General features: G+C 39.8%; 1 protein-coding gene and 1 pseudogene across 1 annotated transcript; both read left to right on the top strand.

Moving 5' to 3' along the window:
* The first annotated feature begins 1985 nt into the window (after nucleotides 1-1985).
* LOC148032001 (uncharacterized) lies at nucleotides 1986-49718 on the top strand. Its single transcript, XM_087682612.1, has 6 exons — nucleotides 1986-2427; nucleotides 3688-3763; nucleotides 3916-3974; nucleotides 4058-4128; nucleotides 49190-49271; nucleotides 49396-49718. Exons 1-6 carry the CDS (start codon nucleotides 2026-2028, stop codon nucleotides 49414-49416), a joined length of 711 nt encoding a protein of 236 aa, XP_087538738.1. The 5' UTR covers nucleotides 1986-2025; the 3' UTR covers nucleotides 49417-49718.
* Nucleotides 40332-49181, top strand: LOC148032002 (uncharacterized; annotated as a pseudogene).
* Nucleotides 49719-72089: the final 22371 nt, after the last annotated feature.

Below are 72089 nucleotides of genomic sequence, written 5' to 3' on the forward strand. Positions count from 1 at the left end.
ATAGAGAAGCTTAGAGAAGTTGACAGAAGGTACAAAATTCAAATATAAGGAAATAAAAACATAAAGCCCAAATAAAACCCATATACTGATCCATCAAAATACATCCAAAAGATCTTCAAGAATATTCTAACACATCCATTCATAACCATAAAGCTCAATCAAAAGGAAAACATAGATCAACAAAGGAAAATAGAACACATTTGAACCAAAGTAGTCATTCAATAAAACACATCAAGTCACCACCACAAACCAACCAAAAACCTCAACGAGTTACCAAAAGATCTTCAGTCCAAACTAGCACTCCCTAAATCACTCTCAAAAGAGATAACACCCATAAATTCATGCAAAAACAAGCAATTTAGCTCCCACAAAATAACTAAAATCCCAATCAAATCAACACATAACATATCCCCATACTTAATAAGGGAGTGTATGCATGACCTTGGAAAGAGTTGAATAAACAAAACTCATATAGCTGATCATCTTGTCTCCTAATAAATTCTCCCAAACTTAATAAGGGAGTGTATGTGTGACCTTGGAAATAGTAGAATAAACAAGACATGGTCATATATCTAATCATCTTGTCTCCTAACAAATTCTCCCAAAACATAAGAATGGCATGCCAATGAAAAGTACTTCAGTTAGTGAATCAAGTAAAGCCCATTGCTATCGAACTGAGGATATCACTATCAAGTCCTTTTGTATTAATGATAGATTGAGGGGGAATATTAATGTATTTAGTGGGTTGGGAAAGTAGAATAAGAGATTAATAATGAAGAGGTGGGTAGGACAAATCATAAAAGGTAGAAAGTTGAAGAAATAGAGATGTTGGAAAAGAAGGAAAGATAATAAAAATATTTGATGTGATTTTTCAACAAATGTGGAAGGAATAGGAGAGGCAACTAGAGAAGGACCTATGGGCATAGAAGAAAATTTAGGATCAACAATAAAAGGACAAGTGGTAAAAATGGGAGTTTAAGTAGGAGTATAGGATAAAAGAGGAATAGAAACTAGACGAGAGGTCATCACATTAATGTACAAAGAAAGGTGTAGAAAATATTCTCTCCAATAGAAGGTCCATTGAATGTATGTGTAATGGGCTTCTCATAAGGTTAACTCCACAAAATGCACATATAAAATTACTTTTGTAGAACCACATCCCCCACATAAATGTTCATGTCTTCCTCACCTAGAACTTGCAGGTCAACTTGGATATACATAAACAAGAGAAAATGCACTCATGGCTAATAAGATGATCAAGTGCATGATCAAAAAAAGATTTTAGCAAATCAATAGACCAAGGATTGTGCCACCTAGCAGTAGGGGGTTCCAAATCAACAGTACTAATAAGGGACATGTACAAAGCATAGCACTACTAGTGTAGTGAATCCAAGAGAATGATAGAGGCAACACAAGTTCAGCATAATGATGAAAACCCCCATGTGAACAATCCATACACTACTATAAACATTTCATCTTAGCAAAAAAAGCACCATATGTTTTAGCTTGCTATTGTAGATGGTCAAGGTCATCCAACTAGAAAGACATCCTAGAAGGAACCACATGAGCAAAGGGAAGAATGGAGAGCTCAACCATTGTTGTGACTCAGTAGTGGCTTGATTTTGCTACAACTCACCCTCGCGATTAGTGGGTTTGGTGGCTAAACCAACCATCTCTATAAGGGCATGGTCATGTCCCCTAGTAATTGATGAAGCCTAAAGATGCTCCAAATTTGGCACTCTAACACGTCTACATGAGCCATACAATACATCAATATAGTCTTATAATGCTTTTTAAAAAATGTTGTATGATGAAAGAACATCCGACGTCCATGTGATTGCCATGTAAGTGAAGTTAGATATGGTTAATGCCCTCAAATTTTGCGGGAAATTCATGCATTAGAGGATAGGCGCGTCGAGCACGTCATTAGCGATTATAGCGACTTGCGCGTGTCCTGGCCCTAATCGAATCCTTTGCTGAGGTTCGTGTTTATGTCCCTCCACTTCGCGAGTGCTTGTAAGGCTTATGTATCTATCTAGTGGCCTACGTCAATCCTGGTTTGTAATGCTCCTGGGCCCTCGCAAGAGGCTGCTGGTCATGAAGGGCGTGGAAGTGGCAGGAAGGTCGCTGTTACATTCTTTTGCCTACACAGCAGCAAGCATTCCCTTGAGCAGCACCAGGCTATGGTGCTCTCCCCTTGCGCGCATCAGAGCTTGCTCCCTCTCCTCCTCTCTCCGCTCCTCTTCTGCCGTTCCTCCTCCACCTGTGCCGGATATCCCCCCTGACTTCCTCTCCCTCTCGGACAGGGAGCTGTTAGACCAGTGCACTATGAACACCTTCCGCGCGTCCGGACCAGGAGGCCAGCATCGCAACAAGACAGAAAGTGCCGTGCGTCTCACTCACCGTCCCACGGGTCTAGTTTCGCAGGTAATCTTTTCTTACATTTGTTGCGATCGTAAAGCATAAGATTAAGGACCAATTCAAGGTAATGCCATATGCGATCATAAGCAAACGATTAACAAGTCTATATCATGGACTTCAATTAGCGACTTTAACTGCCTCCTTTCATTCAGAAGAGATCAGAGTTGATATGCCGGAATAAACAGAGTTTGCCACTTTTAATCGCAGTTAGCGGGAATTGGAAACCAAATTAGAAGAGAGGTTCACCAGTAACTACTCGTGAGGTGGCTACCAAAGTTGCTCCAGAGGCTAAAGATAATTGTGGCAAGCCTAATTACCTTTACAATGCTATATATAATTTGCCAAGATCCCTGGTGGTGCAGAGTGAAGCAGAGCCTGTGAATGTGACCTTGTAGCACCTCTCCTAGGAGTCCCAATTTTGCTGAAGCTGCAAACCATCTAGTGAAGTGAGGTTTTGTGGCTTAGCTATGGGGAATTGTGGCTTGATTAACCGAGTGCATCACAGATATATTGTCACTTGCTTTGTGGTTATGGCAGGTTGGCCACAAGGATTGTTCAGTCCTTCATACTGCCCTGCTTGAAATATCTAGGTAGGAAGATTTTTTTTGAGCCACTGATGTTGGAAGTCTTTTTTTGGGGGGGGCCGGGGGGTTCCTAGGGAGTCTTTTGCATGACTTGAGGAGATGTTATCCTTGGGGCAGTTCCATGTGAATCATTTAGTTAGGTGATTCTTTCAGCTGCTTCAAATTAGGTTCATGGAGATAGTTCCACACTAGGTGATCATACAGATTTGACGTTTCATTGGCTGGGTTATGAGCTTGGTTTTGGTTATCATAGAGTGCCGTTGTGGAATGTGCCAAGTGGAGTGATTAGCATCAATCCTCATTGTGCGATATACCTATGGTGGCACTTACACATTGGTTGATTGATTGGGTTGATTGTTTGTGGGTGATGTTCAAGAGACAAATGCAAGTGAGCGTAGTTGTTCTTCTAGTAGGGAGAGTGTAATCCTCATGCCTCTATTTATATAAGCTTGGGCACTAAAGTAGAGTGTAGATGGGCACTAGCATTTACATGGCATACTTTTGAAAACACTGGTTGGTGGATAGCTTATTGGTTTGTGTAGGCCCCTAGAGGTGTGCCTCAAAAAATTGAGGAAGTGATGCCAAAGTAGGGGAGAGGTATGCGAATCTAAAGGTGTGCAGTTTTTGACTTATCAAGATAATCCCATGGTTTCTCATGATGTTCTTATTTCTTTTCATGCAGGCTGCAGATGACCGATCTCAGCACAGGAACCGTGCCTATGCCCTCGATCGTCTTCGCAACCTTATTGCTATCAGGGGTACAGCAATGGTTTGTGGGTTCCCTCAATGTATCAGTATTTCTCTTTCTTGACACCTTGGCCTTTTTTCTTGCATGCACAATTAGTTAGGCGACCCATAAGTCTCGATCTTTACTCCCCTCCACCAGAGCTTCTTTGTATCCTTCCTGCAGGGAAGGGTAAAAAAGGTGGTAGCCACAAGCTAGGACCTAATCATCCAGATTTTCCAAAGGTAGATGCTCAATTCTAAAGAAGAAGAGTCTTTTGGTAGGTGGGTTGATGAGCATTTTGAACAATTTATGGTTCTACTTGCAGGGTCTACAATGCTTGCTAGATTTGCTGGTTGCAACAGAAGGATCTATCTCAGCAACAGCAATGGTGCTTAGGTAACTATCTAGTGCCTCTCTATTTTGTTTAACCTGCATCAAAGGAAAATAATGATCAAATTAGCCAGACTGAACTGGCTAACCTGCAGCGATAAATGCTGCCATGTGTCCCCTGTGAAGAAAACTGCTAGGGTTTGCACTGAGGACACACAGTGTATGACCACGACAGAAACAGAAAGAGACAAATGTAGATACAGAGAGCAAAACTCAAACCCTAAACGCAAAACTCAAAACTCAAAACTCAAACATAGAAACTCAAACACAAATAGAAGAATGGAGAGAGAGAACTCAACTCTGAAGTGAATGAATGCTGTAAATGAATGTAAGAGTGTATAGTGTGCTCAAGGGCAGAGCAATGTCTGAGTGTGATGTCCACCGAAGATGGATCCCAAGTGTGTGACCACTAGTCTGAGTGTCTGAGGAGGTAGATGCTGTAAATGCAAGTGACAGCAGATGCTGATCAGCAAACACAAACAGTAGGAGTGTGCGTGATGGCTGGCGGCTGTCCCAAACAGCAAACGCAGATTTGAAATTGCCTCAAGATGATGAACAGTTGACACCTAGGCTGCACAAGCGCAAATGCAGGCTGAAATAGTGTCTGATGTGGCTGGTGATGACTGGATGATCAGATCGCAGCAGATGATGATGTTGCCAACAGCAGCTGATGTCAGCACGGATGAAGGCGCCAACAGCAGGAGTAAACACGGGTGGAGTGGCAGTAGTCATGAGGGCTGGACAGCCACGTGGGAGGGGGACTGATGGCTGAAATTTGCACGTGGAGTGAGAAACTTGCACAGACGGAATGAGGCTGAATGGGGGCAGCCTGTCTATTTATAGATGTGGAAGGGTGCCCCAAAAATTAGGGTTTCTGGGAGGCCACTAAAACTCTCTCGAACTGCTCTCCTTTTTAGGGTTTTTCATTAATTTAGTGTGTTTTAGGGTTGTTTAAGAATGCTAATCAGCTGAAAAGCGTGTTTTAGCTCAACATCCCCCCTTCTTGTTGGCCTGGCCTGCCTGCCTATCTATTGGCCTTGTTGCCTGACTATGTCTGCCTGTCTGCATGCCGACCCTACCCGACGTGCCCTAGTCCCAACTGCCCTTTGCTTGGGTTACCTGTCCAGGAGATGATCCTCTATCACCCCCTCTTAGATCTTGCATGGGTCAAGAAAACTTAAGTGTCTAGAGTGTTAATGTAGAGTATCTTCAAGGAAAGCTTTGGCGGAAAGGATTCGCTAGGATATCCTTTGTCTTACAAATACTCCATTGTGATTGTGCTATCTGATATCTTCTCCTGAATGTAATGATATTGGATCTTGTATGCTTGGTTTATGTGTGAAAGATCAGGTTCTGAGTAATGATCATGCAACTTTGGTTGTTGCATAGGATAGGAGTGGCATGGCTTTGAGCACAACCAAGCTTTCCTAACGGTGTGCGAAGCCACACAACCTCACATGTGGAGTGGATACCGCTCTATATTCTATTTCCGTAGAAGAAAGGGCGACTATTGATTCCTTATTGCTGCTCCATGAAACACCTGTACTATTTAGCCGATCATTGATGATCAATATCTCTAGCTCAATTGGAGTTGGTCCATCCACGTGACACTAGGGTAGTGTTACCTAAACTTGTTGGAAAGAACAAGCCACAGTCAAGTGTGCTCTTGAGAAATCTCCAAATCCTCATAGTTGTAATTATCTTTAGCATGTCTTATTGTCATGAGGACATGTATTTTTGAAACTTCACTTAACATGTGGATTAATTTTTAATCACATGGTTAACTGAATGTTGCACATGTGAGGTGTAACTGGGGTTAGAGTAAATTTACGAGCTTGGGACCCGAGGAAATCACGAGATGTTAAAGGCAAAGTTGCTATAAGTTATGCCACATAGGTACTTGGTGGTATCTGGTGTGAGTTGTTGGCCTAGGTCATTCATTTGGCTATAAGTGTTAGTTGGTGACACCAGAGAAGTGGTGTTTAATTAACTCCAATCTGATGGTCAAAGATGACACAGAGACACTTGGGAATGGAAGTTGCCTAGCCAATTTAATTATTAGCCAGTTAGATTATTTTTCAGGGCACCAAAATAATTATTAGATGAATTTTCAGTATTTAAAGACTGAAAATTAATATTTAATTATGGATAATGCTAGAAAAACCATTTGAGAAGATTATCACTTGTCAAAAATGCCTATGGAAGACTGAAAAACGTCGTTAGAGGCTAGAGAGAGATATTTTAGTGTATTCAGTTTGCAAGAGAGGGGAAGGAGATGTTGCTAGTGAAATCAACCACATAGGTACTTGGTGGTATCTGGTGTGAGTTGTTGGCCTAGGTCATTCATTTGACTATAAGTGTTAGTTGGTGACACCAGAGAAGTGGTGTTTAATGGTACTTAATTCCAATCTGATGGTCAAAGATGGCATAGAGACACTCGGGAATGGAAGTTGCCTAGCCAATTTAATTATTGGCCAGTTAGATTATTTTTCAGGGGATTAAAATAATTATTAGATTAATTTTCAGTATTTAAAGACTGAAAATTAATATTTAATTGTGGATAATGCTGAAAAAACCATTTGAGAAGATTGCCACTTGTCAAAAATGCCCATGCAAGACTGAAAAACGTCTTTAGAGATTGGAGATAGATATTTTAGTGTATTCAGTCTGCAAGAGAGGAGGAGGAGTTGTTGCTGGTGAAACTAGCTTTCCTTCTTAGATAGGGTGGTAAATCCCTAATTACAACTTAATTACAGCAGCAAACAATAAATGCAAATTTGAAAATACAAATTTACCTATTGAGTTTGGACAATGTATACCTGATTGGCTCCAAAATTGGCGCTCCTTTCGGTATTTCTTTAGCTTTATTGAAGGAAAAGTTGACTTACAATGGGATTCTCGCAATCTCTTTTGGTATTTCAACTCCCCCTTGCTGTCCAAAGTGACCAGCAAGTCTTCAATCTATTTTACCCCTTGATTCGGACACTCAATTGGCCTTCACCCCCTTCATATACGATGGAAATGTCCCAAATTCAATGGCTGACTAGCCCTCCACATGAATTTAGCTGAAATCCACCTTTAGTCTTGTTCAATCCAAGTCTTGGAGCTTCCAATTTCTAGCACACTTTCCAAGGTTGCTGTAAACCCTAATTTCTGCTGTAAATTAGGATTTACAGAAGAGAAATTTGCAATTTCTCAGCCTCCAAGGGTCCAAATGCTGAGATCTTCAGAGCAAGGCTGTGAAATGGCTGGGAGATGAGAGGGAAAGTGCTGCTGCCTTGCCTCAATAGCCTATAGATGTTGTCTCCTGTTGTTGATTGGTCTTCTTTTGCCCCTGGTTGCCTCAGAAGATCCTCCAATGGCTGAAATCAGACCAGCAGCCTCCCCTCCCTCTCTCTTGCAAGCTGAATTTATAGAAATGCCTCTCTCCAGTATCTAAAGACGTTTTTCAGTCTTGCACGGGCATTTTTCACAAGTGGCAGCCTTCCCCAATGGTTATTCCAGCATTTTTTGTAATTAAATATTAATTTTCAGTCTTAAAATACTGAAAATTAATGTAATAATTATTTTGGTGCTCTGAAAAGTAATTTGACTAGCCAATAATTAAATTGGCTAGGCAACTTCCATTCCTAAGTGTCTCTGTGCCATCTTTGACCATTAGATTGGCGTTAGGTACCAATAAACGCCACTTCTCTAGTGTCACCAACAACTGACACTTATGGCCAAATGGATGACCTAGGCCAACAACTGGCAGCAGATACCACCAAGTATCTGTGCGGCATAAATTATAGCAACTTTTGCCTTTGATATCCGGTGATTTCTTCGGGTCCTGGGCTAGTAAATTTACTTTAACCCCAGTTGCACCTCACATGTGCATCATTTACTTAATCATGTGATTAAAAATAAACTCACATGTTAAGTGAGGTTTCAAAAATACATGTTCTCATGACAGCCCTCCCCCTTGAAATCCTTGCAATCGTCCTTGATTGCATTGCCAAATGCATCAAAAGCAAAGTACTACATTGGAATTTCCATAGGGCATCATAGTCAACACAACATTGCGCACTGCTGTTCAACCATTCCATATGCCCAACATATGCTGAAAATTACCAGCCAACATAACATAACATAAGAGTCTAAGACTCACAAAGAATCTCAAAAACATTGCCATATTATCATGTGATATGTCCATTTCTCATGAGCCCAACTCATCTGGCAAAACCAAACCATAGCATAGCATAACCAAGCATAAATCATGGCTAAAACATCAATGGCCTCATAACATATGCTGTTGTTCATGGAACTAGATGTAAACCATTGAAAACTGAGCATAATCTGATCATAAACCGATCACTTTGCTGATTTGAGAACTGATCACAAACTGTTGCAAATGTGACCCCAAACTGATTACAAACTCGTTGCAAAAACTGACCAGAATATGTGCAAAAATTGATGCACAGCTGATCCAAAAAGTGACCATAAACGGTTCTCAAGCTGATCAAAAACTGAGCTGAAACTGATCAGAATTTTTGTCTCAAAATTGAGGCAAAGTTCATGCTAAATTGTTCATAAGCCGATGCAAAAGTATAGTTCCAGTGCCCGGGTGAAACTCATACTCATCTGCATACAACTCACAGTGACTAGTACACTAAGTAGTGATCTCATGGCAAACATACTGTTAGCGTAGTATCTTGGATGCATGCTGAATACATCCGAGATCCACTACATATGAGAGCTGTCCATAACTGGAGGAGGGGAAGTGCTACCTTCCCCTTGAGCATCAGGCAATACTCCGGACCCTTGCTCTGTTGAACCCGATGGAGCCCGAACTAAAGTCGGCTCTAATTGAAAGGCATCTGGGTAAAGCTGCAACAACTGAGGATGGTTTGCCAAGTCATTCTCTTCCATCCATTTGGCATCCATTGGTGAATAATTCTGTAATTCCACCAAGTATCTCCTGGAAACTTTATCTTTGACATTTCTTTCCTTATGTGCCAAAATCCTCTCAGGTACCAAAATCTCATCTAGCTCCTCAACCTTAGGCTGAATTTCAGCAGACATATCCTCTGGCACATCACCATGAAAAGGCCTCAATAAACTGACGTGAAAGGCATTATGTATCCACGAATGTGGAGGTAATTTCAGTCGCCGATATGCCACATTGTTGATCTTCTCCAACACCTGGAAGGGCCCATAGTATCTCATACTCAACTTCAGATACAATCTTTCTCTTTCTTTCATATTTTTCAGCCTTGCCTTTTCAAAACACAGCAATACATAATCACCCTTTGCAAACTGCAAAGCACGTCTATGTCGATCGGCTGCCCTCTTTTGCTTTTCTTGTGATCTCTAAAGTGTATATTTTATCTTTGCATAGGCTACATTCAAGTTTTCCACATAACGATCAGCCTCAAAGATCTTATCCTTAGTTTGCAGAATAGGTGGTATCTTCTTGCTACCCTCAACCACCTCAAATGGAGCTTTGCCTGTAAAACTATACACTGTGTTGTTGTAAGCAAACTCAACCAAGGGCAAATACTGCTTTCACTGTGTCTTGTGGTCTGAGGCATAGCACCTTAAAAGATCTAACACTGTGGAATTTGCTTCCTCAGACTGACCATCTATCTCTGGATGGAAGGATGATGAGAATTTCAGCGTGGTACCCATATTCTCAAACAAGCCCTTCCAAAATAAATTGGTCATCCGTGTTAGCGATGAGAACACCTAGTTGGGCAGCTAGTCGGACTGTTTCTGACAGTCGGCTGCATTTAATGCAGCCGACCTGCATATTTTGGCGCCCAGTTTTTTGGCTATTTATAGCCGACTTTTCAGCAGTCTTTAGCCACTTCTGTACGTAGGTTCCAGGCTGGAGATACGTGCAGGTTTCGTCTCTGTTCGCAGATTTCAGGCGGAGATCGTTCAGCAGTCTTTAGCCACTTCTGTACGTAGGTTCCAGGCTGGAGATACGTGCAGGTTTCGTCTCTGTTCGCAGATTTCAGGCAGGAGATCGTGCAGACTGCAGCGGACTTCGAGGTGAACAGCAGGTTGCATCGTCGAGGTGGAGACACGCAGTCCAGTGCACTGCGCCCGTGTATATATCTGCATATCTTTGTATACAACACACTTATACAACAGATCTTCATCTTCCACTATCTCTCTCTCCTCTCTCTGCGTTCTCTCTCTTTTAGTCTTACGCTTCCGCACCGCTGCACTCTGACATGGTATCAGAGCAATGTAGAAGGGTTGGCTGAGTGAAGAACCAACCTGAAGAGGAGTTTCCATTGCGACACAAGGCTACGTTTCCAGCGTTTGAAGGCGAGCAAGAGGGCTGCGCCTCGGAACAAGGTTGAAGCGAGTGTGGGCACGCGGGAAAGGAGTCCAGTTGGTGGATTTGCTGCTGTTTGCAGCTGTTTAAAGAGGAGGAAGGCTGAGTTTTCAGTCTTCAAGTGCAGGTTTTGCTTTTTCATCGCCTCCGGCGGGTGGAGAAGGTTCGGGACGTAGAAAAAAGAGCCCTAGCAGGCTGCGTTTTCACAGTCAGAGGGGGCTGCTTTTGCGTTTGTGAAGGTATTCCAGGTGAAGATGTCTACAGAGTTTGACTTGGAGTTCCAGATGATCATGGACCGGAAGGTGCCTGTCTTACCGGCTCTTCCCGCAGATCAAAAGCTCGATGGTGACAATTACCCGCATCTGGCGCGTGATGATGTTGGCCATCCTTGAGTCCTATGATTTGGCGGAGCTTGTACAGGAGGAGATCAACCGGCCCTCGGTGAGAGATGAGTCCAAACTCTCTTTTGATGTTCGTGCAGAGTTGGCCAAGGCACAATCTCACTGGGACAAACTGAATGCCCGGATTCGTTCTTTCCTTTTTCTATCTTGTACTACAGCCGTGATAGCCCATATCGAGCACTTGACGGTGGCTCTGGAGATATGGCTAGAGCTTGATTAGATGTATAACCGGATGACCCTTATGAAGCGGGTTTCTTTGGAGGTGCAGATGCGGACCTTGTCCGTGAACAAGTCTTTCTCATTGCGGGAGCACATCAACAAGCTTAGACAGCTTCAGATGCAGGTTCAGAATGCAGGGAAGCCGATTTCCTCCGAAGACATGGTGGTCACACTTTTGTCCCAGTTGCCGCCACGATTCGGTGCTTTCTACTCCGCCCTTATTGCTTCAGGGCGTGAGTCTACTCTTCGGTGGGAAGAGCTGGTTCCTATGGTCTTGGACCAAGAGGAACAATTGAAGGGACAGCATGCTTCCAAGTCGGAAGCCTTGACAGGTCAAGCCTCTCAGAAGAAGAGGAAGGGCCAAAAGAAGAAGAAGGAGGACAACAAGTCAAAGAAGGACAAGGACAAAGAATCCACATGCCATATTTGTGGAAAGACTAGCTATTGGAAGAAGGATTGCCATGACAAAGACAAGAAGGACACCAACAAGAAAGACACGAAGGATTCTGGAGCGGTGGCTGCACCCTCATCAGCTGCGTTTCTTCATCTAGCTGTCATTGAGGACTCTACACCGAATGCTTCTGAAGCTGCGATGACAGCTCCCCAGGTTCGAGAGTGGATCGTTGACAGTGGTGCCTCCCGGCACATAACTCCTTCATTAGTTGGTGTTGCCCAGTTACGACCTTCGCGTGGGCAAATTCTCATTGGAGATAGCTCTTCGGTGTCTATTGCAGGACGGGGTGAGATGCAACTTATTCTAGATGGACGTGGTGGTACTCATACCTCAGAGGTCTTGCATGTGCCCGGTTTAGGGTATCATCTACTTTCGGTTCATAAGATTTGTTCCCTTGGACTTTTAGTGGAGTTTGACAGTGATTCGGTGTGAGTCCTTGATTGTGGATCAAGGAAGGTTCTCTCATCAGGATATGAGGAGAACGGCATCTACAAATTGACGTCTTCTACCGCCCTCCCTACTCTTCTTCTTACCTCTCAGACATAGTCAGAGCTATGGCATGCTCGATTTGGTCACCTAAACTATGATTATCTTCGGAGGGCGTCACGTGGACAGCTTGTTCGAGGGTTGCCGGACATAGTGGTGAGCCAGCAGCCATGCGTCTCCTGCATTCGTGGGAAACAGCATAGGGATGTGATTCCCAACAAAGCTTCGCGGCGGTCTACTTCACCTATGGAGCTTGTCTCTACGGATCTTTGTGGCCCTATGAGGAACGAGTCCTTGAGAGGCAACTCGTACTTCATGTTGATCGTAGATGACTATAGCAGGATGACATGGGCCTACTTCTTGGCGTTGAAGTCAGAGGCTTTCTCCCACTTCAAGGATTGGCTTCTCTTTGAGGAGAATCGATCAGGCCGGCGATTGAAGACCTTGCGATCCGACAAGGGTGGTGAATTTGTTTCTAATGAGTTTGCTCGTTTCTGTGCAGATAAAGGTATTCACCAGGAGTTTGCTAATACCAACACTCCTCAAGAAAATGGCATTCTTGAACGGAAGAACCGAAGTGTGATCGAGATGGCGCGCACCATGATGGAGCACCGACAGACACCTCAGTTTCTGTGGGCCGAGGCTGTGGCTACTGCAGTCCACATCCTTAACCGATCCCCCACTTCGGTCGTTGATGGGATGACACCTTTTGAGGCTTACTTTGGGACTAAGCCCGATGTTTCTTATTTTAGGGTTGTTTGGGTGTAATGCCCATGTTCACATTTCCAAGACTCATCGTGATAAATTTGAAGCAGCTTCCCGGAGACATGTGTTTGTTGGCTACAGCTCTCAGTCCCAAGGCTATCGTTTGTATGATCCCGTCAAGCGGGATGTGTACACCAGTTGAGATATACTTTTGTCCCCACTGCTCGTATGGCGACTATTCGAGCTGTTCTTGCCTTGGCTGGCCATCGGAGATGGCCTGTCTACCAGTTGGATGTGAAGTCGGCCTTCCTCAATGGTGATTTGAAGGAGGAGATCTATGTAGAGCAGTCTCCTGGCTTTGGATCTTAAGATGGGAAAGTCTACAGGTTGAAGAAGGCCTTGTATGGTCTCAAGCAGGCTCCGCATGCATGGAACGAGAAGATTGATTCGTTCCTTCAGTCACAGTTGGGATATCGGCGTTCCAAGGCCGATCCGCAGCTTTATATACACACTTCCGAGGCTGGTTGTGTGCTTTTTGTGTTGTATGTTGATGATTTGATTGTCACAGGTGATCATGCACAGAAGGTCAAAGAGACGAAGGCAGCTTTACATCAGATGTTTGAGATGAGGGACTTGGGTCTACTCCATGTCTTCTTGGGCCATGAGATTTATCAGTCTCAGAGGGGGATTTTCATCTCTCAGCAGAGATATGTACAGGAGATCTTGGTTTCTTTTGCGATGGAGGATTGTCGGACCATTTCTACTCCTATGGATCAGAACTGGAAGGCCACTTCATATTCAGCTTCTCCCATGGCGGATGCTTCCCGCTATCGTCAGTTGATTGGATCATCGATTTGGCTCCTCAACACTCGTGTTGATCTTTGTTTTGCTGTTGGGCTCTTGGCGGGGTTCATGAGTGACCCTCAGACGGGTGCATTGGCAGGCTGCCCAGAGGATACTTTGGTATTTGAGGGGGACACCTGATTTAGGGATTCATTATCCAGCAGGTACAGGTGGTTCAGATCTTGTACTTGCAGGTTGGAGCGGCTCGGATTGGGCTGGTGATGTGGACCACAGGTGGTCTACAACAGGTTACTGTTTTACCTTGGGTGCAGTTGTTATCTCATGGAGTAGCAAGAAGCAGCCCACGGTAGCCCTTTCGTCTTCTGAGGCGGAGTATCGAGCCGCGTCTTCCACCACATGTGAGGCTGTGTGGCTTCGGAGATTGTTGGAGGAGCTTGGCTGCCCCTAGATTCGTCCTACTTTGCTGCAATGCGACAATGAGAGTTGCATTGCCTTGGCACGGAATCCTGTTTTCCATGCCCAGACGAAGCACATAGAAATCCAGTACCACTTCATTAGAGAGAAGCTTCTGGATGAGACCATCGCTGTGGAGTACTGCAAGACGGAGGACAATCTTGCAGATTTGTTTATGAAGGCACTTCCCCAGGCTCTACTTCGGAGACATGCCAGATCCCTCAGGCTTTTGCCCCGCCCAGGCTTTGAGAGGGGTGTTTAGCGATCAGAGCACCTAGTTGGGCAGCCAGTCGGGACTGCAGTCGGACTGCCACGTGGCAGTCCGACCTGTTTCTGACAGTCGGCTGCATTTAATGCAGCCGACTTGCATAATTTGGCACCCAGTTTTTTGGCTATTTATAGCCGACTTTTCAGCAGTCTTCAGCCACTTCTGTTCGCAGGTTCGAGGCTGGAGATACGTGCAGATTCCGTCTGTGTTCGCAGATTTCAGGTAGGAGATCGTGCAGACTGCAGCGGACTTCGAGGTGAACATCAGGTTGCATCGTCGAGGTGGAGACATGCAGTCCAGCGCACTGCGCCCGTGTATATATCTGCATATCTTTGTATACAGGACACTTATACAGCAGATCTTCATCTTCCACTATCTCTTTCTCTCTCCTCTCTCTGCGTTCTCTCTCTTTTAGTCTTACGCTTCTGCACTGCTGCACTCTGACAATCCGGGGGTCTTGATCACTAGTGATCGAATTTGGCATACCATGATACTTAAAGATGTGCTGCAAAAGCAATCGTGCCATATGATCAGCCTTTGGGTAAATTGAGGATCCTTTGCCAATTCAACAAAGAGATTTGTTGTTGTTCTCATTCGATTCTTGAATTGGTCATCAAATTCCTCCACTTTGCTAGTCATCAGCCTTCTTATGCCCTGAAGGCCGTGCATCTTGCCCAACAACAACATTTTCAGCTTGCTGTCCATGGTTTGAGCCTTGTCCAAGGTCAGGCATTGCATTTCCTTCATTCCCATGTGAATATTCATATTGAGAGGCATCATCACTGCTTGAGTCCATTTCACTGTATGAAGACATATTGCTGTAATTTCTCAGCTGAGAGTAAAAATCAATATTAGCACAAAGCTTTGGTTTGCAATCAGGTGCCTTGGGCCCACCAAATCAAGGGATTGAGTGGGATCCCGGCAATGGAACCATGAAACCAGCCTTCCTCCTCGGATAGGGTGGTAAATCCCTGATTACAACTTAATTACAGTAACAAACAATAAATGCAAATCTGAAAATACAAATTTACCTACTGATCTTGGGCAATGCACACCCGATTGGCCCCAAAATTGGTGCCCCTTTCGGTATTTCTTTAGCTTTATTGAAGAAAAAGTTGACTTACAATGGGATTCTCCCAAGCCCTTTTGGTATTTTAACTCCCCCTTGTTGTCCTAAGTGACCAGCAAGTCTTCAAACTATTTTGCTCCTTGATTCGGGCACTCAATTGGCCTTCACCTCCTTCATAGATGATGGAAATGCCCCAAATTCAATGGCTGGCTAGTCCTCCACTTGAATTCAGCTGAAATTCACCTTCAAACTTGTTGAATCCAAATCTTGGAGCTTCCAAAATTTGGCATGCTTTCCAAGGCTGCTGCTAAACCCTAATCTTTGCCCTAAATTAGGGTTTACAGCAAAGAAATTTGCAATTTCTCAGCCTCCAAGTGTTCAAATGCTAAGATCTTCGGAGCAAAGCTATGAAATGGCTGGGAGATGAGAGGGAAAGTGCCGCTGCCCTGCCTCAACAGCCTGTAGATGCTGTCTCCTGCTATTGATTGGTCTTCTTTTGCCCCTGGTTGCCTCAGAAGGTGCTCCAATGGTTGCAAATCAAACCAACGGCCTTTCCTCCCTCTCTTTTGCAGGCTGAATTCATAGAAATGCCTCTCTCCAGCCTCTAAAGACGTTTTTCAGTCTTATATAGGCATTTTTCACAAGTGGCAGCCTTTCCAAATGGTTTTTTCAGTATTTTTTTAATAATTAAATATTAATTTCATCCTTAAAATACTTGAAAATTAATCTAATAATTATTTCGGTGCCCTAAAAAATAATTTGACTGGACAATAATTAAATTGGCTAGGCAACTTCCATTCCTGAGTGTCTTTGTGCCATCTTTGACCATCAGATTGGCGTTAGGTATCATTAAACGCCACTTCTCTAGTGTCACCAACAACTGACACTTATGGCCAAATGGATGACCTAGGCCAACAAGTGGCACTAGATAGCACGAAGTACCTGTGGGGCATAACTTATAGCAACTTTTGCCTTTGACATCTGGTGATTTCTTCGGGTCCCGGGCTCGTAAAGTTACTTTAACCCCAGTTGCACCTCACATGTGCATCATTTACTTAATCATGTGGTTAAAAATTAACCCACATGTTAAGTGAGGTTTCAAAAATACATGTCCTCATGACAGCTGGTTTGATTTGCAGCCATTGGAGGAACTTCTGAGGCAGCCAGGGACAAAAGAAAACCAATCAATAGCAGCTGACAACACCTATAGACTGGTGAGACAGGGCAGCAGTAGTAAATGATTGATTTTCTTCAGTTCTTTGCATCTACAAGCTATTGAGACAGTGCAACAGTAGTAAATGACAGATTTTCTTCAGTTCTTCGCGAAGAAAGTCTGGATTTTCTCTCTCTTCAGCATTCTCTCTCATCTCCCAGCCTTTCTATAGCCTTGCTTCGAAGATTACAACATTGAGATCACCAGAGGCTGAGAAATTTCAGATTTCTCTGCTGTAAACCCTAATCAGAAATTAGGGTTTAGTAGCAACCTCGAGAAGCATGCCAGAAATTGGAAGCTCCAAGACTTGGGTTCAACAAGGCTGAAGCTGTTTTTAGTCAAATTCAAGTGGAGGAACCAGCAAATCAATGAATTTGGGGCATTTTCCATCTCCATCAAAGTGGATGAAGGCCAATTGACTGCCCCAATCAAGGGGCAAATCAGATTGAAGACTTGTTGGCGATTTTGGACAGAAAGAGGAGTTGGAATATCGAAAGGGATTGGGAGAATCTCATTGTATATGAACTTCTTCTTCAATTAAGTTAAATAAATATCGAAAGGGGCGCTAGTTTTGGGGCCAACAGGGTGTACATTGTCCAAGATTATATGGTAAAGTGTGCATTTCAGTTTTGTGAATTTGTTAATTGCTATAAATAGTGCTTAATCAGATTTGCGTTTTTAGTACTTTTCTTTATCAGCCAATGCTTCAATTAGTGGTCACTGTTTGAGTCTTTGAGTTTCAATCATGGTCGTACTTTTTGTGTAAACCCTAGCATATCTTCACATGGTATGAGAGTTGGTGGTCTTGTAAAGAGTATCCTGCGGATATTGTGAAGGCTTGGTTTTGTGTGAGATATATAAATGATATGTAATTGATTTATAATGTCTCATATCCCTTTTCGGGATCCCACGATATCTTATTAGGCTTCTCCATCATTTGAGGCCTTCAGGAGGCACTAGGGACTTCGTGAGGAAGACGAGCCCACCTTCATCTTCACCTTCTTTTTCTTCTCATGTTTCAGATTTCAATCACTTGTTAGAGGATTTTGAAGAGTACTTGAGCATCACGTATAGGCAAGCTTACATCCCTCCTACCAGCTTTGCTACTCCATCCGGATGGGTTGGTAAGATTGATTCTCTCTCTGATCATGGAGGACATACGATATTTGGGACAACTGGTGACCCATCTTCTTCATCTCAGCTAGAGGCCTAGTGTCAGGTTTGTATAATCCCTTTGAGTCATATGAATCAAAACCCTCTCCTGTTTCTCCTTTTGGTATGCAGAATCGAGATGATTTTCAATATGTAAAATTCAATATAGGAGGCTCTCGAAGCAAACATCCTTCATCAAGTATATCTACATCTTTTGTTTCATTTGAGCATGTAAATCACTTTTCTCAAATTCCTCCCATCCCACCCTTTTATAATCCACACCTTGATTTTCTCTCTTCTCTATTCCAAAACCTGGGAGTGCACTCCACTTCCGTATTCAGCATCCTATGAGTTGGATGCTCCATCTTTGCTCTTAGCGCTTTCTCTTTCTCCATACCATATTCTACCTACCCTCACTTTACTACCTCTTTTTGCCCCATGGTACATTGTTAGGGGGAATGGCATCCTTTAACCCTGTGCCTTCGACATACCCACATGTGAGTACTTCTTTTAACCCTAGGACAGTTGTGATGGGCAATCCCCTTACTATTCCCGATCACTCACATCTCTATTCATTGACCTTTTAGATGCAAGGGTTTCTATCCTTTGCTTATCGTGTGTCGTCACACTCTATGGGTCACTTCTACGTAGGGATTTTCATCTTTTGCTCCACGTGTCCCTCTCTCTCCTCCATGGACACTCGTGTGGGCACCATGCCCATGCCAAGTCAATCCATGTCCACATTTGAATCCACTATGCATCCTTTTCGTATGCATGGTGCATACTCTGGGATCAATTCCCAAGTGTAATCCACTTTTCCAGCCCACTCACCCTATCCCCCCTACTCACATTATCCTTCTTATATCGCTACCACTCTTGTTGCTATGGTCAATAATGCCTTCACAGATAAGATTGATTTCAAAGGATCAAATTTCACCACTTGGTCAAACTTCATGCAATAAGTTCTTGAATCTCAAGGACTTTGGGACCTAGTAGTCGTTCTTGAGTCTATGCCGGTTAGCTCACCTTGAGCAAATCCATCAATGGGGAGCCCACAATGCCACAACCAATGTTGAGCTTATGTAGAGGTTGCTTATTGAGTTCCACTCTCAGTTATAGCATTTCCTCCTTGCATCTGAGTGTTGGAGTCATCTCATTGACCCCTATGCAACACGAGATTGCATTCGGTGTATAAATCTTGACTTTGAGCTTCAAGAGTTTTCCAATAAGAAAGAGGATGATCTGAAAGTCGAGTTGGCTGAATATGTTAGTAGGATTGTTAGCTCATGTGTGAGTCTGTGTATGCCAGATGGGCTGGGTATTTTAGTTGGCTTTTAAGGCATTATTTTAGTGATTTTTGTGTGGCATTTTATGCCAGTTGGCCAACATTAAATGCTGGCTGACCAGCTACCATATTTGGCATATTTTAGGCCTATTTATTGAGGGCTCCTCCTCCTTCCCACGCAGCCATCATCATTCTTTAGGTGATCTTCCATTTGAGAGAGGAGCCAGTGCTAGTGGCTACACAACCAGTGACTCATTGTTGTATGCATCATTCTCGTGTTTGGTATATGGATTCCATTTCCCGAGCACATCTCTGAGTTCTCTTTCTTTGCAGTGTTCCTTTGTTTCTCTTTTGTCTTGCGTTCAGCAATTTATTTCAGCACTTGTCTATGCTTTGGTCAGATTGCAAGATCAAGGTTCCTACTGTGATTTTTTTGCTGATTACAAGTTTGTCTTCTCACTACTGATCAAGCCTGCGTTTTTCAGCCCAGCAACCTATGTTTTCAGCTTGTGCTTGAATTCTAGCCTGCAATTGTCAGTTTGCTACATTAAACGCTCAACTAGCTTGCATTTTTCATTTTCCATCCTTAACTATGACTGGGCGATTGTTTGCACAGGCCGTTTTTGCTCTTTTTGGCAGTTTTTGATTGGTTTTTCGTCATTTTGCAGCGATTGGACTTAGTTTTTAATCAGCTTTTTGGTTACACCACATGTGAATTCTCATTTTGTGAAGTCTTTGCTGTTTGTTTGGTTGTATTTTCCCTACCTATATCCTCTTTCCTCTATCTTCTCTTCTTCTCTTCTCCAAATGGCTCCTTCGTACACTTCTACAGATGATAAATTACATGGCCTTGACTATCTTACATGGAGTGTTGCTATAAAAGCTTGGTTTATGCAAAGGCGGATTTGGTACATTGTATGTTAAGCTATTTCTCAGCCTCAGTGCCCTTTTTCTCTTCTCGAAGATTTTGATGAGGATAACTATGAGAAAGTTGTGCTTACATGGGATTCGGACGATGCATGTATATATTTTGCATTGCTTCGGTGTATTTCTAAAGAAGTTCTACCGGTGGTTACCTCTTGCAAGACATCATCAGAAATATGGTCGAAGCTTTAGATGTACAAGGCACCTTCCCCCATGTGTGCTATGACCCGCTTCAACACATGTAGTTTGCTCTTCCAAAGGTATATCTAGTGGAAACGGTACTCTACAAGCTCCCTCGGAATTTAATAAAGTAGCCAATGCTTTGTGGGCATAGACATTCTCTACACTTGTGTCCTCGATGCTGCGTAAACATGAGGCATCTTTGCGTTTACAGGGGAGGCTCTCATCTCATTATGGAGGTTCCAATGAGGCACAACTCTTTTACATTGAAAAACAAGTTTAATAATTATCTTATTTGAAGCTCTATCGATAATACAAAGATGTATCGTGTCATCTTTCTTTATAGCTTCAGAGGAGTTAGCAACCTTACGGAAGAAGAAGGATAAGCAAAGGAAGCGAGATGTGGACTTCTTTGATGAGTCATCCTCTTCCTCAGACTCTAAATCTGATCCTTCGGTCAAGGGGAAGTCCAAGGCTTGGCCGGGATCCACTTCTTTAGATTGAGAGAAGGGCTTGATTGCCCCTTCTTCTACTGCTTTTTAGTCTAGGTGATGCGGTCATCCCTCACGACTCTCTAGTGCTAGAGAGTGTTGAGATATTTGCAATCACACCTACTGTAGCCTCTTTGTATGAGGCAGTTTAGGTTGAAGACGTGCACACTACAAGAATCCCATATGCATAGAGAGGGAAACAGCTACCCATCCAACAACTATAAAGCATTGTACTTGACTACCACTTTTTCATATATGATGAATGCAATATCATGATGCTTTCTCATTTCAGTTAGTGTCTTGGTCATTGTTAGTCTTATACACAAGATTGTGTTTATGAGTCCAAGTCTCAATCTTGGAACCTAATTCACTTGTGTAATAGGTCGTCTTTGTCTATGTCATCATGAGCTTAATCTTCATCTTCGATCCACCATAGCCACTGCTATACTCTAGATCCGACGTCTTTTAACATGGTATTAGAGCTTAGCTGCTCATGGCACTGCCTCTCTGGTCTCTTCTCACCTTTGATCATCTCTGTCCACAGCTCAAGTCTTCATTTTCAACTTCATCTTCATCTTGACCTTGAGTCTGCCATAGCCAAACAACACATACCTTTGTTGAAGCTTCTTGATCTCCTCATCTAGGCCATAACTCTTGAAGCTTTCTTCTAGGAATATCTTCCCTAAGTCAAGATGCTCCTCTTTGGCCCATCATAGCTGGACATTACCCATCGTAGAGCTCGGCATTGCGTGAATTCCAGCTCGCAGTTTTGTTTTGTGCCGCCTGCAGTTCATATATCCCAGCTCTGTGTGCGTAGCGTGATCTGGTCCGTGACCATAGGGCTTTGGAAGCCCATGAGACAAGCTTCATTCCCATTTAAAAAGCTTTAAAAATGATCAAGTATCCAGCTCATATAGAACAAAAAACCAGGGCTGCCCAGAAACCCGAACTGCAGACTCCATAGCCAGTGGAACTCAAGCTTCAGTTTTCTTCATTTTCTCACTCCTTTTGGTACACTGAAGTTACCACCACTCTGATTTGAAGATTCCAACAAGGATTTCTCATCAAGGAGGGAAATTTGTGAAGACTTTGGAAGATTTGGAGACGACATCAACACCAAGTTCTTCATTGCTACAGTCTCAAGCTCATTATTCACTACATTCTCTTAGCTCAATCTTTGCCACTCAAAGATCTACTGCAACACTCAAGCCTCTAACCATTTGGATTTGAAGGTTTAGCAAGCTCAACTTCACGAGAAGATTTGGATTTGGAAGGATAGAAGCACTCAAGTTCAACGAGAGTGCAAGTAACAATCATCATAGTATCTCTTGATACTACATACAAAGTGTGCCTTCACACTACTGTCTTGTGTTCTTTGACACACTCAAGATTAGCTCATTGCTGGTTACTCTTAGACTTTTTAAGCTGATCCTCACTAATCAGAGTACCAAGCATGAAGAATTTAAATGGATATCTTGTTCGAAGTGTAACATTACTCTTGTTGCTCATTTTAAGCATATAGAAGATGTGTTTGTCTTACCTACAGGGAATGATGGAGTTGTGAGCATTCAAGTGCTATCACTATTTGAAGAAATGCCTCCTACCTTGAAGAAAGTGCAAGAGTTTGAAGTCATTTCCGTTGCCTCAAAGATGATACTTCTGCTTGAGGGAGACATGGACATGAAGACTAATGCAACTAATGCAAGTGAAGTCAATAAAGGAGAAGACCAGGAGAACCTTGAAGAAGAGAATCAAAAGATCAAAGCAAAGGACACTGAAGCTGCAAGCAAAGTGAAGAACAAGTATAAGATCAAAAAGAGCAAGCTGGACTACACCAGCAAGAAGACCTATAATAAATTGAAGATCTATGTAAAAAGAAATACTATAAACTACAAGGGCCTACCGATCCTTAATCCAATTTTTACTAGACTTTTTTAGCTATGTAGTGCCTAGCCCTAATGCTTCTGACATAAGCTTGTAAACTCCTCATATAGCCTTGTACTATAGTCTTTGTACACTTTGTGAGGCCCCTGTTACAGCCTCTGAATGTTCACCATGTTTGTGGTATCCACACTTAGCCTTTTTTGCGACAGCCTCTGGTGTTTTGCCATGTTTTTGGCGTGCGCACACTTTGCAGGTGTTGCTTTCACTAAAGTCTCTACACACTTTGTACTTTTTGTTGTGATTGAGGAGGGGTGTTGAGATATTTGCAATCACATCTATTGTAGCTTCTTTGTATGAAGCGGTTTAGGCTAAAGACATGCAGGCTGCAGGAATCCCATATGCACAGAGAGGGAAACTGCCACCCATCCAGCAACTATAAAGCATTGTACTTGACTACCACTTTTTCATATATGATGAATGCAATATCATGATGCTTTCCCATTTCAGTTAGTGTCAGTCTTATATACAAGATTGTGTTTATGAGTCCAAGTCTCAATCTTGGAGCCTAATTCACTTGTGTAACAGGTCAAGTCTTTGTCTATGTCATCATGAGCTTAATCTTCATCTTCGATCCACCATAGCCACTGCCATACTCTTGATCCCGTGTCTTTTGACAGAGAGGGAGTGCGAGAGAGTGGTGAGATGGGGCAGCTGAGCCTCATCCACACTAGTATACAGGTGTACGGGTTCTAGAGAGAGACATTCTTGACATGTCAACCAAAGTCTGACAGATTCAAATCTTGGAGTTGGGATCCACATCTAGGTTCATGATGGACTGTTTCTTTGACAGAGAGTGGGATTGATTCCTAGTCTGAGCTCATATGAGGAGACACATTGGTGGTCTTGGCTAAAGTCGGGGAATCCATGGTCGCATATGTTCAGAGGCATTTTTGACAAGATGGTCTTGTATGCTACTGTGCGACATTGTTGACGGACATAGAGATTTGTTATGACTCTTCTCTATTTTTAGGAGTTGGTACAATCGACATCGACATTAGGTTTGCTTCAAGGCACCTTGGTGGTGGCTTAATCACCCATTGCTTGGGTATCCACGGTTCTACTCTGGTGGTTGTATGTTGTATGGACTGTGATACCTCATTATCATTTCTATCATTTTATTGTATCGGATCACCCATGATCTAAGGGAGGGTATTAGCAGGATTGTCAACTCATGTGTGAGTTTGTGTATGCGAGATGAGTTGGGTATTTTAGGCATTATTTTAGTGATTTTTGTGCGGCATTTGTGCCATTTTATGCCAAACGACCAACTGCCATATTTGACATATTTTAGGCCTATTTTTTCAGGGGCTCCTTCTCCTGATGCAATCATCATCATTCTTCAAGTGGTCTTTCATGGGAAAGAGGAGCCAGTGCCAGTGCCCACACAACTAGTGACTCATAGTTGTATGCATCATTATTGCAGTTACTTGCTGAGTTTGCCACTACTGACTCACCGGAGTCAGATGATGATTAGATTATGTTCTTCCTGAACAAGTTGCTTGAAAAATACTTCCACTTCATTCAACACATTATCTTGTTACTCGGATTACCGACCTTCTATGAGTTTGAGTATCATTTCTTGTGTTACGTGAGGCTATACAATCAAGTCCACAATGAGACTTCCACATATTCCTATTTAGAGTAGGGTCTGGTTGCCTTTTCTTTGCAAGGAAAATCAAGAGGTGGCAAGAACTCACTAGATGCGAAGGCAAGGAAAACAAGGGTGACACCCCTTCCTTTGATGGACCCAAAGAACCAAAACCCATATGGTAACAACTCCCTTAGAAAATTAGATTTTGCACACATTGCTAGAGATCGGGCCATGTGGACAACAAACCATTGCGATTGCCTTCACTCTTGTTGGATAGTCGAGCAGGGCTACGTCTCCTATTGTTGCCTTATTTGCTCCTTTTGCCTTAGTGGCCGTTGGACATATGCCATGCAGATAGTGTCAGCAACCTATATCTTCTAGTACTCTTGAAGGATTGGCTAATTGGTCTATTAACTCCTCATCGATTGGACTCTTTGCATCCATTCTTAGGTCATCCTTTGCACCTCCATCTCGGACCACTTCACCTCATTAGGCATTTCATTGGTAATGACCTGTTGATAGATGTACACAACAATGTGGCCACATCCTTAGTCTTTCCTTCTTCAGTCTTCTACTACATTCACTCATACATACACTCATTGCATTGTTATTTTCATTTAGCTCTCATTTTCTGTTTTGTTTTGCTTCGTAGCATCTCAGTAGTGACCTCGTTTTTGTAGATTGTGATCTCTCTTGCACGGTTTTGTATTTCAGCATAGGGCTAATATGCAGGTTTGCACCGGTCCTTTCTGAGCTCGAGACATGGGATGCCCATCATTCCTTTCATGCTTCATCTTCTTAGGAGATTTGCTTTTCTACCAATATGGAGGCTTCTCTCTCTTCTTTCCCATAGAGGCGAATCATGTAGCATATCTCTTGTTTTGTATTTCAGCATAGGGCTAATATGCAGGTTTGCACCGGTCCTTTCTGAGCTCGAGACGTGAGATGCCCATCATTCCTTTCATGCTTCATCTTCTTAGGAGATTTGCTTTTCTACCAATATGGAGGCTTCGCTCTCTTCTTTCCCATAGAGGCAAATCATGCAGCATATCTCTTTGATGCTATCGTGGCGGTAGCTTTTGCCTTGCTTTTTCAGTCGGGATGCTTCATTCTCATCTTCATCATGATGATTCTCGGCACCACATGAAGACCGACATTAGGCTCCTCTTCCTCCTTTAGTATCAACATTCACAGTTGAGAGGGGATTCCTACCCTTTCATGGTATTGTATAGGTTTCAACACTTGGCATCGACGTCTGCTCCTCCCCCCTCCTCAACAACAATTATATCTTTTTCTTTGTATTGCATGATTTCATCATCTTTGTAAAGGACACTTGGGCAAGTAAACGATTTCTCTATGAGAGACACTGTCCAAGTGGTACTTGTTGCATGCACATTCTCATCATCTAGCATGCTACTCTATGCATCTCATTGTGCAGAGCACACTTGGGTGGATCTTGAGGAGTCTCCATTGGCGGTTCTTTTTCCTCATCCACCTCACTTTCCTTTACTACCCTTTCCCTCATCATTGACAACCTCAAGTGATTGGGTTAGCTTGCTTGTTCTATGATGTATTGAATGCAAGTATCCCTTTTCACTCTCCCCATGGAGCTTAATCACTTAATAGGTCGAAAATTACCTATTCTTCTAACAAAAAAAGGGGGGAAAAAAAGGTTCAATGTGGTTCTATCCGTCTTTATAAGACTTGGTAGGCCACTTGGTAGTCGACGAGCACCCTTTGTTTGATGCCTTGTCCTCTCTAGGGTGACTACTTGGATTCCCTTGGTAAGATAACGATCACCTTTGTAGTCTTGGTAGGCCATTGGGTAGCTAATGTACACCCTTTGTCCGATGCATTGCCTGCTTTGTGGTGGGGTACCTTGGGGTAAAAATGGGCTTGAGTTTTTCTTTTAGTCTCTTTTTGGTTTTAGTTTGGGACATGAGAAGCGGTGTTGAGCTAAGAATTCATTACATACTAATTAGCTCTTTAAAACAGCCCCAAAATAGTAAATTACCAAAAGTTTCATTAAACAGGGAGTGATTCTAGAGAGTTTCTATGCCCCATATGCAAATCCCTAATTTGGAATGATCCTTTCATGTTTGTAAATAGACAGACTGCCCATCGTTCAGCCCCATCCTTGTCTTGTAGGTTTTGGCATTAGTCCTCTTCCACTAGTTGTCCAGTTCCTAGTGATTGTTACTACGTGGTCTACGCTATCGTTGAGCCTCCCATTGTTGTCGGTGATCAGCTCCATGATCTTTAGTACGTCGTTTTTGTGTTTTCAACACTTTTCTTTTTTAGCTTGTGCTCTAATTAGTGGTTATTGCACTCGGGATGTGTCTTTGGTGGACAACACATATCGACACCTTCCTCGGCCCGCTCCCATGAGAGCCATGAATTGTTGGAGAGCTTTGTCCTCGAGCCTTCTGTAGATTCTCTCATTCATTTACAGATTGATTTATTTACTTCAAAGTTCTATTTCTTCTTTGTTTATGTTTGTGTTTTTGCGCTTTGTGTTTTGAGTTTTGCGTTTTGTGTTTAGGGTTTGAGTTTTGCGCGTCAATGTCTTTGTGTTTTAGTCACAGTTGTACTTTTTATGTTTTCTCATTGTAAACCCTAGCATATCTTCATACCGAGTGCTTTCTATGCTCATCAATTGTTTTTTTGTTTTTCTTGAGATATTTGAATAGCTCATTTGACTTGGGCAAAAGCTATTTCCATATTACGCACAAACTCATCGGCTTGAAATTTCTCCTTTGTTTGAGAATAGGTAGTAAGAGTGGTTTTTCATGTATGATCTCAAAGGGTGTTTTACGTATAGAAGTATGGACTGTGTTGTTATAGACATATTCTATCTAAGGCAAATACTTTTCTCATTGTTGGCTGGCTTCATGGTAATAACATGTATATCCAATATTGTGAGATTGGCTATATTTTTGACCTTTTGTTAAAAGATGATAAGAAGAAGAAAAAGTAAGCTTTGTATGCAAATTTTCAAAGAGAGCTTGCGAAAGGAGACTAGTGATTGATACATCTCTATCATCCACGATGGATTGTGGTAATCTATGATGGTTGAATATTTGTTGAAGAAATATCCTAGCCATATGGGGAGACTTACTAGTGTTCTTGATTGAAATGAAATAAGCCTACTGTTGAACCTATTAATAATAGTCCATATGCCATAATTGCCATTTGTTGATTTTGTCAAGGCAAAAATAAAATCCATAGCTATACTTTCTTAAGATTGGCTTAAGGCTGGAATGGTTGCAGCAGTCCTTCAAGCTTTTGAAGATCAAACTTTATCTTTGGTACACAAGACATTCTTTAATAAATTGTTTAATGTCTCTTGAATACTTGGCCAAAATAAGTATCAGGATGAGCTATATAAGAAGCACCATGACATTTGTTCTTATATGGCCAAAATACCACGATGAGCCATGTAAGAAGCACCATGACATTCTTTCATAAACTTAGGCTTGAAATCTTTAGTAAGAAACAACTTTTTCTCCATCAATAGAAATCTATTTTTGATAATATAAGAGTTTACCTTTTCACCTAGTTGTAAACTTTTTTAAAAGATTGTAAAATCTTCATCAGAAGCATATATATTCTTCATACTAGTGAAATTTATATGATGAATCATGAATACGGTATGAATCTGAGGCCTTTTTGACAAGGCACTAGCTACCTTGTTTTGCTTCCTTGAAATATGCAATATGTAAAAGTTGAATTGAGCTAAATAGTTGACCTATCATACTTTTAAAAAATCTTTGGTTGGTTGAGAAAATATCTTAAATTGTCATGGTTAGTTTTGATGAGAAATTCTCCATCTAATAGATAGTGTCTCCGATCTTTTAAAGCTTGAATGGTAGCCATCAACTTTTTTTCATAGGTAGTAGCATTCTTTTCCACATTTTACAACATTCTGCTTGGATAAGCAACTGCATACGCTTTGTGGTTTAAGATTGTATCAATGGAATCTCCTAAAGCATCACATTTTATAAAGAAAGATTTTGACAAATTTAGTATAATCAAAACATGTTCTTTGTTGACATAGAATTTCAAAGTTTCAAAAGCTTTCTTTTCCAAATTGGTCCATCGGAAGGCTATTGCTTTCTTGGTCGAATCATGCAATGGTTTAATGACCACAACAAACCATTTAATGAATCTCTTATAATAAGAGGATAATCACAAGAAACTTCGAACTTTCTGAACATTGGTCAATTTTGTTTGAATCCCATCTTTGGATACAATATGACCCAAGTAGTGAGTCTCTTCTACAAAATATTCACTCTTAAGTTTATGTTTTGGAGTCCTTGAGACACTATTTTGAAGTATTGCTAATGCTCTTTTTCATCTTTTGAATGAATCAAAATATTATAGAAGAAAATACTTGTAAACTTTCAGTGTGCTATAAATATTCTTTCCATTATTCCATTAAAGATTGTAGGAGTGTTAGTGAGGCCAAATGGTAACATAAGAAACTCATACAAACCAAAGGCTGTCCTAAATGTTGTTTTATGAATATCTTTAGGAGCAATTCTTATTTTATGGTAGTAACTCTTCAAGTCAATCTGGTTGAATATTTTGGATCCATTCAACCTATTCAAGATATCATTACTGCTTGGTATAGGAAATCTGTTCCAAATAGTAATTTAGTTGAGAGACTTGTAGTCTATACATATGCTCCAAGGCCCATCTTTTTTTTGTACTAAGAGGACTAGAGAGCGAAAAGGTGAGGAATCAAGTCTTGTTAGACCTATTGAGAAACCCTTCACCCGCAGTTTACGTTTTTGCGTTTTTGTGTTTTGCGTTTAGGGTTTGCAGCCCCAAAAAGGGGCGCCATCCTTGACTGACTATGCCTATTTATAGGCCACTCTCTCATTCATTCCTTACGGCTGATTCATTTAGTCCATCACCTCCTCTCCAGCCTCTCCACTACCCTCACATACCTTCAGGAGGACATTGTGGTTCGTGGTTTGTGGCTGTCTTCATTATCTTCCTTGTGCTACGGCACCCTTGTTCCCTTGTATCACATTCACTCCATGATTCAATCAAAGTATCAGGCTTTGTCATCTTGATATCTCGCTAAACCATTGGATGTAAACCATTGATAAACTTTCTGGTCTCCATATTGGAAGAAACTTCATTAAGAGATGTACATTTAAGAGAAATAGTTGCAAACTTGTTGATATATGTTTCTACATTTTCTCCTTGGCATCGCTTTATGTAATCCCATTCTTATTGCACATCGGCTATAACTTTGAGCCACCAATTTAAAGCGGTATCCTTTATTTTAAGCATCCTATTCTTTGATTTTTGTGCATACTCTTCATAAGCAAAAGTAGCATCAAATTGTCTAGTAAAAGATATAGCTTTTTGGGAATCTCTCTTACCATACAAAATGTCAAACCTGATGCTCTTCTTTTTTAGCATTGTTTTCTCTTGCTAGAAGCATCTTTGGAGATTCAGCTATCGTGAAAATAACTAGTTCTTTGACTTTCTTCTTACTCTTTTCCATGGAGAGATTTTTGGGACAAGAGGATGCAGCTTGTATATGATGAGACTTTGAAGTTATAGGTTGGATGGATCCTTGAATGATAGTTGATATGTTACCCTTCATAGACTTTGTTGCATCAATAACATTGATATTCATGTTGAGGTAGGCCTTTGTAGCTGTAATACTATTTGTCTCAAAAGTCTTCTTGGTAATGAAATCTTCAAATACCTTTACTTCAGCCTATGCATACTTCAGCCCTTCTCTCCATCAAAGCTTGAATTTTTGGATCGGCGTGCAATGCCTCGTACCTTTCTATCTTCTCATAATCAGAGAAGCATACAACTAGAAAGTGTTGGGAACGTTTCGGTTGTTGCCCATGATTCTTCTCTTTGCCTCTTGACATGGTGAACCTTGATGATAATGTTGAGCCCAAAGATCTTGCCACCCTAAAAAAGTTTTTACAAGGAAGAAGTCATTGCTCTGATACCAATGTAAGTGCGGGGAAGAACGTGAGAATGACAATACTTTGAACTTAACCAACTTGATCAATTATCACCATGAAAATGAGAGAGAGAGAGAGAGAGAGAGAGAGAGAGAGAGAGAGAGAGAGAGGAATGGCGTGACATGATTTTATTGAAACAAACTAGGGGCACCAACTGCCTGTATGGATGCTTGAACCATATATAATTGCAATGAGCTAATTTGCTACAATTTTGAAAATCAGGATTTTGAAACCCTAATTTCTGCATAAATTGGGCAGTAAGCTGATTTTCTTATTTTATGCTTTGATGTGTTCAAGTTGAGTAGAAAGAGCTTTTTAAATGAGTGCTAGATAAGTATGCACAAAGCATGTGTGAGCTTGTTGAAAATGAAGAGGGAGATCTCCAATATCTACATGTGGAGCTCAGGTGCTCAAAAGTGAAAAGTAAAGGCTACAAATGATAAGTGTTTGTAGAAAATGATAAGTGTTGGATAAAATGACAAGTGGTGAAATACAGATACTCGTCTCTTTTAAAATGACACATCCTATGGTAGATGCTAGATGCCAATTTTCTAGAGAAAGAAGCTTCTATTATATTCCTTATGAAATTTTGGGATCTTTGTTCTGAACAAAATTTCCATTTGAGTAACTTTCAAAAGTAGTAACCTCCTAAATTTTAGGAGTCGCTAAATTTAGATCTTGGAGAGCTTGATTATATAGGTTTACTAGTTCGTGGTTTGTTTTTTTGACCATGAGCATTTGGTTTCACTTTTTGAAACCACTCATTATATGGGTAGTCAATGTGACTACTTGAGTGGAAAAGTCTTAGTTATTTGTGCTTTCTTGTCAATTTGATTGCCCAACTAAACTATTAATCTCTCTTGGACATCTTGTCGATGAGGGCCCATGTATAATTATAGGACATTATGGCCAGTGGCCACCCTTGAATGAAAAAATAAACATTTAACTATATTTTGAAACACTCAATTCTTATTGGATAGGAGTACAATATCCATCTAGGCATTTAAGATGGTCACTTTCTTTCTGCTTTGAATGTTCGAAATTGGCTCTACCTTGTCTATAGATCTCTCGTTTTCCTTGTCTTCAAGCTTCGTATACTTTGGCCAATTCTTGTTTTCCGTTCTTAAGGAGTAGCCCACTGCATCATATAGCATTTTACATTAGCTTTGTTTATTTACAAAGGATAGAGGCTAATGGTCAACATAGAACTTAAAGTGGGTTGATGGCAAGTAGTGCCAATACTTCTCTAATGCAAAAACCATGGGTAGGCACTCCAATTCTATCACCATATAGTTTCTCTTCCTGTCAGTGACTTTATGGCTTGCATAATAAATAGGGTGTTTCAACTTCAAGGAACATTTTTGGCATAGACCCTTCAATTGATGTATCAATATGCACATGAAACTCCTTCAGCAAATCAAGAGGTTGTATGATGGGTGCTTCAACCAATCATTGCTTCACAATATTAAAAGCTTCCTTCCACTCAAGAGTCTACAAAAGTCATTGGAAATTTCTATCGTCATAGCTTCAAGAATTGTATTGGTAGGCATCTGTTTTTGGTAATTCTGTATATAAGTTGTTTAGAAACTACAAAACAAGTCAAGAATTACAATGTCCACTAAAAAGACATTGAATACAAGTTATCAAACATTGATAATCGATGACAAATTGCTAGAAATAAGTAGTTTCAGATTGCAAGTACTTTGATATAGGTTGCAAATTACAAAATTCATAGCTTTGGAGGTTGCTATTGGCTGCTATTGTAAGCAACAAGTATTACTAGAGTAGAGACTTTGATATGTATGCTGTAGCAATTCTCAAGCTACATAGATTTCATATTTGCTTCTATATGAGTAAGAATACTACTCTTTGATATATTGTAGAGGTTTTAGGGAGAGTAGTCTTTTGATGTACTTCTAAAAAGTTGAATATTGTTATGCTATTTTAACTATATGTAGTGATTTTTATGCTATTTGCCTCATCATCTACAATGGATAGGGAACTTTATACTATCAAGAAGTTTGATAGTACTAACTTTAGTTTTTGTGGAAGGAGTAGATTCAATATGTGCTTATTAAGAAGAAGTAGTTAAGGCCTATAAGAAACATACATGGAAAACCAACATACATGTTTGAAGATGACTAGTCAGAGCTTGATACATTAGCCAAATCCATTATTAGACTGCACTTAGTAGAGGTTGTGCATTTTAGATTTGTGAATGAGGTCACTACACATGACTTATGGAAGAAGAGTTGTTAGGTGGGTGTGAGCTCATCCACCATCCATATCTTGGTTCCTTGCAAGGATCTAGTTTACTTCATTACCTCTTATCTTTTCTTTCATTATTACATATCGAAATATCAAATGCTTTCCTTCAACCATGATTAAGGGATCTTCAATATTGATGAAATAGGGACTCATTATATAGGCCTAGGGTTTCCCCCAAACCTTTGATCCTTGTTTAATGTTGGGTGGTATAGAAGGTGTTCACACCACGAGGGATGACAAAATAAGCAACAAACTCCCCTTATGCAGTCAAGTTCAATAAAGATTTATAAATTTTGAGAATTGTTGTTTACATAACTTACTGGTTCATATTGTTAACAGTCAGTTGCTTTTACTTGCTCTCTCCACCGTGCATATAAACTTACTTATATGTGTGTGAACACACCCTTATTTGTACCCTAACATATAAATACATTTTATTCCCAGTGTACCATGACGAGTTGGTACACTCTTCTTGGGGATCTCTCACTCTCACACTCAACATTGCTCTTGCTCCAGTTCTGACTCGCATTCCCATTGCATACTCATCCCAACAAACTAGTATTAGAGCTACGGCAATAGTGTGCGCTTCCCGAGGATAGCACGAGTTAGTTTAGCACGCAAGCGCGAAGGATTCAGGTTGTCATCTTTTAGTCAGTGGAGGGGCAATAGGTGTTCGTTTTGACCAGGCAACAGGTCAGGTTGGTTAGGCGCGGCTTTGCGAGGTTAGTGGTAGCCAGTAGTGTCGATGCGACAGCTTGACGGATAGTCTTGGGCAAGTGGCAGCACCCGAAGGTTGACAGAGACAGACGTGACCAATGCGGCAGAACGCATGACCAGCGTTTGTGATCCAATAGACAATGTGAACCCAAGCAACGGTAGGTAGTAGCACATGATGGCTCATGGAGACCACGCGGTAGCATGTGAGACATTTTTGATGACGTGGAACATTTTCCTAAGCCCTAGCTCGCGGGTGTAAGCACAATTCTCAGTTTGTGCAAATTTGTGTCCAAAAATTTGGGGCTTTTTCCGGATATGATGTTGCTCATGCATAACGGTGGCATTGGACTTGGAAATTGCAGAAATTGTGTACATTGGCCTTGAAAATTTTGGGACTTTTCATGTATTAGTGAAATTTCGCTTAGCTGAGCCGAATTTATTGACATTGGTGCATATTTGGACTTGAGAAATTTGGGGCTTTTGTAAAATTTTGCAAAATTTGTGTGTTTAATGCTCTCAGGAACGTGTATTAATGCAATTGGGGCTAATTGGTCAGTGAAAATTCGGGGCTTTTGCTGAAATTTGTGGATTTTGGCAAAATTGATGTATGAAATGTGCATTGTGGACGTTGCTGAAGCAATCTTGGTGCCGTAAGTAGTGTAATTTGAGTTCATTATCTCGCACTTGTGAGATTTTGAAGAAATTGCAAAGAATTTTGGTGTTTTTTGTGTATTAGAAGTGTTTTTGGGGGCATATGTATGCAGTACACATGTTAGGCAGCTCCTATCGAGTTGATGTATTGCTGAATATTCATGGTGCAGCAGTCTTAGTGATCATTTGCAGATTTGGGATTGTTGCAAATGTATTTTTGGTGATATTGCTGAAGTGGGAGTCACCTTGCAGTGATGTATGCATGGAACGTATGCTGAAATCTCAGTTATATTGATGAAAGTCATGCTTTCTACTACAGTATATATCTTTGGATCAAATCTTGCTCTCATTTCTTGAAAATTTGGGCTGAAATTAGCTGAATATTCAGCCTGTTATTTATTGTCATAAAATATAGCATTGGTACTCAGCACTTTGCTAAATAATGGCCACCAATGCTTCTAGCAGCAGTGAACTAAATCCCTTCTTGAAATCAAGAGGTTTGATGGCATTGGCTATAATTTGTGGAAGGATAGGATGCAAGGCATTTTGTTTCTCAAGGACTGTGATGATGCTCTCTTGGAAACCAAGCTTGCAGATATAACAGATGAGGATTGGGCTAGACTCAACAAGAAGGCCATTGCATATATTACAATAGTTGTGTCTGATGATGTACTTACAAACATTAAGTGTCTTGATACAACTCATGCCATATGGAAAAAGTTAATGGATACTTATGAAAACACAACTTCAATGAATCAAGTGCATCTCATGCGCAAGCTTGTGAACATGGAGTTAGATGAGTCTAAGCTAGTATCTGAGCATTTGAGTGCTTTCACAGGGACTTTGAGTCAATTGTAGGACTCTGGTTTGTAGCCTTTTAATGATAAACTGAGGCTATTTCTTCTTGATAACTTTGCCTGATAGCTGGGAATCTTTGGTTGTTTTACTAAGCAACAAACCTGCTTTAACTTTTGATGGTGTAAGGGGCTATATTCTCAACGAGGAGATCAAAAGAAAGTCTAGTGGAGAAAGTAGTGGTTTAGCCTATCATCTTGGACCGGTCAAAGAAGAGGGGTAATGCAGGAAATAAAGGCAGAAGTAGAAGTAAAAGTGAGGGCAAACATCAAGATGTTACTTGCTATTAGTGTAGGCGTAAAGGGCATAAAAAGCGTGATTGTTGGTACCACAAGAAAGAGCAAGAAAGAAAGAAACAGTAAGGAAAGAAACAGAAGGATGACAAGAAAGATGGTGACAACTCTCCCTCAAAAGAAGTTGCAAAGGCAAATGTTGCATCTAGTGTGGTCATTGAAGAGCTTACTGACACTAAAGAGATACTTGCAGCATCATGCAATGATATAGATATTATGGCAGCGTCATGCAATGATGTAGATATTATGGCAACGTTATGCAATGATGTAGATATTATGGCAGTAGCAAATGATATGCACATCACCAAAATGAAGGTAATTGATGCTTTACTTTTAGCTCATGATGGGCTGTTTCAATCATGGATAGTGGACAACTGTGCCTCTTTTCATGTTACTTCCTATTTGGAGTCTTTTTTAGAATACACTGCAGGTTGCCTAGGCAAGGTTTACTTGGGCAACAACTATGCATGTGAGATAGAGGGTGTAGGTACCATTCACTTGGCCCTTGAAAATGGCCAAGAGCTGATTTTACAGGATGTCAAATATGTACATGGCACAAAGAAAAGTCTATTGTTAGTTGGACAGCTTGATGCAAGAGGATATTTTACTACTTTTGGTCGTGGATCTTGGAAGGTCCACAAGGGCTCTATGCTGATTATTAAAGGCAGCAAAAAAGGGGACTTTGTACTATTTGCATTGTAAAGTGTTACTTGGCAAGTTTTTGGGTGTGGTTGAAGTTCATTCATAGATGAAACTTCGGCACAAAAGACTTGGCCATACGAGTTAGAAAGGCCTTTAAGTTCTCTTCTCTTTAGGGAGATTTGATGTAAAAGGCTTTGGTCTTGACTTCTATAATGATTGAATATATGGAAAAAATGTGAAGTCTCCTTATTAATTGGTGTCGTTAAGAAGTCCAATGCTCTTGATTTAGTATACTCTGATCTGTGCACTATGCCTATTAATTCACATGGGAGTGCACGGTACTGTCATTTTTATTGATGATTTTAGTAGAAAGTCATGGGTGTATGTGTTAAAGAGCAAAAAGGAAGTGCTGGATACCTTTAAAAGGTTTCATGCTTTTGTTACCACACAAAAAGAGCTTAAGTTAAAAGCTTCAATGAGTTCAAAAAGTTTTGTGAGATGCATGGCATTAAAAGGGAGTTAACAACCCCTTACAATCCTACATCAAATGGCATGGCTGAAAGATATAATCACACACTTTGTGACACTTTGTGAGAGAGTCAGATGCATGTTGTCCACAGCTAATCTCCTGTAATAGTTCTAAGGAGAGGCTCTTAAAGCTGCAGTCCATGTGTACAACTGCTCTCCCAATTGTGCATTGGAAAATGGCATTTTTGAAGAGGTTTGGTCTGGCAAGCCTACTTCATATGACCATTTGTGTGTCTTTGGTTATGATGCCTTTGTGCATGTTCGTGTAAATTAGAGGACTAAGCTACATCTTTATGGGATATAGAGATGAGGGAGAGATGGGTTATAGAGTTTGGCTTTCTCAAGACAGGAAGATAGTATGCAGTTGAGACGTAGTATTTAATGAGGCAAAGTTGCTGAAACATACTATACAGGGTGACCTTGACAAAAAGAAGGTCAAATTTCAGCATGAACAACCAGCCATTCAATAGCCATTAGTTGAAGATTTTGTTCCTTTTGATGCTGAAAATGAGCACCAACCTATTATGCTACAACCAAAAGATAATGGACAGCAAATAGATGTAGAGGATGGAATAGGACAGCAAGAAGAACATGCTGAAAACAGGTTACAATAACAAGAAAATGCTGGAAAGCAGCTACCAAGTGATGGTGTGCACATACTTGAGGATGTAGGCCCATTGCCTAACAATACAAGTCATTGGGCAAGAAGGTCTACACGTGTTAGAAGGCAGCTATAGAGGTTTCAACCATCTTTGGATTGCATTTTATTGATTGAAGAAGGTGAGCCTCTGACATTTAGAGAGGCATAGTCATGTGAAAACAAGAGAAAGTGGGAGCTTGCTATGTAGGAAGAGATGAAGTCTTTGTATGTAAATAACACATGGGAGCTTGTACCTTTGCCCAAGGATAAGAAAGCTATCCCTAACAAATGGATTTACAAGGTGAAATGTATTGATGGGAAGTCCAAGTACAAGGCATGTTTAGTTGCTAAGGGCTATACATAGAAGGAAGCATAGACTTCTAGGAGGTTTCTTTACCAGTGGTGAAGATGACTACGCTCCGTGTTTTGTTTGCTCTTACTCCATCCTTGGATTTAGAGTTGGATCAAATGGATGTGAAGACTGCTTTTCTTCATGGTGACCTGGATGAAGAGTTGTACATGAAATAGCCCGAAGGTTTTGCTATTCCAAGGAAATAGCATTTAATTTGTAAGCTGAAATGCAATGTATATAGGCTGAAACAAGCCCCTAGACAGTGGTATAAAAAGTTTGATACCTTCATGCTTAGCCATGGATTTAAACGCAGTCATGTAGATCACTGCTTATACAATTGCTCATGCAATGGCAATTGTTAGTAGTTTCATGTCTAACCCTAGCAAGCCACATTGGAAAGCAGTGAAATGTATATTCAGCTTAAAAGGTATACAATAGAAGTGTATATGCTATGGAAAGGGTACACTAGGGTTGCAAGGATTTTGTGATTCAGACATGGCAAGAGATCTTGACACTAGAAAATCTACCAGTGGGTACGTCTTTACTTTGGCTGGTGGGGCTATTACTTGGTGTTCAAGGTCGTAGAAAATTGTTGCAGTGAGTACTACAGAAGCTGAATATTTCAGCCACAGAAGCTTCTAAGAAAGCTATTTGGCTTGGCCATTTGGTCAAGGATTTTGGTTTCTCTTCACGTACTCTAGTTCTTGGTTGTGATAGCCAGAGTGCCGTATGTTTGGCTAAGGATGCCATGTTTCATGCACGTACCAAATACATAAATGTTTGGTACCACTTCATTCATCTGGTCTTGGATGATGGTCTTGTCACACTGACTAAGGTCAAAACCCAAGATAACCTTGCAAATGTTCTCACTAGGAGTTTTGCAAAGTCTTAGCATGAGCATTGTATCCAATTAGTGGAAGTTGGCTATCTTAAGGTACCACTTCGGGCCTTTAAGTGGGAGGTTGTTGGATGTAAAGTCCCTTCAGGTGTAAAGTCCCTTAATTTTGGTGTGTATAAACTTACTTATATGGGTGTGAACACACCCTTATTTGTACCCTAGTATATAAATACATTTTATTCTTTGTGTACCGTGACGAGCTAGTACACTCTTCTTGGGATTCTCTCACTCTTACACTCAACACTGCTCCAGCTCCATTTTTGACTCGCATTCCTATTGCACACACATCCCAACATCGAGCATTGTGGGGATACTTATAGTGTGATGTGCATAGATTTTTGGATGTTTTTTATTTATAAAAAAATTCTAGTGTGTGTAAATTTGTCAGTTAGCAAGCTATGGAAAAGCTCACAGACACAAGAAAGACTGAAGACATGGACGTGTAGGATTCTCAACAAACTTCAAGGAGGCACAAGACCAAATCTAATATCAAGGAGCCGATTTCGTCGAGCAAATCTCAACTGCTGCCTCAAGCTCTCTACCATTCCAACATTAAGAGTAATGGCTACCCAAGAATTTCAACCATCTCCCAAACTTCAAACTCTTCATTGACAACAGATTAAGATATATTTAGGAAATTTGGAAATCATTCAAGTCCCATTTTTTAAAATGAATGTGAAATAGTATTGTTTTTGTTTGATTTGATCTATTAAATGTTGTGCCATACAAATATCTCTCTCTAAAAATACAAGCCTTATGCGTGCACACACACACACACACACACACACACACACACACACACACATATATATATATATATATATATATATATATATATAGAGAGAGAGAGAGAGAGAGAGAGAGAGAGAGAGAGAGAGAGAGAGAGAGAGAGAGAGAGAGAGAGAATTGTGGCACCATTGGAGCATGGCCTTCAACTTTAATTTACCTCTATATGTTAATGTCGTCGTTTGATATAGAAAAACAACTTTAGATGATTTGATCTATCAAATGTTGTGCCATACAAACATTTATCTCTACAACTAAAAGTCTTATGGGCATGATTGCTTACACACACACACATGCATACACATAATCATGCGATCTACTAACAAGCTCAGGGACTTGGAAGTAGAGCATTGTTCGAAGGTGCATGTGCATGGCTTAGAGGTTGGTCAAAAGCTAGCATGGCTTAGATGCATAATGCATGTGATCAGGGGCCCAATATTCAGGTATGGCTCTTAGACTCAAATTAGAGGCTATGGGTGCTAGTTACAAACCCCCCTAAATCAAGAATGGAAAGGAGGGAAATTAAAAAAGAAGTGCAATTCATTTTGGATATAAAAGGACCCCACACAGTTATTTAATAAGTGATGGAAAGGTACTAGACTGATGGGATGGGAGGAGCTAAGGTGGGTGAAGCTCCATGATGTAGAGAGAAAAGAAGAGGGAGGAGAGAACTCATGCAAGTATATAGAAACCGAATGAAAATGACCAATTGATTGATTGTTCTGAAAGTACAAGAACTAGGGCCTTATTATATAGGCCTAGAGTTTTCCCCAAACTTTTGACCCTTATTTAATGCTAGGTGGTATAAAAGATGTTTACACCTTTAACACACATACATGCGTATGTAAGGCATGTTCACACACGGGGGATGATAAAGTAGCTAACACATCTGATTGCATATTATGGGTGGATCAGTAAGCCCGAATGATGTTACTAAAAACTCATACAAGCCAAAGATTTTCTAGAAGGCCGCCTTGTGCACATCTTTTTTTTGGATGTGTGTTTGAAGATACCCACTCCTTAAATCCATCCAACTGAAAGTTGGAAATCCTTCCAACGGGTCAGGGACATCATATTTGCTTGGAATAGGAAAATGATTCTTATTGGTAATGTTCAAGGCAGGGTAGTTAATACCATGTGCCATGAACCATTCTTCTTCAAGACAAGTGAATAGAAAGGGGATGAATTAGGCTGAAACAGCCCCTTGTCTAATACTTCCTGCAGCTGAGTCAACTTCTCGTTGAGTGGCACCTCCCTTTGTATGGTGGCCGGTTCGATGGGATACTGTGTGACACCAGATCAATGGGATGATTGCCAGGCCTCTCATTGTAGGCAAAGACTTAGAAAAACAATTTTTATATTGCTGCAAGAAATCAATCCTTTCTTTATAACTTATGTTCAGTTTCGTCATCACTTTGTACTTTGAATAAAGCATGATCATCTGCATCAGCCCTCTTGGTCTCCTTAGATTCTGAAGCAACATCATCCATTTGATCCCCATGCACTGCAGGACCAAGCTCCAATCCCTCCTGCGCACCATCGATATATTGTGAAGCATCTCCTTCAATTGATCTTAGTCCTTCAAAAAAATCTTTGCTCCATTCCAGGTGAGACCATCATTTCTGAATACATTTTCTGTTTGGCTGGATTTAAGATTTAAGTGGTTGCACTTTGAGCAACTGTGCACTTATCCCCTCAAGGAAGTTGGTGATGTCTCAGCAACAGAACTATGAAACCAGCCTTTGGTGAGTCAAGGTGCAGTAAATCTTTACTTTGCTAGCACTTAGTCTTACGCAAAAATTCAGCTTTAGAAAATAGAATAGATAGTGGGGGTTTAATGCCCCTATAGCAGGTCATACACACAGATTGGCCCCAAAGCTTGGTGCCTCTTGCAATATTTCTTTATCATGACAGAAAGATCATTAAATGTTGAAGGTTTTGGGTGACATCGGATCTTGTGAGAACAACCTGATTTGACAAAATCTGTTCTCATAAATCTCTTCATCAAGCCCTAACCTGAACAAAATTGCTAGAAACAGTCTGGAAACTGCACAAACAGCTCCAAAAGAGCTTCACCTTGGTGTAATAACCAGCCTTTGCCCAAGCTCAAGATGCCTTTTGCTCAACTTAGGACATTTCTGTCCAACCTTGGCTAGCTTCGCCGGCCAGGCTAAGAACAGCCTCATGCTGTCTCACACATTGGTACAGCATGAACAACAATGGGGAACTTCTAATCGGCCTTTGTTGGTGATAGAGAGCTGCTATTGGCAATAAACTTGCTCCTGTTGGCAATGGATTCATCTGGACAGCCATGCCCAGCCGTATAATGATCCCTGATAGTGGAAAAGTTGCATTCTACCATAATCTTTTGAATTTCATAGCTTTTTTTTTCCCATTAACACATCTTTTCAAAACAACAATTAAATTCAATACTCTAATTTAATTTACACAGCCTATTATTCATTCAATTCAGGTGTGGAGTGTGAAACTTTGACATAATAAAAATGAAACTCTGGCTTAGATTCTTTCTAATACATGTATGAATGCCTGCACAAAACTTCTATATCAAGTAACTCATTGTTTTAGTTATTTTTGTCTTTTGATTATTATCTTAATTATCAATGGATCTATGTATGCTCAACACAACTAGTGCAATTTTTGGAGGTGCCATGAGAGAGTGCCAAGTTAAATCATGTCCCTGTTATATAATGTACATTCTCTTCATTTCTATACATCCTTTCCTTGCACATTCATCAGATTGTGTTATTGTGCGTGTGGTACACTCTACGCTTTTTTTGTTTGCCCTAGCATTTCCTCACATGATATCAGAGCTGGGTGCTCTTGAATAATGCCTTAGCCTTGATTGAGAAAACTTGGCATTCAAGAGCAAAGCAAAACAAATTTAAAGCCTCATCCCTCCACCAAGATACTCCCCTTAGAGTCTCTTCCCATTCATCATATTTTTCTATCCTATAGGCTCTCATGGAGTGATACTCATAGTCATCCTCCATGGTGCAAGGGCAAGATGACTTTTCAAGGGGCTTCTACCTTGTATCCCAAGAATAATATGTGGAAACCTTGAGAGGTATCTAGAAGACACAAATCAATAGCATTCTTCCATATGTAATCCTCCACCATGTTTGGCACAATAAGTACATTGGTTGAAGCTACCATTTGGAGGACATGCTGATAATGGGGGACTTTCATTTGTTTAGGCACACAACCTGCAGGTTCCATCTTTGTCTTTCATCAGGGGGAGCTTTAGGTGCAACAGTGGTGGGAATCCTCCCCCTTCAAAACCTTGCATCCCCCCTTCAAAACCTTGCATCTTAGGGAGCTCCGACCAAGGTTGTCCACATCCGACGGATGGGTCAACCCTGTCCGACCCGTCGTGTCCCATCCGCTGCGTCCAGTCCCGTCCCGACCCGTCCGGTCCATTCGTTGTGATCCCATTTGCGATTGCACCCCGCCGTGAGTCATGACCATTATGCCGCACGCGTATCCCGAGGCCAATAAAGTTTTAAACGGTCACTTTTTTGACCATTTTTAGGCCCTTTTTTTTTCTTATCTTTCTTTTCTTTTTTCTTTCTCACGTTTCTTTTCTTCTTTTCTTTCTTACCTTTCTTACCTTTCTTTCTCTTCTTTTCTTTCTTGAATCTTCTCTATTCTTTTTTTCTTTCTCTCTATTCTTTTCTTTCTTTCTCACGAAGACTCAAGAGAAAAAGATTAAGGATTAAAGTTTTAAACTAACCTCTCCCATGGATGATGGGCCACCATTCAAATTTCTGAATTTGAAATCTCTCTCTCTCTCTCTCTCTCTCTCTCTCCCTAAGGGCCAACCCTAAACCCCAAAGCACTCTTCCTTTCTTTAAAATCTCCCCTCTCCCACCATCTCATTCATCCTTTCAAGTTCTCCACCCCTCCTACTCCTTTCAAGCTCTCCATCCTTCCTACTCTCTCAAGCTCTCTCCTCGAGTCCTCCCTTCACCTCTCAACCCTTCCAACCTCCTCCTCCATCAAGCTATAGCCTCTCTCTACTCCCTCAAGCTCTCTACTCCTTCAAGTTCTCTACTCTTTCCACTCCTTTCTTCAATCATCTCACCCTCCACCCGTGACCCTCTCGGCTCTCTCTATACATCATCAATGGCACCCCCTCTCTATGAGGCTTTTCGCTTGCATTGTGCCTACTTTGAACGAGTGAAGGAGAAATCCAACACTTGCAAGTGGCAATGCAAGCATTGCCCAAAGCTCCGAATCTCATCCGTCACTCGTTTTCTTATCCACCTTTGCAAATTAGGAGGGGAAGCCACACCATGCCCTGGTATTCCCGATGATGTTTATGAAGATTGTCGTCGGAAATACTTGCCATTGAAGCGACACAAAGGCCTTTCAAGGGCAAGTGAGGAGGTGATCTCTCCCGATCATGAGGTCTCGGATGCGGAAGGTGATCCCTCTCCAATTGTCTCAGTTTCCTCAGTTGGAGAAGCCTCTTCGATCCCATCTAGAAAAAGCCATTCGAGTGGTGCACCTATGCCCAAGAGACAAGCCACTCTTGCCCAAGCAACGGGGCAAGTTTCCAGTCCTCTCTCCTTTCTCAAGGAGAGGCAAAGACAAGCAGAAATAGAGATTGTACGCACCATAATTGAGTGCAATCTCTCTTTCCATATTCTCAAAGTGGATCGATGGAAGTGGATGGTGAAAGTCATTACTGCCGTTGGTCCATGCGAGGGATGGTACGGTGTCACGTACAATGATATGCATACAGTACGGATACTCTATCCTATCCGATGGATGGAGTGACTGAAAAAAAAGGGTGATCATCAACATCCTTGTCTCTTGCCCACTTGGCACATACTTTCTACGAGCGGTGGATGCGGGCACAAGGTGAAGGAGAACCACGGGCTGGTTCATGTATCGACACATACCGCAAGCCATCATTGAGGTGATGCTTCTAAATCCATTATTTTGTAATCTCTTTTTTTAACCTTTCAAATTTATTCTAATTTCATCGTGTATAATCTTGTAGGTTGGGCCGCAAAATGTGGTGCAAGTTGTCACGGACAACGCCTCGAATCGTATATCTATGGGGCGGAGACTTGAGGCCGAGTTTCCATCCATAGTATTGATACCATGCGTTACACATTGTCTAGATCTTCTTATGGAAGATATAGGCAAGTTGGAGTGGGTGGTGAGGATTGTCAATGATGCTTGCACAATCGTTGGCTTTGTCAACTCTAAGGTCCGAGTTCTTGCGATATATCGCTTATACTCGGACTTGGAGTTGAAGAAGCCCTCGAAGACTCGGTTTGCGGCCACGTCGCTTCTTCTTGAGTGTCTTTATAACGTACGCAATAAGTTACAAAAAACGGTTGTGTTAGATGAGTTTAAGGAATGGCTTGAAGGAGAGTCCACATCAAGCCAAGTGGAAGTAAAGGCCGTTCAAAGGCTTTGCTTAAAGGAGGAATTTTGGATGGATGTGAGGAGTATTATCATTGCGGTCACTTCCATCTACAAGGTGCTTCGCATGACGGACATGGAGGGGGCTACTATTGGCCTCCTCTATGATCTTATGGTGGATGCGATGGAGGAGATATAATCATTGACCATCTTGGATGGGGAGGCCTCTTCTTCATGGTATTGTTTTTATTTTTATTTTTTAAAGATGATTTATGTTTCTTTTTAGTTTTAGAATCTATATTTCATATTGTCTCACACTTTCTTTTTAAATTTCACCTCTAAATCTCTATCATCTTACATCTATTGTAGATTACATTCTTTTTTTGACAAAGAAAAGATGGGAGTGGATTAAGCGACCCATACATGGGTTTGCAGCACTCTTGCATTCCGCCTTCAAAAAACCCTCTCTCTTCATGGATGCCAATGTCCTTTCCGATCGTGATGCCTTTTTTCCAAAGGCTTTGGCGGAAGAGCACTATGGTACCTTCCTCCAAGAGCTCATTAATTATAGTGATGAAAGGGGCACCGCTTTCACATCTACCATTTGTTGGAAGCGGGAATCATTGGTGAAGCCCATTTTTTTGTGGGAGTCATTTGGCTATCAATTGCCTCACCTCTAAAGAGTAGCCTTACGCATTTTTGCACAGGCTTGAAAATCTCTTCTCTTTTTTCATTTAATTCTAGTTAAACTTACTTTTTTTTCACATGGTTTAGGATTGTTCGCCGGGTGCATGTGAGAGGAATTGGCCTGCCTATTCCCTTGTGCACACGAAAATTCGTAACAAGCTTAGCACACGACAATTGGAGCAACTAATTTATTGTCGCTCCAATTTACGCATGCTACGCAATATGCATGAGATGTCTATGGCAAGACAGTGGCAAGACAGGTATCGTATACTTAATTTTTATACTTTTTAGTTCATAACTTTATTCATAGATCATGAAATATATTTAAAGAAGTTTCATTTGTTTAATCTAAGTTTTTCATGCTTTAAATGTATAGATAAATGTGGATTCACTCAAGCTCTCCGCTAGTACAGTTAAAAGTGTAACTTGTGAGAGAGACTTGGAGGAGGAGGAGCAAATCTTTAGGGAGCTTTACTTGGAGCTCTAGGAGATAGACCGGCGGGTCTCTCGCACTCATGCACGGCATGCCTGTGCTGTTATTCACCCTCGTGCCAGTAGCAATGGAACTTCCACTTCGGCATCCACATCGGCTGTCCGTGATGCTTGTGGGGTCCTTAGATGCTACATGAGGCGTGGAATTGGCTCGAGAAGTACTCTTAGTTCGGCCCAGGAGGACATACCTATCACTGCCTCTCACCTAGAGCTTAGAGAGCCCGAGTATGATGACGAGGGAAATGTCATTAGTGAGGGTGATTTTGTTGAGGAGGGTGATGGCTCCTCAAGCGATGATGAGGATGCTTCCACCTTCGATGCCGAGAGTGATATGAGCACCTAGAGTAATCATGTATTTTGATTCAGATTGAGCCATGGATGATGGCTTTTATCTCAATCCATGTTTATACACCTTTTTTGTATGAGATTGCACATCTAGCTCATAATAAAGTTGTTGGTTTCATTATTCATGCTACATAGTACACTCTCGAGTCTTGACTCTTGTTTCAACTCTCTTTTTCACTTTTGACTTGAATCTCTAAGTTTGTTTTAACTTGTAAGTCCAAACATTAAGCATAGACTTAAAATTATATGTATTTTTTCTTTCAGTGGACGTAACATCGGACGTAGGTCCAAGATTTATTAGTTCGATTAGTACCGTACTAGCATCAGACTGTACTAATTGGACATCATCGAACATGACAACCATGGCTCTGACATAGGAACATCTATTCATACATATCAAGCTTCTTCTCTCTCTTAGGTAACCACACAGTTCGATTAGTACCGTACTAGCATCAGACTGTACTAATTGGACATCATCGAATATGACAACCATGGCTCCGACATAGGAACATCTATTCATACATATCAAGCTTCTTCTCTCTCTTAGGTAACCACACAGTTTGCTAACATGTCTATGCCTAAGTGGAACATCCTATACTTTTCAAGTAAACTCTTCACATTTTGGTGACATTCCTCCAGTGCCTATGTTGAGCACCTCTGAGCTGCATGGAGTGCCTAATTGACCACCTTCTTATGTTTGGCCTGTTGCACATCCTCATCTCATTCCTCACCCCACCTTGTTGCTATGACCAAAAACGTGTTTTATGACAAGACTCGTTTTAATGGGTTGAATTATGCGGTGTTGTCTAACCTTATGTGGCATGTAAAGGACAATCATGGGCTGGCCACTTCCATCCCACACTACGGACTTTTTGTTGCTATCATCACTCTCTGCAAGTCATTGTTAACCATCACCGTTCTTCTGCTTTGCTTTCCAGCCATCATTGCAATGCCTTGTTGTTTCCATTGGTATCATCTTCTTCATTGCAAGAGAGAGCCACTGTTGATTGTACTGGTTTGGGCAGAGATATGGTTGGTTCTGGTCTTGCTGCTAGTTGCTACCCCTAGATCTTGTGTCATGCATCTTGGAGAGTTGTTGCTATCATCTCATCCATCCACAAGCTGTCATATTGTTACATCTTGGGCTTCATGGATGGTTCTCCATAACATTAGCCACCAGTCTTAATGGCTTCCAAGAAAACATGTTGAATTCCAACCCTTATTAGTTTAAACCTCTTTGAGGTCAACTCATGTATCATAAACCTAGATAATATGACTGATATTCAAGAGCTCCATGTGAGAGAACTTGCATAGGCAAGGCCTCAGATCAACCCTAAGTGTCCTCGTGCCATAAAGTAAGAGTGTCCATACTTGAGAGGTATTTGAGACTTTCTAAAAAAAGATATGTATCTATGCTTTCTCTCCCTTTGAGGATTGAGAAGAATGACGTTGCTCTCGAGATATGAATGTATCTTTAAAAAAAGTTGCCAAAAGGTAATGCTCTAGGTGTTATAGCTACCTTATCGTTTTCTGTTAGACCAAGTGCATAAAGTTGCTAGAAAACAAGTTGGCTATCAAAGAACAGGCCATATCTTGAAGCTAGGTCATGCCACAAATTATATAAATGCATAAAATAAATATAATGTGGGTAACCAATCCACAATTGCAAGGGAGGGTATAATGTCCTCTACCATGTAATTGTACATCCTTGGACATCATGGATAGGCACTTGCAACATTGTACAACTTGGCGTCAGTAGGTGTAACATGCCTTAAAAGTTAGGATGGCTAAAGGGTCTCATATGGTGGTATGGGGTGCCCATTCTTGTAGTAGAGGTTGGGTTCATTTACTGCTGGCTCCCAAGCTCTAGGGTGAGCCATGTTGGGTATATGGCTGGGAGCTGAGCATGATCTCCATTTCTTTTTGCCCGTTTGCATGCTTCTATGGCTTGTATCGTTTTATGTGTACTAGATGGATGCTAACAAGATGGTACATTGGTATCAGAGCTTCACTCTACTTTTCAATGCGCACTGACCACATGCACAAAACCATTAGAGCTCATAGGATTGTGATGGTCTAGCTTGGCATGCTCTTTCTATGTAGGGTGGTATGGGATGCTCATAATTGCACTAGTACCACGTATGAAAGATTTCATACTGTACCATACTTTAGGTACAGTACCTTACATATGAGTACCATAAGGTACCAACTTAATGGATACATCTTTTCTTGTTTGAACTGCACTTTGGGATGAGCTAAATGCTCCTTATACTAATATGATTCTCCCATGAGATTAGGTTATTTGAGATTCAAACAATTTCTCTCAACCATCTCTGTCTCAAGCCCACACTCATCTTATTTGTATGATCATTCATGTATGATGTATCCACTCCCATCTATGTAGTTGTAAGTTGTAGATAGTAGTAGCGCATGTTGCACATGCAACATCAAGTTTTGGCATGTTACCCTTAAGTATTCATCTTATTTACTCTAATAGCATTGCTATTTAGACTTAAAACGTCTATTCTATTATCCTTAGTCCAAAATAATCAAGTTAAAATTTTTTTGGTACCAATATCGTACCGTACCTTATAAAGTCTGAAGTTATCATTTAGTACCATATTTTTATCATACTGTACCGTATTGTACCTTTTGTACCTAACAACTATGGGGATGCTACTAGCAAGACAAGAGGGCAAGCGGGCATATGTATCATTGTGGTGGGAGGCAACTGCAAATACAACATTGCCAAGTGGATATCTGCATTGAGCTTATGGAAATGAAAGACTTGTCCATCATCAAACATCAATATGCCTAAAGTCTTCACAAGAGCTTGGATCACTAATGGTTTGTAATGTGTTCTTTCCAATTGCATTGTGTTGCCCTCTGATGGTGGTCTACTAGACCACTGAGCATCTGGGATGGCTCATGCTTTCTTGCAATACAGATTAAATGAGCCAAATAAGGGCAGCTTGAATTTTCCGCAAGGAGCACAAGAAAACTTCCCTGTCGGTAGCGATCCAGTGCCTGTATGCTTTAGTTGATATTCAAACAGAAATTGCTGCTAACAGAAATGACCAAGACTGAAGTTGAGTGAAGAATTCACCCTGCTCTGTGTTTTTAGAGCACTCAATGGTGATGAAAGCTTTTGCTATTTTATTTATTTGTTGCCTCATAACAAAGCTATTGATAGGAAATGCCTCTATCTCTATATATCAACACTCTACTGGAATTCCTCTTCCCCAAGAGTAATTGATCATATCAAACGGAAAATCTTATGTTTTATTTTAAGAAGTTTAAAAATTCTGCTGTTGTATAACTCGGGTTCTTAGTTATGAGTGGCCCAAGCCATGAGCTTCTGTTTGATCCAGAATTGATACAGTCATGCTTAAAAAACTGTCCATGCAGCGGTAGCATGCTCTTCACCAGAAGATGGGGTAGTGGAAACCTCAGCAAACTGATGCATATGCTTGAGCATACACATCATGCTGGAAGCATGAAGAACCTAAAGAGGCACTGATTGGTTAACCAACTGCATTGTGTTTTTCAGAATTAGCACGGGATCACTTTCAAGATTTATTGTGTCTGATAAATCGATTTTGGTACCGGTAAATGAGCTTCGTGCATCTAAGGTATGACTGCATAAGATTGCAACAATAACATCAAGATTACTTATTCATGCTTGAATTGGAGTTTCAACATTACACAAACTATATGATGGAAATTTCAGAAACTTTGCTTTTGTTCTATTGTTAGGGTTTGAGGCCTCTCCAGTGAGGATCAATGGTATACAAATAGCTGGAGGTCCAGGCATCTTGGAACCTGTGCTTCCACATGATACAAATTTTTGATTTCTTATCAATAATGTACATTCACCAGTAGTGAACACAGCTTTGTTCGTGGTTGTAGCATAGGCATGAGCTAAAGGTAAGGTGCTATAGTTGTGTCTTGTCTTTGATACCTTCTGAAATAACTAGTGGATTTTAACAAATAAGGCTAGGCTTATTGCCGGGACCTGAAGATTGGGATTGTAAACCTCTTCCATTTTATCAAAATAAAAACCCTCTTTCTATTGTAAATTTGGAGGTTTCAAAAAATGTCTATTCTATATTTGACAAATGAAACTTTTTGCTGCTATAGAAACATCTAAAGCAATAGCACATCAACATGTTAACTGAGAGAGTGTATTAGAAGAGAGAAATCTTTCCTCAGTTTTGAGAACTGAACGTGTATGGAGGCCAACAAGTATTCTAATTTACACATGGCTCTACCTTCTTATAAAGCTATGAAAAAACATGTCAAAAAGCCCCATCTGGGATGATTTTGATGTCTTCACATGTTTTCAATCAATAAACTTTTTGGTGAAATTTTAAAGAAGTGCAGATGTGCATATGCTGGAGTATTTTTGCCTGTTCATTTTTTCTTTGTAACTAGTTTCTTTTAACCAGTTTAAGTGTTCATAGACCAATTTCTCCTAGGATGCAATAAGGTTTTGGCATTGAGTTTGTATATTTAAAGTAGAATAACACATACCATCTTTTTGTAATGCATGTCCAAGTGTAATATGTGACCCATCCATGTGACCCCATGTAGGTTTTTGCAAGCATAGCTATTTTAGTGGGTGGCTATGAGTGTGTGGGTGTGAAAGACGTTGGGTTGATCACACTTTATGAGACTTTTAGAGCCCTGCCTTGCCTAAGTTCATGTACTTGGTGTGGAGGGGCTCTACCATGAAAACAGTGCAGCCACACACAAGTCGAGGCTTGTGTGGACCCCATAGTACAACACAAAATATGGGGAGAGTGGATGAGAAAAAAGAGAGTAGTTGATTGAAAATACATTTTGAGAGAGAGATGGATGGCTAAACAGGGCCACATATGAGAACTTGTGGGAGTCTACCTAGTACCACTATTTTTGGTGATACTTGTTTCACTTGTTGGAGACCCATAATTTTAGGAACACAAGTCAAGCAGTTGCACCACACTTGCTAACTTGACTTCATTGACCATGCCTAGGTAAATTGACCTAGGTGTGGCCCAACTCTTATTTAACTTATACATGCTTTAATGTGGGCCCTAACTTGAATGTATTGGATCTTAAAGACTTATAAGTGTAGTTCAGTGAATTCATCCATGCAAATAAAAGATTATAAAAGGCAACACTTAAGAAAATATTACATAAGCTAAAATGTCAAAAAATTGGACATCATGTGAATCCATGTGCTATGAATATGCCATTGAAAATTAGTGTATCCATCTCATTGATTGATGCATAAGCTTGCTACCATTTTTTTGTATCAATCTCGACACATAAAATATAAGGATGACATCTATTCAAACTATTGGACTCTAGATGTTTATATCTCAAAATTGCATACTCAGTTACACTTATCCATAGTGGCCTTGATATTGTTGCTAGGCAATCTATGGCATGAAGCTCTAGAGCACATCACTATAGACTATCCAAAAGTCCAAAGAGGGCAATCATGTAAGCCACCGAAATATGTGATGGCCCCATACAACTACGCTTATGCATAGTGGCCTTGATGTTGTTGCTAGGCAATCTATGGCATGAAGCTCTAGAGCACATCACTATAGACAATCCAAATGTCCAAAGTGGGCAATCGTGTAAGCCACCCAAATATGTGATGTACCCATACAACAACAATCAAAAAGTCACTACAAAACATGGCATGCTTTAATTTTGTTTGAGGGCTGCATACAATTGTAGTCTTGACAAGTAGCTCTATTAATCACCATATTGAAGGACTCTTTGCTCTCAAGAAGGTTTCAATCGATCCAAATTGATGGCCACTTAGATGGCAAGGTATTGCTCATTTCAAAGGACATGCTTGATCCACCCAGTTTGAATCTAGGAGGCTTTATACTTGTGATGTATAAGCCAACTATGCAATGTCTCGAAGAATGTGGTTTGCTATCAAGTGCAAATGAGGAGGTTAAACCTTAAACTCACAAAGATGCAAAGAATCCCTGTGAACCACCTCTCCAATGTTGACATCTTGCAAAGTACCTTAGCAAGCTTGCCTTAGCTTCCTTAAGGTTCTTGATGCCTACACTCATAAATACCCTTGCCTTAGGAGATTAGCAAGCTAATCTATGTGTGCCATCTCCACCTTTGTGGAAATTTCTTCAATGTAGGCATGCCTCCTCAATACTGCTATATGTAGAGCACCATGTGCTTTGCCTTATATGCAATTCCTTTACTAGTAGAGCTAGCCAATCCTAGCCATCTCGCAAAAGATGTAGTTGGAAAACTATAACATACTTTTGGGCCTCCTCACTAAACTTGTGTCATGAGATATGGTTGCTTGTGAACTAATTGGCAGCATTCACGCTCATCTAAAGAACCAAATCAAGCTTGACTTTTTGTTTTTACAAAGCAACAATCTTGTTGGGGTAGGTTAATCATGTGCGATAAGTTCATTTGGTAAGAAGGCCAATTAAATATACTATTTGCAATACTCCCATGTATAAATTGTAAATAGACATATGCCATTGATCGTGATATGTTGTGTTTTTGTAGATCTTTCTATTCATCTTATTACGAAAGTTAATGTGGTTGGGATCCCCATCTTAGAATATTGATTTGGATATTAAAAGGGATAATGCAAGCCATGAGAGATTTATGTGGTTGGGATCCCCATCTTAGAACATTGATCTCAATATTAAAAGGGATAATGCAACTCATGAGAGGTTTATGGCAAAGGTTGATGTATTTTTTGGGTGTCCCCCTATAGCAAATGAGTTGTATGAATATATGACTAGCCCTCATCCTTCTCCGATGCAGACAACCACATAGACCTTGCTGATAGGCCCTTCTATATCACTGCCAATAGTAGTAGCATTACTTGTTCTTGGTGAAACTGCTCCATTGTCCCCATCAATGAGGTCGTCCCAAGAGACTGCATGTACGCATGGACATCGTAAGTATATGGAGAGAGGTTGAGGTAGAGGAAGCTTGGAAAGTTGTTTTGGCCATGGGAGCAACCTCTTACAATCACCATGTCATTAGCACAACTCCTCTCCATCGCCAAATGAGGGTGTGGTGCCATACCCTCATACAGGGGAGATAAAAAACTCCCCTGATTGAGGGAGTGGTGCCACACCCTCCTTTGAGGGAGTCATTAAATTCTCTCAAAAAGTTCATTGAATGAGTGTGCTCATTCAAGGGAGTTTTATATCTTCTTTGTATGAGGGTACTGCACCACTCCCTCATTCTAAGGAGTTCTAAAAGCCACCTAAATGAAAGCTTGGTGCCACACCCTAATTCAAAGAAGTTAAGAGACTTCTATGAGAGAGAGAGAGAGAGAGAGAGAGAGAGAGAGAGAGAGAGAGAGAGAGAGAGAGAGAGAGAGAGAGAGAGAGAGAGAGAGAGAGAGAGAGAGAGAGAGAGAGAGAGAGAGAGAGAGAGAGAGAGAGAGAGAGAGAGAGAGAGAGAGAGAGAGAGAGAGAGAGAGAGAGAGAGAGAGAGAGAGAGAGAGAGTCTTGTAGGTGCGGTCAATGGTGCTTGTAAATAAGTCTAATAAACTATAGCAAATAATAAAAACATCGTATGCTTAGAATCATTGTGTCCTAAATGCATGCTTATAAGGATGCCTTGCATCCATACAATTTTATAAGGACATTGTTACCCATCGGTTACTCTTTTTTTAAGATGATGTAAAAAAGGAATCAAATTTACTGTGTGTATATATGGTTATCACATCATCCATATGGAGATATCAAGAAGCCATCAAATTGCTCTTAGAAAAAGCTATTGTGAGCATGCAAGTGTGAGTATGTACGTGTGTGTGTGTGGGTCAAAGTGAATATAGATATTTGTCAAACTTTACTAGTAAGAAAGAGAGAGAAGAGTATGCACACCTGAGTGAGTGTTTTAGAAGAGGTCCATATAGTATTTATTTATGTGTGTGTATGAAATAAGAACCAAAAGCATATGCCACTATGAGAAGGTGTTGAAAGATATAACATAGGCTAAGTCTATATCCTATGTATATACTAAATAAAAGATACGCTATGTGTGAAGTGACTTAAAAGTTAAAAGGTATCTATCACTTTGAGAGATACTTTGTGTGTATCTTGTTGATGATTTTTGGTCAAAAACCGGTTCATGCTTGGATGTTGAAAGCATGGGGTTTCTTAAGCTTAGGTCTAGCTTGAGTAGGGGGCTTGCTTGAGGAGAAAGCATAGGGCCAACTTACATTCACATGGCCAAGTTATTGAGAAGCACGGGGCTTGAACTGTATCAGAGCAAAGAATAGAAAGAGAAGAGTTTTAAAAATAGCTTCTTATGGTTATAATAGAGCTTGAAGCTTGAAAGTTCAACACGAAGGTAGGCCAATGTGTTCATTGACTATTCGTCCCTGTCAATGCGCATAGTAGGCCTAACGTAATCAGATCATGATAGCAAACGTGCCACCGTGGTCCATTTTGGATTAAATAGCTTAGCTTTTTAAAGCTTAACTAAGCCTTATCTTTTTAAAATAAAATCAACCTCCTCTCTCCTCGTCCCCCCCTTCCTCCTACGGCTACCCACTTATCTAGATTCACATTAGCATAGAGATGAATTGTTGGTTTAGACGGTTGTCTTTACATTGAGGGAGACCAAACTTGTTATTTTCAAATTGCTTTCACACTTAGATGATCTTGAACCACTTATTTGCAAACTGGTTCACAGACATTGCGTTCACATTGTACGAAGTTTGAACTAACTATTTTCAAGGCAAAATGGTGGTTTTTATGCAATTTTTGGATGACTGTTTAGATGCAAAAAAATGTTAGAAAATTTTCAAAGAATTTATTGTGTTGAGCTTGCTTGGAACTTCATTTTAAGCACAAAAAATGCATAAAAATAACAAGGAAAATGGTCAATTTTAGACTTGTATTTCAATGCTTTTTGGACCATACATGCGCCATTTGAGCCCCTTTTTCAGTGTTTCTTGTTGGATAGTTGATGTATGGATGTATGTGACAATAATTGGATACATGAATGACAACCACATCATTGAATTTCAGTATATGTGTATTTTCTTGAGTATTTTTAATGCTTTTTGGTCTTGGATTTGAGTGGTTGATGCAAGTGACTTGTTCGAATGCTTAAATAGTAGTTTGACACATTGCATATTGCTAGTTTCTAAAAAAATTACAAGTGTCATAGTGTCAGAAATGGCACAAATTATTGAAATTGTTGGTGACAAGTTGTTGAAGGACAATTATAGTGTATAGTCTTATCACATGGAAATTTTTTTGATGAAGAGAGGTCTATGGGAACTCATCACAAGTGAATATGAATGCCTTGAACTTCTTGAAGAGTCCATGGAGGAACAAAAGAAGGCCTACAAAGACTAGATATGTAAAAACAATAATGTTTTACATTGGGTGTCTATATGCATTTTAGAGACATTGATCCTACACATCAAGAAGGCTAGTACATAATGTAAAGATGCTTGGGAGATCATTGAGAAGATGTATGGTACTTGTATAGAGATAAGGAAGATATAGGTTAAGTAGAGATTCTATGGCACATGGCATAAAAATCGAAGCATTAGTGATATGGTAAAGCAAATTACGGAGGACCTTTCTTCAATTAATGTACTTGCGGATGATGATGATTTGGTTTCTATTACTTTGAATGGACTTGGATTTGCATACAAGTCCCTTGACACCTCTATTTTTTTGAGAGGTAGCTCTATACCCGAATTTGAGGAGTTGGTTGCTTTATTGCTTATTGAAGAAATAAAGTTGGGTCTTAATGAATCTAGTAGTGGGAAAAATTATAGTCATGATATTGTATTCTATCATCAGAGGCCATGGTAGCTTATCCAAAGCTAGAGGATCTTCATATGGTCATATATATCATGGAGTCAGCTTTTCTCATGGTCATAGGTCTTTTGATCGTAGAGACCTTATGCCTACAAGCAGGGGGAGATCTTAGCAAAAGAAGTAACCCATTGTTACTTTGTCAAGCATAGAAGTGGAGTATAGAGATATAGGATTGGCAACATGTGAGTAGACATGGCTAAGATTGCTTCCATGTGATATGGGGATTAAGTTAGGTGGTGGAGTTATCATATATTGTGATAACATTGGTAACATTACGCTTGCAAAGAACCTAGTCTATTAGGTAAGGACAAGGCATATTGAAGTGCAATATCCTTTTATTAGAGAGAAAATCATTAATGGATAGATTGACTTGGTACACTTCAAAATCAATGACTAAGTCACGTATATCTTTACCAAAGCATAGTGTAAAGATAAGTTCAAGAACTTTAGAAGTGTACTTAGGGAACTATGTCTGCAAGCTCATTCAGATCTTGAGAGGGGAGTATTGAGAAATATAATATGGACTAAGTCTATATCCTATGTATGTACTAAATAAAAGGGAGGATGTGTGTAAAGTGAGTTGAAAGTCAAAAGGTATCTATCACATTGAGAGATACTTTGTGTGTATGCTATTGATAATGGAAGATAGAGAAGAATGAAGATGGATCGAGCCTTCATATCTTGTGCCATCTTCCTTTTCTGGTGCACATCTAAATCGAATCCTTTCAAAAGGGTCACTCGATATGGATAATGGTGTTAAAATGAGACGCATATGTAAAGTATGTGTGTGCATGTGTGTGTGTGTGTGTGTGTGTGTGTGTGTGTGTGTGTGTGTGTGTGTGTAAAAGAGGATTAAGGACTAGTAGTATAGAAGTATATGTGTATTTGTGTGTGTGTGTGTGTGTGTGTGTGTGTGTGTGTGTGTGTGTGTGTGTGCGCGCGCGCGCACGCGCGCGCGCGTGTGTGTAGTATCACTATTCTCTTCAAAAAGTGAAACATATAGAATTACCAAACTTTTAATTAATTATCTCAAATTCAATAACCAATTTCAAGAAATTTAGAATTAACTTTTCATAGAAAAAAATAAATATACATACATTGAATTTAAGACTTTTTTTCTTAAAATGTAGATTTCAACTTGGAGGATGTATGCATATCAAATTTTCTTTGAAAAGGAAAGTGGGGGGGGGGGGGGGGGTGTGGAGAAAATTGATTTTGTCAAAAGTAGTTCCTTGGAGTAGTCTTTCCAAGACTTAGATAAAGGGTCTAGCTAGTACCTACATCACGACAATAGAAGAAGGTGAAAACCTTGTCTTCTAATGTATATTGTATGTGTCACCTCATGGGATGCAGTTGTCATCCTGGTTGCACCTACAAAGATGCTAGAAAACTAAGCCCTAATGATATAAATAAAATTTAAAAGTGTCAAGGACTACAACACATTTAATTTTATCAATGTTCAACATACCCTTGGGTAGCTCATAAAAAACCACTCTCTTGTAAGGATTATGGTAAATAACTTTCCAATGTAGTTAAGAAAATTAAATTCAATCACTATATTAAAAAAGATTCAAATTAAAATCTAACTAAGAGGTCTATGTAGGTAAGGGCTATGGTTTTTAGAAAAGAAATTAATATCCCCAAAACTCAACTAGTCCTAGATGAAATGCACAATCATTTATTGATCACTATTAAAGAACAAGATAAGTCTTTTCCTCTCTTTGACTTGATAAACAAACATATGCTTAGGATAGCATATCCATCGCTAAATTAATGTTAGTATTCTTAGAAAACTAAGTAAGTAACCATGGCATAAATACATTTATAGCACCATGACTCAAGCATAATGTTAAGCAACTAGTATCATCCACAAATAATTAAATATCTCATAAACTTGTGATTGTGAGTCAATTTGGAGAGAGAGAGAGAGAGAGAGAGAGAGAGAGAGAGAGAGAGAGAGAGAGAGAGAGAGAGAGAGAGAGAGAGAGAGAGAGAGAGAGAGAGAGAGAGAGAGAGAGAGAGAGAGAGAGAGAGAGAGAGAGAGAGAGAGAGAGAGAGAGAGAGAGAGAGAGAGAGTGTGTGTGTGTGTGTTACCTCAAAGCAAAACTAAAGTCCACATGGATCTTATAGAAAAAAGAGCATCTTAGTGATCTCCAAAAAGCTATATTTTTTATAAAAATTACATATGAGAGTGACTACGTAAAATGGAATAGTGATAAATCTCATGGTAGAGGAATGTAGTACTATGAATTCAATATAATCAAACACGATAAAGATGTGTTTGGAAGAGAGAGAGTGACCATTTGTTGCCTCCAAGGTAGATAGGTAGGCCGTTAGTGAGAACTAAAAGATCTAAATCTATATCATAGGTGTCGACAATACTCCCTAGTTGTTATCCATACCGCCCTTTCAAACATAAGATTCACCTTATTCTATTCCATTTGTGTTTCACCAACATCTATAGGCTGAACAACAAATGGCAAATCATAAGATGGGAAAAATATAGTAGCAAGTTATAGAAGTGCCAAGATAGGGGTGAGAGTACAAAGGTGGTTAGCATGGAGGAAAGAGGGTGTAATTTACAACTACAAAAACACTAATAGACTCTTCAATAGTAGAATTAAAGCAAGAAAGTAAATACTCAATCCTTTTTATATCTCAAGAATATAAAATAATAATGGTGGATTATGTAACCTTCATTTCATCTAGTTCAAGCAAGGTTAGAACCACCCGAGAAAACATATGGATTCTAACCATATGTATACATAATGCATTATAGAAGCATGAAATCTAAGGTAAATTACATGTATCGAGTTGTACTTGCTATACACAGTTCAAACGACCCAATCACAATTAGAGAAGAAGTACCATACATTCTAATATATAGTTCAATCATATACCTATTGTCAAAATGTGCAGAGGCTTAATATTAGTATTATAAAGCCATTATTATGGATAGATGCTTGTGTAAGGTCAAATATACGAGGGCTTATGAGTGTTATAGCATGTATGCCAAAAGGAGGCAATTATTATAAACAAGTGCTCATATTAAATAATATGAGTATAGAGAAATAAATATAATCACTGTAAAAAATGATTAAATGATTTAAGCCATAAGTACAATGGAATTCTTATAAAAATGTTTTGCAAAACATGTTGTAGGTGTCGTATGGCATAAATTATTAGTAATCCTTTGGGCATGCTAGATCTTCGTCATTTAGCTAGCTAACTATTTGTCCCTTGATTTATACTTATAAATATCTCCTTGATATATGGTACATTCCACCCTCCAAATGTTGGGGTAAGTTACCAAGAAAAATTTTAAGTAGATAAGAACTAGTGTACCAAAAGGTTTCTTACTTATGCGTGCTAGACTTAATTCATGGCCTAGATATATTAACTCTTTTTGTATGCACATTAATCTATGTTCCCTAGTAGTATTTCACACACACACACACACACACACACACACACACACACACACACACACACACACACACACACACACACACACACACACACACACACACACACACACACACACACACACACACACACACACACACACACACACACACACACACACACACACACACACACACACACACACACACACACACACACACACACACACACACACACACACACACACACACACACACACAATGATTATTTTCACATGATGATTCTTTCTAAATCAAAGTATGTGTACACACTAGTTAACTTATTAGACTCTATACAAATATATATTCACACCAACTAAATTATCCAATGATAATAAACACTACCTACTAATTCCATACACTAGTAGTCGTTTTAGATAGAATTGATATATACAATAGGCATTTTGCACACCATGTAAGTCCCTTGTGCATAATATTGGTATCCCCCAAGATTGAGGTTAGTCATTCTAGTATCTTTGCCCATAAAAATCCAACATGCGACCTTATATATGTCCATCACACAATTTGTTGTGCTTTAATAGCTCACATAATGGCATGTCCATTGACAAGTCATGTGTTCCAAGTTTTCTACATTTTACGAGAGATGATAATTAATATGTTGGTCTATGAGCTTCAACTCATGCAATGGTCAACCACAATGTGCAACATGTTGTTATCTCCCATGAAGAGAAATCAAACTACTAATTAAGGCATGATGACTAACCTGGCAGGGAAATCAGCATACATGCAGTGTGTACTCATGATAAGAGCTGCTAAGCTTCACCTAGTATGTTGAAAATATATTTTGACATACTTAAAAGAATCATTATGCAAAAGTATTCCATTGCGGGACATCTCTATCAAACATATATATAAGTGGCCAAGTTTATCAACCTCTGCCATATGAGTATACGACCACTGCTTTATGATGTAGCCTTCATAAATCTCAACACTCCTACATATACTATGATAATCAAAAGAACATGCCAAAGTTGAAGTCGATATAGCCAAATGCCCCATACTGCTATAATTGATACAAGCCATTGGTGATACTCCTATGAGCACTCCTGTAGAAGCTTGCATACACTGCATTACTTCTATTTAATTAAGCACAATATGATGAATAATTGGACCAAATTTTGTATGTGATTATTAAGATAGGCTTTGTGGACTATAATGCGTTGGTGGGGCTCTGCCATCTACTACAAAATCCATGACCCGTATCATATGTTACAGAAAATCAACAAAAGGTAGACATAACTATTAACATCAACCACCATTTTTTGACAATGTCAAAATGCATACATAACCATATGAGCAACATGAAATATTTTGGGTTACCAAGTGCTCTATGACACTTATGCCATTAACAAAAGTCTATGTATAAGTGACTGACTATGTACATATGCTAGGCATGAAATGCTATGGAATGGCCTATGCATTATGGTAAGAATCACACTACATTACCACATCCATCCTAGAGTCGTGATAAAAATTTGGATGATGGGCTAGGTGCAAAGCTATGACTAAATACGTGCAAGATGTATCCATCTACAATATCTTAATACTAATAATCAAAGGTTCACTATCAAATCAAACCTAGAAGTGATGCTGAGCTTCTTTTTGGATGAAGTTGGAGTGATACGACTTCTGTTTGCTAATTATAGCAATTATGACTGCTCACTTATCCTTGTAGATGCAAGAGAAAAAGAATTATTGGCACTTTTTTTTACTAAATTTGAAGTTGTCTTGAAGCTTAATATAAGGAGAGGAAACCAATGGTGCTTAATTTCTACCCAAGATTCCTCAATTGATTTAGGGTGCAAGGACAAGCCTTTTCACTCATCACTTTCAAGGGGAATCCCACCCAAAGAGATAATGGTGTAGTAGTCCCTAGATTTAGGTCTTTATTTTGTTGAGATGGCAAGCTCAACATGCAGACATTGATGTTGGACCACCTGACTAGATGGGTCTGCACATCTACACTGAGCACATCGGTAGTCATTATGATACTCACATGGCCACTAACTTATCACTTATTATATTTAGTTTGTTACACCTACCTACTGTTGGCATAGATATAGCAACAGTCGACTAGTGTAGTCAGTTATGCACTGTTTGGCTTAGTAGGCCACTTTCCTTTATGATGTATCTTATCTATACTTTGTGTACATTGTATTGTGTGAAAGAAGAAGAAGAAACTAGTAAGAAAACATTTTGTCCTCCATCTCTCTTCTTGTGTTCTTGAGTGAGTTTCCTCTTGTGTATACAATGTGTGTTTAACATAGCAACTCGAGCAAATTCCCCCACCACGCGATTCTTGATATGGTATCAGAGCAGTGCCATTGAGAGAGGCTAGTTTTGAGGCTGAAGCGAAGCAGAAGAAGAAAGGTTCAATCAAGCAAGAAACCGGTAATAATCTCTCCCATTCTTTCACTCTTTCTCTTGGATATAGTGCTTGTGGAGGCACCGAAAGCAGGTTAGAGTGAAAATCTCACATTGCTGTGAGATTTGCTGTGCAAGCAGAGCATTGTATATTCTGCAAATGAACTCTTTAGGGCTTTCCTACAGTTTTTTTGGGCATCTGAGGGCCATTTCACACCCCGTTTAAGAGCTGCAAGGTTGCGGACAACAGTTTCAAGGTATCCTATGATTTCAACTATATTGATCGAAAGTGGGTGCATAGGTTACATATTTTCAATCTGTACTATTTGAGGTGTTTGCCAAGAAGCAAACATAAGGTTTGTGTGCAAACAAGTTACAAATTACATGTACTATTGAGCAATCAATGAAAAAGATTGCTTAGTGTATTACTATGCACTTGTTATGAAAGGTTGCAGAAGACTAGCTTGTTGTTTTGTATCATTTTTTGTGATAATGGCAAAGAACAGTGGAAATCCCATCATTAAGAAGCTCGACAAGAATAACTACCCTTCATGGAAGTTTCATGTGACGAATTTCCTTATTGGAAAAGGCCTTTATGAGTTTGTTTCAGGTGAAGAAAAGGAGCCCGAGTTGAGTATCCCTACAACTCTAGATGAATTAAAGGCGTGGAAATAATGGAATGTGAAAGTAAAAAAGGTGATGTATTGGTTATCTACAGCCATTGATAATACTATGTTGGGACATATCAGGAATGTAGAAACTTCACATGCGGCTTGGATAATTTTTGAGAACATGTTTTTAGTAAATACAAAGGCACGAAAGATTCAACTCAAGTAAGGGTTGAATACCTTGAAGAAAGTGAAAATGTTTGTTAATGAGAATGTTTTGAAGGTGAGGAGCATTGCAGATGCTTTAGCAATGATTGATGCAATGCTTGATGATGATGATTTGGTTTCATCCACTTTGAGTGGCCTTAATAATGAGAAGGCTTGAAAATCATTCATCACTTCTGTATATGTACGGAAGCTATTTTTAGATTTTGATGAGCTAGTTTCTCTCATGATTATTGAAGAGATTAATATGATGGGTGACTCATATGAAAGAAGTGGTGAATAGTTCCAAGCATTTTACTCAAGCTGTTCGGAAAGGAGACGTGGTAGATCCTCTTCGAGTGGCCATGGTATGGGACGTGCTAGTGATAACTAGCAAAACAGGTTAAATAAGCAATTTGGTGAAATGCAGGTATTAGGAGGCCAAGGAGAGCTCTAGAGGAAGAGGTGGATGGCATAATAGAGGTTATGAAAAATTTGCTAAGAAGGATGATATTTGTAGTGGTAACTTGCAGCAAGGAAACTATGCATCATCTTCACGACAGAATGAAGACAAAAATGAGCATATATTTATTGTGCAGTATATGATGAATGCAGTTATAGGAAAGGGGACACATGATGATGTATGGTATGTCAATTTAGGTGCATCTAATTATATGACTAGTCATGTGGAATGGTTTGGAGAGATGTAGAACTTACAAAATCCAAGTTATGTGCATACGAGTGATGATTCATGCCACCCAATTTTAAACATTGGAAAGGTTCCCTTGTCCTTGCATGACGGTCAAACAAAGAGTCTGACAGATGTATTACATGTGCCATCAATAAAAAAGAATTGAGTGTTTGTTGGCCAAATGGTAGAGCAAGGGTTACAGATTCGATTCAATGCAAAAGGTTGTTTTGTAGAAGACTTTAACGATAAGTGCAGGTTGGTTGCAAAAGAAAGTAGAGTTGGTTGCATGTTCACTTTAGATGTTGGAATTTGTGCAATGGATGCTGTTATGTATGCTAAAGGAAAATGAGTGGTTGTAGACATTGAAATATGGTATAATTTCATAAAGTGTGTGTACCCATGTCAGTTTGGTAAGCAGACAAGACAACCCTTTTCGCATGATAGAGATGTGATCAGAAATATACTTGATGTTGTGCATACAGATGTTTGGGGGCCTACACAGAATGTATCTCTTGGTGGCAACAAATACTTTGTCACATTTATTGATGATTGTTCAAGGAAGCTATTGGTATATTTTATGAAGGAAAAGAGTGATGTATTTGAGCACTTCAAATCTTTCAAGGAAGCTATTGAAATAGAAACATGCTTGAAAGTTAAGTGCTTGAGATCGGATGGAGGGGGAGAGTACCTCTCTAATGAGTTTAGTGGCTTCTTGAGGACTCATGGGATAAAGAGGCAATTTACTTGCAAGTATACTCCACAACAAAATGGGGTTGTAGAAAGAAAAAATAGGCATATTGCAGAAGTTACATGGGCATTGGTGGTTGAAAAGAATATGCCAAAATATTTTTTGTCTGAAGTTGTTCATACTACTGTATATATTATGAACAGAACTCTCACAATTGCAGTTCATGGGATGACCCCTGAAGAATGCTTTACAGATAAGAAGCTCGATGTATCACACTTGAAAATATTTGGCTATGTTGCATATGTTCATGTGCTAGATGAGCTGCAGAAGAAGCTTGATCCAAAGGCTAAAAAATGTATTTTTATTGGATACTCTGTAGAGCAAAAAGGGTATCGTTGTTATAACCTTGTTATAGGTGAGTTCAAAGTGAGCATGGATGTTATTTTTTTAAAGATAACGAGCAATTGGTATGCACATGTTGGTGATGTATTAGATGATGATAATGATCATGATAGTTATGTGCAGAAAGAAAAGCAAGAATCACAGAGACTTAGTGGACTAGAAACATTGTCTGGTACTACATCTATAGTGAGCCCTTGGTTTGGGAGACTAAGGAGGAGCCCCACATCTTCAAGTGGATCTACAAGTGTTGCAAGCAAAGACAAAGGAAAGAAGAAAGTGTTGGATGGTAATGATGCATCTACTAGTCATTTGGGACTTGATGGAGATTCTAGTGGTTCACAGAGTTTGGATGATGGATATTCTAGTGGTTCAGAGAGTTTGGATGATGATCTTGGTATTCCTTTAGTCAGGACACCATGTGCACAAAGAGCACATAGTAATGTAAAGGCTCCACTGAATGATCTAGTGGTACACAGGTCTAGCAAGGTCGGATACACTGTTAAAAGATTTGATTTTGAAGGTTATGCAGCTCACCACTATGCTTACATGGTGAAGGTAGTTGAGGATGTTGAGCCCACTTGTTTTGAGGATGCTATTGGTCATGCTCATTGGGATGCAACAATGGATGAGGAGATGGTTGCATTAGGAGCCAATAAGACTTGGGATTTGGTACCCCTGCCTAAGGGCAAGAAAGCTATTGGCTATAAGTAGGTTTACAAAGTCAAGCATAATGCAGATGGTTCGGTTAACAGGTATAAGGCTAGGCTGGTTGCAAAAGTCTATGCTCAAATATATGGCATCGATTATGAAGAGACATTCAGTCCAGTTGCTAGGATGGCAAGTATTAGATGCATGATTTCCTTTAGTAGGGGCCAAAGGTTGGAGTTTGTAGCAAATGGATGTTAAGAATGAATTTTTGCATGGTGAATTGCAGGACGAGATGTAAATGGAGCAGCCATTAGGTTATGAGGATTTAGAGCATTCCACATATGTGTGCAAGTTAAAGAAGGTGCTCTATGGGCTGAAGAAAGCACCTAGAGCACAGTCTCACAAGATCAGAGATTATCTTGTCAATATTGACTTTTTTATTTCTGATGTTGATCACTCACTTTATGTGAGAAGGGGAGATGCAAGTTTGGTCATCACAGTCATCTATGTGGAGATGACTTGATTATTATACGTGACAGTGACAACGGGATTGCTGAAGTTAAGGACTTCTTGAAGAAGAAGTTTGAGAGGAAGGATTTGGGTGAGCTGACATAATTTCTTGGTATTGAGGTGATCAGATGTGATGATTGTATATGGCTATCCCAAAGGCAGTATGGCTTGGATATGCTATCCAAGTATGGTATGATAGCATGTAAGCCTCTTTCAATACCATTGGAGTAAAATGTGAGGTTGAGTGTTGACGTTCAGAATGAGATAGAAGACCCTACTATGTTTAGGAGGATAGTAGGGGGTCTAATTTACATGACTATCACAAGGCCATACTTGAGCTATGTTGTTGGCCTTGTCAGTCAATTTATATAAATGCCTAGAAAGCCTCATTTGGATACATTAGACATATATTGAGGTATGTGAAGTCCACTTCACATTATGGACTTTTTTATGAGATAGGTAAGGATGTGCAAGTGTTTGGATACACATATGCAGATTGGGCTGGTAGCATGTCAGTCAGAAGATCAGACAAAGGATCGACCATAGTGGATTCATGTTTTCCCTTGGTAGTGCAACAATTACATTCAGCAGAGCAAAAACCAACCTACACTTGCTTTATCGAGTACATAGGCTGAGTATAGAGGTGCTTCTATGGCAACATATGAGTGGTATGGCTGCAAAAATTATTAGGTGATTTGGATGTGCAGGGAGATGGTCCAATTGTCATTCATTGTGACAACATGAGCAGCATACAACTAGCTAGGAACCCAATATTCCATGCTAGGACAAAACACATTGAGGTGCACTACCACTTTGTAAGAAAGAAGGTACTTACAAAAGAGATTGACTTGATATATGTCAGCATACAGGATCAGATAACTAACGTTTTCACAAAGGCATTGGGTGTAGAGAAACTTCGAAAGTTCTAAAGCTTACTTGGAGTTGTAGAGATAGAGTTGAGCTTGAGGGAAAGTGTTGAGATAGCAAGCTCAACACGTGCGGACATTGATGATGGACCGCTTGGCTAGATGGGTCCACACATCTACACTTAGCACATTGGTGGTCATTATGATACTCACATGGCCACTAACTTATCACTTATTATATTTATTTTGTTACACCTACCTACAACTGGCATAGATATAGCACCAGTCGACTAGTGTAGTTAGTTATGCACTATTTGACTTAGTAGGTCACTTTCCTTTATGTTGTATCTTATTTATACTTTGTGTACATTGTATTGTGTGAAAGAAGAAGAAGAAACCAACAAGCAAACGTTTTGGCCTCCATCTCTCTACTTGTGTTCTTGAGTGAGCTTCCTCTTGTGTATATTGTGTATATAGTGTTGTTTGGCACAGTAGCTCAAGCAAATCCCCCCATCACGCAATTCTTGATATATTTAAGCCAACATTTTTCTTAAGTCTAGCAAAAACATGGGAATCATTCAAGGGAAATCCTGCCCAAATCAACCAAGTGGCCCTACTCCCCACCAAAAATAAATGAAATACCACATGCTAAAAAACAAAATAATGAACTCAAGAGTATATTAAGAGAGGATCGATAAGAATAGATTCATATGTGTATGCTTATGTTAGATATGGCAATGTGTTGTACCATATAGCAAAGCATATTCAATCTTGATTTGAATGGATGCTAGACCAGAAAAAGCACACTTTGTCATGGCATAGTAATTTGTTTTTATGGAAATTTTTGTGTCAAAGCCACTTTTTATGTCAGCAAGCTATTGTGAATATGTCTCTAAAACCTGAGACACGGAAATATAAATTTTCGGTAGAAATCAAAATTCCTAGGGTTTTAATGAAACATATCTTATGAGAGGATCCATAGCAACCATAAGAACCAATTGGTTGATGTGGAGCTAGAATTCATGGTTATTTATAAATATAATAATAATGCTCCAATAGCATGGATATGGAGGACCCACAACTTTTGTGGAAACCACTTTGTTAGTGCAAAACCTAAATTGGGAGTTTCATGTGTTTATATAATTTATTAATCTTTCAATAAAACCATATTCAACTATCTTGACTAATTGCCAATAGTAGGGCGAGTGAAAATATGTGTGTTTAGTATCACTCTTCCTTCAAAGATTGAAATATATAGAATTATTGAAAATTTAATCAATGATCTAAAATTTAATAACTATTTTCAATAAATTTAGAATGTAACTTTCCATAGGAAAAAACGATTATACATACATTGAATTTGGGATATTTTTCTAGAAATGTACATTTCAACTTGGGGAATGTATGCATATCAAATTTTCTTTAAGAAGTTCAACACTAGGGAAAAAAAGGAAAAATGAATTTGTCAAAAGTAGTTCCTAGGAGTGGTCTTTCTAGGCTCAAGTAGATGGAGGGTCCAACTACTACATGAATACATACAATAGAAGAAGGTGAGAACCTTGCCTTCTAACTCACATTACAGGTGTCATCATGGGATCTGATTGCCATCTTGGCTACACCTACAAAGTCGCTAGAAAACTAAACCATAAGGAGATGCATGAAATTTGAAAGTGTCAAGTACTACAACATATTTAATTTTATGGATGTTTAACATACACTTGGGTAATTCATAAAAAGACACTCTCTTGCAAGAATTATAGCAAAGCACTTTTCGATGTAGTTCGAAAAATTTAGCTATTAAACCACTAAATTTAAAAAATAAAAAATTCTAACTAAAAAGTCTATGTAGGTAAAGGTTATGCTTTTTAAAAAAGAAATTAATACCCCAAAAACTCAACTAGTCCCTGATGAAATGCACAATCATTTCTTGGCCACTATTAAATAACAAAATACTTTTTCATCTCTTTGAGCTAATTAAAAAACATATGCTCAAGATAGCATATCCTTAGTTAACTTTAGTATTTCTAGAAAACTAAGGATTTAGTCATTGTAGTAATACATTCATAGCACCATGAATCAAGCGTAACATAAATCAAGTAGCACCATCCACAAATAATTAAATACCTCGTTAACTTGTGATTGTTAGTCAATTGAGAGAGAGAGAGAGAGAGAGAGAGAGAGAGAGAGAGAGAGAGAGAGAGAGAGAGAGAGAGAGAGAGAGAGAGAGAGAGAGAGAGAGAGAGAGAGAGAGAGAGAGAGAGAGAGAGAGAGAGAGAGAGAGAGAGAGAGAGAGAGAGAGAGTGTGTGTGTGTGTGTGTGTGCATGTGTGCGTGTGTGCGTGCATGTGTGCACGCATGTGCACATGTGCATGTGTGTGTTGTTTGTGTTTGTGTATCATTATATCAAAATACCACTAGGGAAATAGATTAATATGTGTACAAAAAGGGTTAATCTTTCTAACCTGTGAATTAATTCTAGCACACCCATGAGTAAGAAACCTTTAGGCAACATTTGGAGGGTGGAATGTACCATATATCAAGGAGATATTTATAAATATCATTCAAGGGGCAAGTAGCTAGCTAGCTAAATGATTAAAATTTAGCATGGACAAAGCATTACCAATAATTTATGGCATATGACATCTGCAACATGCGTCACAAAACATTTTCCCAGGAATTCCATTGTACGAATGTGCATCACTAAACTTTTCACTTTATGATTCTTCCCAAATCAAAGTATGTGTACAGACTAGTTAACTTGCTAGACTCTACAGAAACATAGATTCACACCAACCAAATTATCCCATGCTAATAAGCACTACCTTCTAATTCCATACTCCAGTAGTCGTCTTAGATAGGATTGACATGTACAATGGGCGTTTTGTATATTGTGTAAGCCCCCTTGTGCATATTGTTGATATCCCCAAAATTGAGGTTAGCCATTTTAGTATCTTTGACCATACATTTCCAAGATTGAGGTTAGTCATTCTAGTATCTTTGACCATATAAATCCAATATGCCATACTAATATAGGTCCATCACACAATTTGTTGTGCCTAATAGGTCACATAACAACATCTCCATTGACAAGTCACATGTGCCAAGTTTTTAATGTTTTAGTAGAGATGATCATTAGTATGCTCGTCTATGAGCTTCAACTCATGTAATGGTCAACCACAATGTGCGACTTGTTTTTATCTCCCATGAAGAGAAAGTAAACTACTATTAAGGTATGATGACTAATCTAGCATGGAAATCAATGTACACATGGTGTATGCTCATGACAAGAGCTACTAGCTTTCACTTAGAATGGTGAAAATATGCTCTTATATAGATAAAAGGATCATTATGCAACATTATTCTACTGCGAGGTATGTCTATCAAAAACATATGTAAGTGGCCAAGTCTATCAACATGCAATATGAGTATCCTACCACTACTTTTGTGATGAAGCCTTCATGAATCTCAACACTTCTACACATATAAGTGGCCAAATCTATCAATGTGCAATATGAGTATACTACCACTACTTTGTGATGTAGCCTTCACGGATCTCAACACTTCTACATGTCTATTAAAAACTTATATAAGTGGCCAAGTCTATCAACCTGTAATATGAGTATACTACACTACTTTGTGATGCAGCCTTCCCTAATCTCAACACTTCTACATGCACTATAATACTCAAAAGACACACCAATGCTCAAGTAAATATGGCCATATGTCTCATATAATAATAATCATTGCGTCATTGATGATATTCCTATGAGCACGCCTATTTGAGCCTACCTACACTACAATCCTTCTAGTTAATTGAGCACAATAGGAAAAATAATTGGACTTCTATATGTGATTATAAGGAAGGCTTTATAGACTACAATGCACTGATGGGGCTCTGCCACTGCTACAAAATCCAATAGCCATATCATTTGTTACAAAAAAGCAACAAGGGTAAACACAACTATTAACATCAATTGCTATTTTTTGAGAATGTGAGAATGCATATGTAACCATATGAGTAGCACAAAAGGTTGTGCATTACCAAGTGCTTTATGATGCTTATGACATTAACAAAAGAGTATGTATTAGTGATGGACTATCTCTATAAGCTAGGTACAAAAGGCTATGTAATGGACTTTTGTATATAAGTTAGGTACAAAACACTATAGATATAAGTTAGGTACAAAAGACTATGGCATGGCCTATGCATTACGATCTAATTCATAACCATAATAGGTAATACTGGGATTGTTCAGATATGCTAGGCCAAGCCCCATACCAATAGCATGTGATTATGAAAGCCTAACATATACAAAAAACTAGAATCCCTATAGTGACACAAATGATGTATTTATGAGAAGTAGTGTGCTATGATGTGATGTATGATGGATGCCATATGAAGATTTTCTCATGTGAGATGTGGTGTTGTAACAAGTTGATGTGTCACATTAGTTTGGTTATGAGTTAGCCATGATTGGGTGTGTTTTTCAAGAGTTGACTACACAAAAAGCAACCCTTGAGCAATGACATATACAATCTCCAGGGAGTGATTATCAAGCCAATATTCAAATGCATAGTGTGTTATTAGAAACGAAATACAATTATTCACATATAGAGATCTTTTTGGAGTTATTAGAGAAAAAATAGTTGTCCTCTCTATGAAAGGTGAATGCTTATTGCTTGGTAAATTGTGATGGGTGAATACTTATTACTTAGTTTATTGTGATGTGGGATTTTAGAAGTGCAATGAACTTTCAACACCTTGAGGGTAAATTAGTGGAGTTGTAAACATTGTGATATTAAAGTAGAAACATGGCCTTATCTAGTTTTAAGACTGCCATGACACCATTGGTCTTGTAGCAAATGAAAGAAAGGCAAATATAGGGTGCATACAAAATTTGTGTGTGATTCAACAATTAAGGAGCCATTTGTCTAACATGTCCTTGTTCACAATTTGTGTTTGAAGGGTGGGTCTGTCTACTACTAAAAATCAAAATACAAGCTACCTTTGTCCTTGTGGTCTATTGTCTTGGATATTGCATCTTGCAAGTTGCATAAATGTTGCAGAAACTATAGCCTTATTGGTGTGATCTTGTTTAACACCGTTTTAGAAGGTTTAACACCGTTCTTCATTTGCAATCTACATGGAGAAATATCATCAGGGAGATGAAGGCATGCATATGCAAGATGGATTGTGTAATAGCAATTAAATTTGCTTAGGTCCCATTTAAAATATGTGAGAGAAGAAATATATATGCTTAGGCCCCATTTAAATATGATAAAGATGCAAAACCATCTAAAGCTCAACAAATATGCATAAGGCTAGTAAGGACAGTGATATCACATCGGTGATATAAGATTCAAGTAAACCATAATGCATGAGACTCTAAGATTACCTTGACATGGTAACATTACAATGTTTTTTGAAGGATTTAGAGCACATCACAGTCAAGCCTAAATCAGGGGGATAGTTCTTGGCTACTGCTTTGTTGAAGTTTGTGGAAGGGTTGGTTAGGAAGGACCTTATATATGTGTGGTAAACTTTAAAAATGAAGTTTTGATTGATGGGTGAGATGAGTTTTAGGGTGGGATAATAGCCTCTTATATAGTTAAAGGCTACTTGTTGTATCACATGAAGCTATATCTTGTGAAATAAGGAGTGTAAATCTTTATGTAGGACTGAAGGTTGTTTGAAGTATCTCATATTGACTTGTGTAAAAGTTTTTATTGCTTCTAGGGCTCCTTATATGGGCTTCTTTTCTATAGTGATAAGGAACTTGCATACTAAAGAACCACATTTCTTTCTGTGGGAGCTTTCGCTCAATAGCCAAGACCCACAGATTGCTTATTGCTTCAAGCATTCCAAGTGAGCTCTCATGGCTATCTCTCACCTAGCCGATGCGTCATTGATCCTCTCGAGGTGTAGTGAGCTTACCTTGATGCTGAAACGAGTTGCCTCCTCTCTCACACACGTCGGTAGCCCCACGATCCTAGATGCTAGCTCAAGCATCCTCAAGCCTCCTCCATCTCCAAGCTCCATTCTCCATAGTCACGTGCAAGTTAAGAGAAGGGAAAGGAAGAGAGAGGAGAAGAGAAGAGGAGGTGGTGAAGAGCTTCACCCTCTTGATCCCTCACTTCCACACATCACTCACTCCCTCACACTC

Source organism: Lygodium microphyllum, chromosome 8 (assembly GCF_053477565.2).
Source record: "Lygodium microphyllum isolate KBCC chromosome 8, Lygodium_microphyllum_v1.1.10, whole genome shotgun sequence".
In the NCBI taxonomy this organism is placed as follows: domain Eukaryota; kingdom Viridiplantae; phylum Streptophyta; class Polypodiopsida; order Schizaeales; family Lygodiaceae; genus Lygodium; species Lygodium microphyllum.

Bases quoted from the DNA above. Each gene is read 5' to 3' on its own strand.
- LOC148032001 (XM_087682612.1), top strand. From the start codon at position 2,026: ATGTATCTATCTAGTGGCCTACGTCAATCCTGGTTTGTAATGCTCCTG. The intron at 3,975-4,057 runs GTAGATGCTCAA...TTCTACTTGCAG, and splicing joins ATCATCCAGATTTTCCAAAG to GGTCTACAATGCTTGCTAGA. The intron at 49,272-49,395 runs GTATGACTGCAT...TTCTATTGTTAG, and splicing joins ATGAGCTTCGTGCATCTAAG to GGTTTGAGGCCTCTCCAGTG.